This window comes from Puccinia triticina, chromosome 5A, assembly GCF_026914185.1.
Source record: "Puccinia triticina chromosome 5A, complete sequence".
In the NCBI taxonomy this organism is placed as follows: Eukaryota; Fungi; Basidiomycota; class Pucciniomycetes; order Pucciniales; family Pucciniaceae; genus Puccinia; species Puccinia triticina.
Window position 1 is genome coordinate 6,291,322 of NC_070562.1, and position 66,381 is coordinate 6,357,702.

General features: G+C 44.3%; 4 protein-coding genes across 4 annotated transcripts; 3 read left to right on the top strand and 1 right to left on the bottom strand.

Annotated features, from left to right (window-relative positions):
- Positions 1-45,631: 45,631 nt before the first annotated feature.
- Positions 45,632-46,748, bottom strand: PtA15_5A728 (uncharacterized protein; the record flags this gene model as incomplete). The annotated part of the gene is made up of 6 exons (XM_053169520.1): positions 45,632-45,759; positions 45,848-45,982; positions 46,058-46,135; positions 46,248-46,312; positions 46,404-46,525; positions 46,617-46,748. The coding sequence occupies 6 exons, from the start codon at positions 46,746-46,748 to the stop codon at positions 45,632-45,634; spliced, it is 660 nt and encodes a 219-aa protein (XP_053020709.1).
- Positions 46,749-47,033: 285 nt separating this feature from the next.
- On the top strand, positions 47,034-48,413 carry PtA15_5A729 (uncharacterized protein; the record flags this gene model as incomplete). Its single annotated transcript, XM_053169521.1, has 7 exons — positions 47,034-47,141; positions 47,254-47,335; positions 47,416-47,518; positions 47,600-47,742; positions 47,850-47,994; positions 48,068-48,179; positions 48,276-48,413. 7 exons carry the CDS (start codon positions 47,034-47,036, stop codon positions 48,411-48,413), a joined length of 831 nt encoding a protein of 276 aa, XP_053020710.1.
- Positions 48,414-54,790: 6,377 nt separating this feature from the next.
- Positions 54,791-57,226, top strand: PtA15_5A730 (uncharacterized protein; the record flags this gene model as incomplete). The annotated part of the gene is made up of 5 exons (XM_053169523.1): positions 54,791-55,246; positions 55,926-56,140; positions 56,270-56,878; positions 56,948-56,998; positions 57,148-57,226. 5 exons carry the CDS (start codon positions 54,791-54,793, stop codon positions 57,224-57,226), a joined length of 1,410 nt encoding a protein of 469 aa, XP_053020711.1.
- A 1,440-nt stretch (positions 57,227-58,666) lies between these two features.
- PtA15_5A731 (uncharacterized protein) lies at positions 58,667-59,252 on the top strand (the record flags this gene model as incomplete). The annotated part of the gene is made up of 4 exons (XM_053169524.1): positions 58,667-58,733; positions 58,800-58,901; positions 58,962-59,161; positions 59,211-59,252. The coding sequence occupies 4 exons, from the start codon at positions 58,667-58,669 to the stop codon at positions 59,250-59,252; spliced, it is 411 nt and encodes a 136-aa protein (XP_053020712.1).
- Positions 59,253-66,381: the final 7,129 nt, after the last annotated feature.

Genomic DNA, 66,381 nt, shown 5'->3' on the forward strand with positions numbered 1-66,381 from the left:
GGTCGAAGCCACCCACAAAGGCACCACCAAACTTCCAATCAAAGGTGGAGTCAAGGTGAAAACTCTGGTATTCCCCTTGCTCCATGAACCTCTCCTCTCCATTGCCGCTATGTGCAATGCCGGAGTTACTGCGGTATTCACCAAGTCAGCCTGTGATCTCTACCGCTTGGATTCCACCCGCATCACCGGCACTCTATCCGGTCGTGGCTATTGCCGAGGGAACCTCTACTACCTGGCATCTGAGCCTGTGAGCTCTTATTCATCTGACTCAATTATCTCTCCACCCGTTGACAACTCCCTCCTTGCGTATCACTATTGTCTTTCGCACGTTGGTCTTAAACATCTCAAAGCCTTTCTGAAACGTCACAACATCAATCCTTTGACAATGAATGAGATAGAAGTCCAAAAATGCCCTATCTGTATCCAGTCAAAAATGCCGCGCAAGAACTTCAAATCCCGCTCCCTTCATCGCTCCTCAACCCCAGGCGAGGTAATCCACTCTGATGTCTGCTCGTATGAAGTTGTTTCCCGTGAGGGGTATAAGTACTTCATTACTTTTATCAATGATTGTTCTAAATTCCTTCAAGTATTTCCTATGAAATTAAAAAGCGACTCGTTTGCATGTTTCAAAATGTTCTGCGCATTCTTTGAGAGAACCGGGTGCCACAAAATCCTTTCCTTACGCACGGACAATGGTGGAGAGTACATATCCAATCAATTTGCATCTTACCTGTCTTCCGCAGGAATCAAACACGAACCCGGTCCTCCTCACTCGCCGGAACTGAACGGAGTCGCTGAACGCACTAATCGGACAATCAGCAACCTGGTGAGGACCTCACTCCTTCAAGCTAAACTTCCGAAATCCTTCTGGGCCAATGCCCTACGGCACTTGGTCTTTTCATACAACTCGATCCCCTGCAACACTCCTCAAGGTTTCATGTCGCCATCCTCAATCATGCAAGAGCATGAAATTGACGTGAAACAAATGCATCCCTTTGGCTGCCTTGTTTGGTACAAGGTACCGGAGGCCAATCGCAAGAAGCTCGACCAAAAAGGGCGGGCCTCCGTTCTCCTCTCTTACCTATCCGACGGCAACGGATTTCAACTGTGAGATCTCGAAAATTGCAAGGTTGTTAAGTCACGCGATGTTGTTTTTGTTGATTCTGCATTTCCATATGGAGCAAAACTAAACTCGCCCTCCAATCCAATCACAGTCGAAATGCCGTGGTCTCAGCTCGAGAAAGACCCGCCTTCCGACACACATGAACCCCTCAAGGTCACTCCTCCAGAAAGCCAAGCAAACAACCCTTGCCCACCATCTCCCTCTGTTCCCTCGCATAACCCAAATCCCCCTCCTGCTCCACCTCCCACAGCCCAGGTTGCCACACCAGACCGTCCACCCTTGAATATTCCCCTTAAACCTCAATCCGACAGGCGGCTAACAGCCTCCACTCATGCCCTGGGTAATGCTCCTTGTTCCGCAGATACAATATCCTCCAACTCGGATTTTTCTCGGCAATCCCCTCTACCGTCCCCCTCGTTGCTGTCTCCAAATGACTTGGTTTCGCCGGACCTCACTTTCATATCCCTTCCTCCACTTTCCTCTTCTCTCTCTCCCTCTCCTCCTTGCATTCCCCCATCTCCTTCTCCCTCTCTTCCCCGCGTTTCCCCGTCTCCCTCTCCTCCCCCTCCTCATGTTTCCCCTTCTTCCTCTTCTCCCCCATCGGCAAGAGCTGCGCCACTGAAGCCTCCCTCGCCTCCTCCTCCCCAACGTTTGATGAGAGAACACAAGGCACCGGAGCGCTATGGTCAGTGGTTGAAGAATGCGTTGACAGGTCCTGATGTTGACACACCAAAGACCTGGCGTCAACTCCTGAAATCTCCGAATAAACATTGTTGGTTGAAGGCCGCCAAGGACGAATTCGCGTCCTTGTTGGGGATGCAGACCTGGAAGCTCGTACCACGTCCGGAAAAGAGGAGGATCATCAAATCTGAAAGATTTCACACAACTAAGAGATACATTTCATAGTGAGATTGAGGTCTATCTGTCATACACAGAGACATGGAAGAAATTTGGGAAACCAGTTTTACCTAAGAGCGGATCGGTGGCCGACTCTGGTGTAGAGATGAGAAATAGATGTAAAAGGAATTGTGGACTGCAATGCAGCTTGAACCGCGCAAAGGTGGTTTAAGACGGATATGTCTGTAAACTAAAGAACACTGCAAAGTACGTCAGTGCTGTGACTTCCTGAAGGTGAAGCTGTGAATGAGAACATAATCTCTTACAATGACTTGGTAGGCTATGTGTTTAACACTGGCCAATCCGAGCTATGAGGTTGCAGATGCTGCCAATATCTGCTATGTGTGCAGTCTAGCGTTCAGCTTCTGACAACCCTGGGTGGACTCTGCAGCGCAGGACTTACCTCCTTTAGAGGAGCTGGTGATCCTGTCGCTGAGGCTTGGACCGAGTCGGTCTTTGGCGTCGGAAGTTAGTAAGCTGTATCAGGAATTAAGATCCTGTCAGCATAACTATCCTAGCTGAGACGATCCCAGCATTCCTCCTTACCTTGAAGGTATTTGGGTCTGCTTGGGTTGCTTAGGCACTCCGTCAATTGGTGACGTGGCTGGAGGGGAAGGAGCAGAGGCTACAGCTAAAGCTTAGTCCTCTGCCTGGGAGTCACATGCATATGCATGGACCTGAAGGTCGCGCGGGCTCACCTTGTCCCCTTGCGGTTTTAGGGTTGTGCTCCTTGCGCTTCCTCTGGTTTGGGTTTAAACCCGAATCCTGACAAAATCTAAATGGGTCTTCAAGGTTAAACGACGACCCAACCAGACCATCCAGAAACTGAAGGCCCGCCTGGTTGCCATGGGCTATTCCCAGATCCAGGGGCTCGACTACAACGAGGTCTTTTCCCCTACGCTCCGTTTGGAAACACTCCTGCTAATATTCTCTCTCCTAGCAAGCCAAGGATGGAAAGGGCGCCAGGTTGACTTCAAGACTGCTTTTCTCAACGGCCACCTCCACAAACCCGTTTTTATGGAACAACCGCCGGGTTTCGAAGATCCTCAACATCCTGATTGGGTATGTGAGGTCAGCCAATCTCTCTACGGACTGAAGCAATCCCCTCGACAGTGGAATCTGGAGCTACACAAAGCTCTCATCGAACTCGGCCTGACCAACTCAAGATACGATCCAACCCTGTATTTCAAACTGAACGAGGGCAAGCTCGTTGGAGCCCTCACCACTCACGTAGACGACCTCGCTGTAGTCGGTGAACCCAGTTTTGTTGACTCCATCATCTCCTCTGTCGGCAAGCGATTCAAGATCGGCTCGGACGAAGAACTCAGTCACTTCCTATCTATGAAAATTACCCGGGATGTACAAAACAAGCAACTATTTCCAAACCAGGCACATTACATATCCAAGCTGTGCAAGAGATTTCCGAACCGCCATCACACACCCGTGCCTACTCCGATGGACTCAAACTTCAAGAACATTTGCCACCACTCATCCTACGATCCTGCTTCTTCAGGGCCCTATCCCCAATTGATAGGCTCCCTCCTATGGGTGTCACAATGCACCCGGCCCAACATATCCTTTGCGGTCAATCGTCTCTCCCAACATCTCCGCGATCCCTCCAACGCACACTGGCACGCCGGACTTTGTATACTCAACTATCTAGCGTCAACCAAGGACCTGAAGCTTTGCCTGGGAGGAGACTTGATTCTCTCAGGGTACTCCGACTCCAATTGGGCCAAAGATCAAGACGACCAACACTCCACATCCGCATACACCTATCAAGTGGGCGACGGAGCAATTTCCTGGAAATCCCGCAAACAAGCAACAGTCTCGCTGTCAAGCACGGAAGCCGAGTACAAGGCCCTCTCCGACTCGTGCAAAGAGGGACTCTGGCTTCGTCATCTGCTCACCAAACTCGGCCTACGTCCCGACACTTCAATTCCCCTTCACGTCAACAATGAAGGGGCAGAAGCCCTGGCAAAAAACCCGGAACATCACGCGCAGACGAAGCACATCCACGCACGCTATCACTTCATCAGGGAATGTGTGCAAGACAACCAGATCTCTCTCCTGCACATCTCCACCAAAGACATGTTAGCCAATATGCTAACCAAACCTCTTCCCTGCGTTGCTCTGGAAAAACATCGTCAAATGTTTGGTGTCGTGGCGTAACCATCAAAATTTTCTTTTCCCTTCTTATTTTCCTTCCCTTTCCTTTGTTCATTTCTCTTTGTTCTCTGTTCCATGTAGGTAGCAAGGGGTGGTGTTGAGCTAGAAAAACCGCTTTTTCCTTTCTCTTTTCTTTTTCCTTTTTCTCTCTTTGTGCTTTCTACATGTCACATCTCTTTCTCCTCCATTTCACCAGTCATGTAGACTACCTGAGGCAGCAAGTGTGGAGGGAAACCTTCCTCATCCTTCCACACACCTCTCACTCGGCCCACCTTGTGCTCGCTGCCCTCAGGCCTGGTTTACTTCATCAGCGCAGTTGTTAGCGCTGTGGATCTTTTGGGAAGACAGAAAGAAAATAGAGCTTACTCGTTGGCTTCTTTAATGGGACGTCTACCTCAAGTTTCGGCGCGGTAGAGGTCGCTAAGTTTCTTTCGGACTGAGTTTTCCTAACCACTGTATAAAAAGGATTAGGGTTAGCGCGTCTTATCAAGGGTAGCTAAGAAAAATCGGAATTTCAAGCTCACTTTTCCGTTCTAGACAAGCTTTAGCTTTGCAAGCATAATGTTCTCGCAAGAAGAGTTGAAATCAAATTCTTCCTTCAATGCTTTCTTTTTGTTCACGTTCAATTTGGTCGGTAGCAATCTTGAGCTGCTCTGCGTACAAAAGTTTTTCCCAGGCGGTAGGAATGTAGTTCCGGGAGCGTTCTTCTTTCTGTTCTTTAAGATAACGGAGGTAATACTGAATCAGTTTGGCGTTTCTCTGTAACTCCACTGAAAAAAATGCAGAAAAAGGAGGTTTTTTCAGAAAATGTTCTGCGGTTTTTTCTGTGGTGAAGGGGTTTGTTCAGAAGGATTAAGGGCTTCTGAGGGTACGCGCAAAAAAAAGACATGGTTTAGGTTGCGCTATGGAGCGCAGTTTAGTGACGCAGGATTAATTTTGCGCGAAGAAGCACAAGTGATAAGCTACAGAGAGCAGGTATAGAGCGCTTGGGTGCACTGAGTTAGTTGCGCTGAATGTTGCAACTTAGGTTGCGCAAAGTAGAGCGGCTTTGGTTTGCGCTATGTAGCGCGGGTGGTGCGCTGTAGAGAGCGGGTAGGTAGCAGTTACTAAACTTAGTAAATTAAGTTTAAAGGGCTTATTTTGCCTACAGCGCTCAGAGCGCGGGGGTTTAGACTTAACGTAAGAGTTAAGTAAGCTTAATTAAGCTTAAGAGTAGGTTTTGTCAGGTTTTAATCGTTGGATAAACGAAAAAACTGAGTTTTTATTGTTTTATGGGTTTAAAAGGGTAACTTCCCGGCCAAACCCCCAAGTTTCAGGCACGGTGATGCCAAGAGTAATACTTTTCTAGCTACACCGGTGACTGCGCAGCGGTGCGGTGGTGCGCGCGGCAAAAAGCGCGGTAAAGAGTGTGAAATAACTGGGATAAGTTATTTCTAAAGAACCAAAAATGGGTTTAAAGGAGGGGCCAGGAGTGCCTGGGGTGTTTAAGTGTCCTCCAATGATCTTACAGGGCCTGCGCACGAGATGCGCAGGGGTTTTTATAGAACCTGTGACTTCTGGGGCCCAACTAAGGGTGTGTTTTGAATGTTGGAACGTTCCCAGGATAGGAGATATGCTCCCAATAAAGAAAAGGAAACAGCAGACTTACTCTTGAAGAGGGTCCGCAAAAAAGGACAGCAAACAACTCAACGAACCAAGATCAAAACAATACAGACAAGCGACCGGGTCTGATAGACGGGGGCGGGGCTGGTATGGCAACAAGGTGGTTGGTATGAATCTGGGGAGGCTTTTACTTGCTCAAAAGCCTCCCTTTAAATATTCTTGCGGCAACCGGTAGGGTCGCCGTTCTATTTTCAAATTCCTCGCGGCTTCTCGGCCGCGGGAAAGATTAGTTAGGACAGGAGTGGTAGAGCGTTCTATTGCTTGCATTGCTCCTGTCCTTGTTACTCAAAGGCAAGTATTGCTCTTCCTCGGTCCAAGGAAGAGTTCTACTCTTGGTGTTGTTTTCTTGGTTGTTCATCTTTGGCCGGGGGAGAAGCAGTAGTTTACTTCTTTACTACTCTCCTCCGGCTGTTTCCTGTAGAATGTTCTACTGTTTTTTGTTTAGTTCAGAAATAGCAAACCCGTTCTCTTGGCCTGAGAACAGGTTTTTAAACATAGTTATTGTTCTTCTCCGGCCGCTGCCTGCGGCTGGAGTTTTGACAGTCTCTCCTTGACTCTATCCATCATTTGAGGGAAGGCTTTGTTACATATTCATTTTAGTATGCGTGGCGCTCTGCCCCGCTATCTAGTGTTCAATAATGAATATGGTATCCATTTTATACGCGGCTCTCTGCGCCGCATTAATACTTGGATATGTTAGTTAGCTGGGCTCTACCTTATTATAGTAGCCCTGCTGACAGCCATTGCAATTAGCAGCTTAGCAGAGAACTTCTGGAAATTGGTAGAATCAATCTATAAAACCAACAAGAATACTGCTTGTTTGATAAATATCTTGCGGTCTAAACACGTGCAGCAAGACCTTGTAGCCCAGCTGGATGAGCCTGTCAGCCTACGTGATGCCAAGGATATTATCCTTCTAGCTACACGTGGTGCAAAGAAAGAGATTAGAGTTATAAAACTCTAAGACAAGGTTATAAGGGTTAATTCCAACGTAATTGTTGGGAATTATGGCGTAAGAATAAGGCAATTTGGGCCAATTTGGGCCAATTTGACGTAATAAAATGAATATAATTAATTTTAAGAGGGGCCTGATAAATCAGGGGTGTTGAATCCCTCTAGAATGAAGAACTGGGGCCTGTAAACAGGGGTGTTTCAAATCCCAGAAAGAAATAGCGGAGAATCTCAAGAGAAGGGGCTTAAACTTACTAGTATAAGACCCTAGGGGCACTTGAGGTTCTTCAGGCGTGAAGTTGGGCAGTTGGAGGCGCTCAGAAGAGGTAATCTTGAGGGCAGGGTGGTTACTGGACAGCTTCAGGGCGGAAATTGGGGCTAAAAATCACGAAAGTAGGTATTTTACCTGGCAAATCACAGGCTATTGAGGCTGTTGAAGGTGGGTAAAATTCTAGTAGGTAATGTAAAGCTGGGGAATCTCCTTTTGGGCGGAGAAAGGGCCCTTTTTATAGCCTAGGCAGGCCTCCAGGGGCGCCCAGGGGACAGGGGGACACTTGTGGGCGCATTCTGAGGCAATTTGGTTGCGCTAGAAGGCGCTGTGGGTTGTGGAACCTTGGGGCTTGGATACAAGGGTTGCCAAGGACCATTTACAGAGGTTCTGCGTGTTTTTACAAATGCCTTACACGTCATGGGGGCTGGTTTGGGGGTTCTGTGACGCTCATTTCCGTGGAAATGGGCCACAGAAGGTACTAGAATTGGCTTCTGTGCATTTGTACACGTGCAAGCAGTGCTTCATACATGTTCTGGAGGCGCTGATCAAGTGCTCCAGTTCATTTGACCCCTTCTACATATTTACTACAGTTGTAATTTACACGTAGTGAGGCTTGGGAGAAGCTGGGGCGCTTTCTAGTGTCTCCTGTGCACGTTGCAAGAGCCTTTTTCCATCTAGAATGTTTTTATATTGGATGACGTGGTAATTACATCTTGTTTGGTGATTAATTACATGTGTACAAGACATATAACACATGTAATATTGCTATTGGGGCGTATTCTGGCCCATTCTTACTTACTGGCAACCTGAGCGCTTTGGTTGCGGGCTAGTTTATGCATTATGCATATATGTACACTATGAGCGCGGGCTTGAGCTCTAGGCAACAGAGCAAAACGGGCTTGGGTGCGCCACGCAACAAATAAAGCCATCTTTTAAACTATACACAACTCCTCAGTTACGTCACTGTAAATGGGTGAAAACATATGTACTTATATATATATATGCATACAAGTGCATCCACGCAGGGCGTGATGCACTTGCGTAAACTTTGAAGTTTAGTTTACACAAGGAAGGGGTAATAATTAGGGGTACGTGTAAGTGAGGTACCCTAGGTTATTTTACCCGTAGAATAAGAATCTTCTATAATATTTTACTTATTAATTACATAAAGCTGAGTAATTAATTATTTGTATGTGTTTTTAATGTTTTTGCGTAGTTTTACATATGTAGGAGTAATAATGTCTCTTTCATATGTAACACTACTTTTTATGGTTTTATTTGTATTATTTCTATGTCACGGTGGCTCTGCCATAGTAGCCAGCTGACATTCCCTACCCCTAAGATGAGTCTCTGCTCAGAAAAAAGAAAGGTAAAAAAAAAAAAAATTGGGCATCTCACGTTGATCTCTTACTTGCTCTGTAGTTTCTTAGGTGAATGGGTCCATCTGGTATATTACTTTCTGGTAGCCATTCATCTCTATCTGCGGATAAGTTTTTATATCTGACCAAGTAGAGTCTGGTGTCTTTTCCTTGTATTCTTTCTTTCTTGTCTTTTAAGATTTTATGTACTCTCAACTGTCCTGAGGGTGGAGTTTCTTCTATGGGGACAGGTTGCGGGGGGGCTAATTCTTCTTCTGGCCTGACTTTGTAAGGTTTGATCAGGCTTACAGGAAAGACAGAATGCTTCCTAGATAGTTCTTCACTAAGAATGACTTCCACTGCGTTTTTACCATGCAATTGCTTAATGGTGAACACCAGGAAAAAAAAATAGTCACTTCATGACAAGTGACATCATGCCAGCTCCAGCGGGCTACCCACCATCTACCCACCATCTACCCATCATCTACCTACCATCTACCCACCATCTAACCACTTTCAGAATTTCCACAGGAGATCCTCAGTTTTCACTGGGCACCACTGATCCCCATTTCTGGTCAGCTGATACTCAGCTTTAGCTCCAAGCTTATGCTCAGCTTTGTTGGCCAGCTCATGCTCAGCTTTGTTGCCCAGATCAGAACCAGTCCTGGCCCAGCTGCGTTTCAGCTTTATTCCACTCATGGCTCATCTTAGACTCATACTAGGACTATCATTGGCCCAGCCAATGCTCAGCTTTGGACCAGTATTGGCTCAGCTGATTTTCAGCTTGGATAAATCTTGGCCAAGCCAATGCTCAGATTCTGAGTCTGACCACTCCTGTAACAGCTTATGCTCATCTGTGGACCAGCCTTGGCTCAGCTGATGCTCAGCTGTGGACCAGCCTTGGCTCAGCTGATGTTCAGCTGTGGACCAGCCTTGGCTCAGCTGATGCTCAGCTGTGGAACAGCCTTGGCTCAGGTGATATTAATCTTTTGAATAGTCTCAAAACATCTGATACTCAGCTTTAGAACAGCCTTGGCTCAGCCAATGCTCAGCTTTGTACCAGCATTGGCTCAGCTGATGCTCAGCTTTTGAAACGTTTTGGCCCAGCTGGTGTTAATCTTTGGAACAGTATTGTCCCAGCTAATCCTAAGCTCTGCACAAGCCTTTTCCAAGATGATGCTCAGCTTTGGACCATTGTTGGCTAAGCTGATGCTAAGATTTGGAATATTCTTGGTCCAGCTGACACTTGGATTTGTATCAGGCTTGGAATATCCAATGCTCAGCTGTGGCCCAGGCTCAGCCAATGCTCAGCTTTGGCCCAGGCTCAGTCAATGCCTACTGCTCAGCTTATGATGAGCATCAGCTGTTCCTGGGAAAAAATAAGGATCAGCTGACTGTGCCACATTGAGTGCTCTGGTGCAGTCCTGCAAGCTCTACAAGTGCTGGTGGAGCAGACTTGGAGCAGCGCTGGAGTAGCTCTGGAGCAGAAACCAAAGCTGCATCATGTCACTTGCCATCAAGTGACTATTTTTTTTTCCTGGTGGAATGGTCCTATGAATGGAGGCTTAAGTTTTCTGCTACCACCTAAATTATTAAAATTCACCGTGGATAATAGAACTTTTTCTCCAATTTTAAACTCCGGTTCTTCATGGCTTTTATCCCATCTTCCTTTTTTATATTCAACCGCATCATCTACACATTTCCTGGCATGTTGGTGGGTTGAGTCCAGCATCTTTTTGAAGTCAAGAGCGGTAGGGTGCAGATGAGGTAATTTGTCATTAAGTGTCAGCCGCTGACTAGTTCACACAGCGCCAACACTGACACGGCACGCGCCGCGGACAATGCGAGACGCGTCGCGGACAATGCGAGCGTGCGCAAATGTTAGGATTCAATACAATTGAATCCCGGTGATAGATTGTTGTGCTTGGCTGGGACGTATCTCCCAGTTGTTGCGCTCGAGTGAGCACAATCCACATGAATATTCCACGCGTGGATTGTCTCCTAATATGTGAAGATACAAAAGACCGCCTGATTGCTAAGGCATAAAAGGCTCGGGACCTGAGCGCAAGCAAAGGTCCCCCTAGATTATTTATTAGATTACAACGCCCGTCTACCTTGTTTGATACAAAACGACCGGGGCTTATATCTTAGTTACATCTCACCGTTCTTCTATTCCTCAAACCTCCTTTACGTCGACTTCCCAACCTTTGCCGCCGCCACTACTCCCATCTTCGTCGCCTACTCCTCTTTCGACAACCCTTCTTCCTTTCCAACTTCCTTTCACTCGCTACCTTTCTAGGTAAGCTCGAGTTTCCTTTTACAAACCTCTTTAGGTTCAGGTACGACATAAGCTCTACCAGCCCCTCCAACGGAGGCGCGGCTTTCTCCTCCCGCTTCGCGGTCAAGTCGAGTGTGTTTTCCTTTTTCGGAACTCACTTTCTGTGTTTGTTCATTCAGAGCGTCGCCACTCTAGAGGCGCGCCCTGACATTAAGATTGTCTTTGGGCATACGTGGGATCCATCCTCTTTCTAGTACATATGGAGCTACTTTAGTAGAGGAGTGTTTACTACTATTGTATGCAATTTCAAGGGCTGGTAATAGGCTTACCCAATTGTGAGTGTATCCATTGTGATTTTTAAATTCAAAACCAAAGGAGCAGAATCTGCGCAACATATCCTCTAGAGTCTGGATCATTCTCTCTGCTAATCCATCCGTCTGGGGGTGATAAGCTGTAGAGAATGCCAATTTAGTGCCTAGCATGTTGTGAAGGTTCCTCCAAAATTCTGAAGTGAATTTAGGATCTCTGTCACTAATGATAATCTTTGGAATTCCTACGTCAGCCATGATCCTGTTCCAGAATAGCATAGCTACTTCCATAGCTGTGTCATCTTTGTGATTAGGGATGAATCTGGCCCTCTTGTAAAACCTGTCTACAACAACAAGGACTGAGTTGTAAGAATAGGGTCCTCCTGGGGGCAGTCCTGTAACAAAATCCATGTTTACTATTTCCCATTTTTCCGTGGGTTCTGCAATTTTCTGGAGTAGTCCAAATCTTTTACCAGTCTGTTTGTTCCCTTTCTGGCACGCATCACAGGATTGGATGTAATCATGTACTTGTTCTTTCCAGTCAATCCACCACGCAGTTTGTTTGATTCTTTCCACTGTTCTCTCTTCAGAGAAGTGGCCAGAATTCCCATTATCATGGCATTCTTTCAGGATGTCTTTGATTTGATCTTTGTTACTTAGTACCAAAACACTAGAGTGTTTATGTCTGAAGTAAAGAAGTCCATCTAGCAATGTGAATTTTCCCAGTTTATAGTGTTGGGCTAAATTTTCTGGTAAACTAGCAATCAGTTCTGGTGGGCTACTGTCATTTCTCAAGATTTCAACCAATTTGAGGAGTTCACTGTTCTTGTCATAGCTTTTCTGAACCAAGTCATAGAAAGCATTATCTAAGTCACAGGCATGTATCCCTAAGATTGGAAAAATGTCTTCATCTTCAGGGTCATACGCTGGATTATCTGGGTTATTTGGCAAAGCCCATCTACTTTGACCATCCACATTCTTATGTTTGGCTCCTGCTTTATGGATGATAGTCATATGTCCTCTGTACTGTTGTATTTCAATTTGCCATCTAAGCATATGTCTATTAGGAGTTTTCATATTCATTAGGGTTCTTACAGCAGTGCAATCAGTGACCACTACAAAGTTAGAGCCTTCCAAGTAGTAATGAAGTTTTTCTAAGGCCCATACCAGTGCAAGGCATTCCATTTGACTGGCTCCATATCTCTTTTCTGAGTTTTTCATTTGTCTTGATATAAACAGAACAGGTTTATCATCTATGACAAATTCTTGGTGTAATGCAGCACCCAGACCATCCAAACAAGCATCAATATACAATATAAAGGGTTTGTTGTAATCTGGTTGGGACAGTACGGGGGCGGATGTGACAAGCCTTTTAAGCTCTTTGTAATCTTGTACTCTGTCGTATGTCATTTCAAAGATGGTGTCATTATTACATAGTGCATAAAGACTTTTGCTCACATTGGCAAAGCTTGGTACATGTTGGCAGTAGTAGCTGCAGAAACCCAGAAATGACATCATTTCTAATTTATTCTGTGGCATAGAGTTAAGTAAGACAGAAGCTACTCTGTTCTGATCAATGGCTAAGGATAGTCAAGAAACTACGCGTCCTAAAGCCTTAAGTTCCCCATATCCAAAGTTACATTTTTTAATGGACATTTTCAAACCTGCCTCTATGGCCGTGGACAGCACTAGGTTAATTTTCTCCAAATGAGTTTCCCAATCATCAGAGTAAATAATAATGTCATCTATATACACCATCATCCAACTTTGTCTGATGAAGGATCCAAATACAGAGTCCATCATCCTCTGGAAATGTGAGGGCGCATTTTTGATACCAAAGGGCATTCTTAGGTATTCAAAGATTCCTAGGTGGCAGATAATTCTGAGGTATTTTCTGCTTTCTGGGTCTATAGGGATCTGGTGGAAACCTTTAAGCACATCCATAGTGGTGATGTACTTAGCTTTGGACAGGTTGTGCAAGGAGTGATCTATGCGGGGAATGGGATAGTAGTCAGGCCTAGTGTAATTATTAAGAGCACGAAAGTCTCCAACCATCCTAGATTTCTCATTATGCCACGCAATTATTACAGGTGTTGTAACTTCAACTTGCTCATTATGTCCTACTTTCCTCAAGACACCTAATTCTTGGAGCTCTTTGATGTGAGTTTCAAGAGCTTCTATAGACTTGGGACTTGAGGGATAAGGGGGTCTCCGTAGCTGAGGCGGATAAGGTTTGCTTACCGTGAGTTCTAGTTTCATGTCATGACCTTTAATATTACCAATGGGTTCTTCAGTAGTACAAAAAGCTTCTTTGTGCTTGAAACAAGATTTCAGAACATCAAGTTTTTGATCTTCCGTCAGGATTTCACTAACAGCTGCTTGGGACAAGTACTCTTCTTTAAAAGAGTGTAGTTCCTCTTGATATTTTACATTATTAGTATTAAGCTGGTCCGGGATCTTAATATTAATATTGCAAATCTGGAACTTTCTTTTCCAGTCTCCACCTATGGTGTAGAATCTGTCTTTGCTTTGAAATATGTCTATTCCATACATGCAGAATGTATCATTACCTAAGATCAAGTAATCACACACAGCATCTTGTAAAACAACAAATTCCACATTTAGCCAAAGGGAGCCCTTGGAGTGCGGGAAGATTAGTGGCATAACTACTACTCCCACTGGTTTCATAGCAGAATTACAGCTACTGAACTTGGCTTTTGGCATGGGGAGCAAGTGGTTTCCCCATTCCGGATAACAATCATCCAAAAAAGTGCTACTGACGCAGGAGCAGAAGGCACCTATGTCTAGCAGAGCTCTCAACTCCGTGTCACAAAATAAGACAGTGGTGTAGCTGGTCTTACCCATAGTATAACTCATCCCTGCTTCAGGTTTGTTGGTAAGCAATTTGGTGTCAGAAACATGGCCAACTTTCATAGAAGAATCCCATTTTTGAGGTAAATTGGAATCTCCGTGAATGGAATTAATGGATAATTCATCACCAATATCAGCTTGGATAACATATATCCTGGGGTTATCTTCCTCTGCGGTCTCAGTAGTAACAACCTCAAATTGAGATTGAGTGTCTTCCTCACTGTCAGAGTCTTCTTCTACTTCCACGTTGTTAATCCTTTTGCGTGGATTAGGGCAGTCAGGTTTTTTGTGGCCCTTTTCCCCGCAATTGTAACATTCAGGGATTGCAGTCCTTTTCACAGGCGGATCTCCTGCGGGAGGCTTGGGTGTTTCAGATTTGGGGAGATCTCTCTTTTCTGGAACACCATTTCTCACGTACTTTTTGTTAAGACCATTCAGGACTACAGTTTCATGTAATATACCTATAAATTTAGCTAGGTCTACATTCATGTTACTGAGTCTGCATCTCATTAAGCTATCAATTTGTCCTCTACACTGGTTAAGGAGTCTATCATTGATTTCTTCTTTAGATGGATTGTTGTACATACAATCTATCCTCTTTTTCTGGTGCAAGCACCATTCTGAGGCAGTTTCTTTGGTTGGGTCAAAGTAATCTGCTTCAAAAGCTTGGCGCTTTTCAGTTCTCCAGACTCTGGTTCCCCATTCCTCTTTGATAAGCTCTTTCCACGCACTCCAGCTTTGTTCACCTACTTCCTCTCCTTTGGTGATGAACCAATCTGCAGCCACACCCTCAAAGAGTCTAGGCATCCTGGAAATAACAGCTTCCTCATCTGCCCGGTAGGATCTTAACATATGATCAATGGTTCTGATAAAATTCATATGATCATACTCTCCTTTGCCGTCAAACTTAGGGCAGTCTTTGACTGGAGGCATTAGTTTATTTACCTCAACCATGTCCAGGGTTCTGTAAGGGGTATTCTGGCGTGGATTATTATTCTGGGGCGGAGCAGAGTTACGCATAAAAGGGTTATTATGCCTGGGGACCTCTGCTCGAGGTGTGTAGTGTGGTTCATACTGTTGTTTTCTCTCTGGATAAGCTTGGCTGCCATATGAGGCATTTTTGCCACGCTCCTGAGCTGCTGGGGGAGGGGTCTGATTATCATTAAGATAACTGTTGGCACTCTTCATATGTGGAGGAATGTCTCTTTGAGTACCATTACTGCTCCTCAACTCAGGTACGGGAGCGTAGTTTTCTGCAATATGGGGAATATTGCAAGGAGCTTGGACTTTGTTATCAGATGTTGATTTCAAAGTCTTAATTTCCGCAGAGAGCGTAGAAATTTGAGACGTAAAATTCTCTGTAAGAGCATGAATTTTGCCATCCATGTTGGCATTGGTAAGATTAATTCCTTAATCTCAAAGTTCTCTGCTTTTTGTTTGGCAAAGTACTCCTTGTCCAATCTGGTCACTATGTGATCAGCGGTGGAATTGAGCACAGCAGCAGAATTCCTGGAGTACTGTAAGATCTCAGACACATCATACTTAGTGTCATGAGTGGTAGTTTTGAGGCTCTCACAATCTTTTCCAATCTCAACAATAAGCTCACAATGCTTATTAGGCAACTCGAGGGGCAGTGGCCTCTCCAATTTTTGGAGGACAGATAAGGTTCTAGAGTTGACAGCTTCTTTTATTTCTTTTAAGCTGTTACCAATAGTATTTACAATGGATTTCAAATTTGTTTTGCTATTGTGGTCTAGAGTAGAAAGATTGACGTTGATAGCGTCAAGAGAATCAAAAAGGGAAGACAGGATACCTAAATCTAGTCAATGTTCTTGTAGAGATTTGCTGCGATCTGAAGGAGGTCGGTCGGGCGTTTCCATCTGGCGGGGTTGTCAAAGTTGATCGAACTCGAGCTCGAACTGTGATTCTTGCCGCCTTGGATCTTCTTGAACTTCATGACCTGTTTATTTGGCGGGGCTGGGAAGTGGAAGTTCTTGGCCTCCCAGGGATTCCAGCCTTTGACGAGAGCTTCAATCTCGTGGTTCTCCATGAGTTTCTGGAGTGCTTTCTGGGATTCTTGAGCCGTAGTGAGCAAATTCCGCAGCCCGGCTGTCGCACCGTCGTTCGCAATCGCTAGGTACTGCTTCCAAGTACTCACGTGCTCTCTGGCCCGGAGTTCGATCTGTTCTTCCTTTGACAGGGTCTTGATCTTGGGAGTGATGGGGCGTGTGCAGATAGGAGCCAATGAGGTAGGGCAGAGTTCGTCAATCTGGTCGATCTCCATAGCGGACTCTTTTGGCTTGGTCGGACGAGGGCCGTCCTTGGATGGAGGAGGGATCTCGGAGGGAGCCGGGGTAGAAGCTGGGGTAGCGGGCATTGGGTCCTTGCGGGCAATCGTGGTGACCTGCATCCTCTTGACCCGGTCTTGCAGCTCCTTTGCCGCCACGAGCTTGCGTTGGAGGTGGGAGTGGCCCTCGTAGTTTGGGACGAGTGGACCTAGTTTTTTTATTAACCATGGTCAGCAAATGTGTTCGATTTGTAGAAAGGTAAGTTTGGAGCTTACCAGTGGGAGTTTTGTCAGCGGTTGAAGCTGTTGGGGCGGGAGTCGGGTTATCGACAGTAGTCTCGGCGGCTATGCTGGCAGACACTGTAGGATGGATGAGAGTGGAGTGTGAGATCAGTTCCAAGTAGATAGGTTGATCGGGAATTTGAGAGCTCTATATAGAAAAGAGAACTTACTCTTGGTGCGGTATTCGGCGTTGTAGAAAGCTTTCTTTTGAGCTTTAGCTTCTCGGCGGTATCGTTGGATTTTGAGGAGGGTGTCGAGGTCCTCTTCTTTGCGGATATGGGCGTGGTAGGCGGCGAGGATGATTTGTTCCTCGGGGGTGAGCTGTTTCCACGGGGTGGGTTGGTAGTTGCGGAGTTCGGCTTCTTTGCGCAGGCGCATCAATTTCAGGTAATACTGAATTAATTCGGTGTTTTCCTGTAAATTCACTGGAAAAAATACGCTACAAAAGTCAGAAATTAGACTTGAAATTTTGTTTATATATTTTTGTAATTTTAGTCGAATTTTTGACGAAGAAAATGACTAACTTGGATGAATTTTTAGGGTTTTTGGTTTGATTTTGGCGTAAAAAGTAGAAAAAAAGGGTTATTTTTGTCAGTTTTAATGTTTTTAAAGGCGTAAAAAATTCAGAGAGTAGTGAGAATATTTTTATTTATTTTTAGAGTATATTTTGGAAATTTTTGACGTAAAAAAATTAAGATTTATAAGGGTTCTTTCTTTCAAATGAATTTGAAGGAAATTTCCCGGCCAGACCCCCAATTGTCAGCCTACGTGATGCCAAGGATATTATCCTTCTAGCTACACGTGGTGCAAAGCAAGAGATTAGAGTTATAAAACTCTAAGACAAGGTTATAAGGGTTAATTCCAACGTAATTGTTAGGAATTATGGCGTAAGAATAAGGCAATTTGGGCCAATTTGACGTAATAAAATGAATATAATTAATTTTAAGAGGGGCCTGATAAATCAGGGGTGTTGAATCCCTCTAGAATGAAGAACTGGGGCCTGTAAACAGGGGTGTTTCAAATCCCAGAAAGAAATAGCGGAGAATCTCAAGAGAAGGGGCTTAAACTTACTAGTATAAGACCCTAGGGGCACTTGAGGTTCTTCAGGCGTGAATTTGGGCAGTTGAAGGCGCTCAGAAGAGGTAATCTTGAGGGCAGGGTGGTTACTGGACAGCTTCAGGGCGGAAATTGGGGCTAAAAATCACGAAAGTAGGTATTTTACCTGGCAAATCACAGGCTATTGAGGCTGTTGAAGGTGGGTAAAATTCTAGTAGGTAATGTAAAGCTGGGGAATCTCCTTTTGGGCGGAGAAAGGGCCCTTTTTATAGCCTAGGCAGGCCTCCAGGGGCGCCCAGGGGACAGGGGGACACTTGTGGGCGCATTCTGAGGCAATTTGGTTGCGCTAGAAGGCGCTGTGGGTTGTGGAACCTTGGGGCTTGGATACAAGGGTTGCCAAGGACCATTTACAGAGGTTCTGCGTGTTTTTACAAATGCCTTACACGTCATGGGGGCTGGTTTGGGGGTTCTGTGACGCTCATTTCCGTGGAAATGGGCCACAGAAGGTACTAGAATTGGCTTCTGTGCATTTGTACACGTGCAAGCAGTGCTTCATACATGTTCTGGAGGCGCTGATCAAGTGCTCCAGTTCATTTGACCCCTTCTACATATTTACTACAGTTGTAATTTACACGTAGTGAGGCTTGGGAGAAGCTGGGGCGCTTTCTAGTGTCTCCTGTGCACGTTGCAAGAGCCTTTTTCCATCTAGAATGTTTTTATATTGGATGACGTGGTAATTACATCTTGTTTGGTGATTAATTACATGTGTACAAGACATATAACACATGTCACCAGGGGAGACTTTGACGCACTCTCCAGAGAGTGCCATACCATACCCTTTTTCTGTAACTGTGCTGGATGCCTTGAGTAATCATAGTATGAAATATGAGGATAAATTCTGGAACTGTTGTGGAACTTATTTGGAACTTTGGCCAAAATCCTCCAGAAATTACCCAAAATCCATGTGGAACTCAACATCAAATCCTCCAGAACTCCTCTGGAATTCATTTGGATATCAACTGGGATCCACCAAAACACAATTGGAGCTACTCTTGAATTACTTCTGAGCTGATCCACAACTTATAGCAATAGTGTTATAAGATTCTTGCCGAAGTAAACTAGAACCTAAACTGATCAAGAATCACAAATTGGCTGCAATTGAAATATAAGTAGAATTTAAGAGAAAAATAAAATTCAGATGATACATAAAGACTACAGTCATATAATTTTATTTATAATGATTCAGTATGTGCAACAGGCCATAAAAAAGAAGCTGTGTAAAATGCTCCAATCAAACTTCAATCCCAATTATTTGGGAGCGCAATTCACAAGTGGCCAATTCAACCAAAAATGATTTTGGTTGAAATAGATATATCGCTGAAACACTGTCAGAATCTGCTGCATTGCCCAGTGAGAAAAAAATACCACCAATTTTTGGCAGTTTCCTTTTTCAAATTTCCATACAAAACATAAATTCAGGAAAGCATCTTCAACAGACTGGATTAAAACTGAAAAACTATTTGATTGGTGTTAAAACTACCCAATGTACCCCCAAACTCAAAATTACAATGATTTAATTATGATTTCAACACAAAATGAGAGAAGGTTTTTGGCACAATGAGTTTCTCAGATTTGATTTGATTCTGAAATTTAAATAGCAATGGGAAATTTCCATGGCAGCACATTTCAAGCAAAAGGCTTGATGATTTTCATGTAAATTAGTCACTGTCATGTTCTGGCAACCAAGGATCCATTTCCAATGTGAAATATAATGAAGATTAAAATTGCACCCAACAGGAAAAGGAGCACTGTGGTATGAATTGGATGTACCAGTGCCTCAGAATTGTAATTCTTATAAATATCAGGCTTTTGCTACGTATAACTTTGTAATTTCCCATTTACCTACACAGAATTTTAGTTTGGGGGAAATAGACAAATTTTAGGGATAATTAGATACTTCAACACACCATGAGTGAGAATAACATATCAGGTCTTTCTCAAATGAAGTAAATTTTAGTTGAATGGAACAAACTGAACAATCTTTTTCACTGCAAGAGATAAAGAACTGAGTTTAATGGTTGGTGATTCTGGTAGATAAAGAGAAAAGAGCCACAAGAAGAAAACATGCCAACTAAATACAACTAGGTCTTTCTTTTTTTGGGAGGAGCATTTGCTTCTTCAATTTGATCATTCAGACCACCTATTTTTAATTTTTTTTCATAATGCCCTTGAATATAAGCAGTGATAGCTTTTGCCATTCTTTCGTTTATTTGACAAGAAAATCCAAGTCTGGTGTACATGCCAGACGGGGAACAGCCAGAGAGAGTTTGGTGACAATAATCTTGGGAGCGGAACACACAGAGGGTAACACCCAGTGTTTTATTCAAGTCCAAACACACTTGAAAATCACGAAAAGTAAACTGCCCACCAATCATGTCAAACCCTTCATCGGCTAAGGTTTGAGGATTGTCGCCGTTTTGAGGATTGAAGATTGGGATCCAACCCACCAAGGTACAGTCGTTGACGTCGTTGTCGTTGTGTGGGAGATTGTAGAAGTCATACATAGTGAAAGTGAGGAAAGAGGCGAAGTCGGAAGATGTGTAAGGTTCGCCAAATTCTGTGTGATTCATCGAAGGATATTGGTTGATTGTTAGGGTTTCGTGATAGTTTTCGTGCACAGTGGGTGCAAAGGCTTTCAAGTGGTCTGAGAGCCATTTGCCAGCTTCGAGTAAACGGGCCTTCTGGTCATCGGGGTCGAATCTGAGCAGGCGCATTTGTTTCCGCAGCATTTCAACAGCACAAAACCTTCCAAAGTGCTCAGTGTTCTTGGAGCACTTACGCCAACCATCACCCCACAAGGTTCCACCTTTCTGTGGGCCGTTTTTTTTGAATTCGGCTACATAGTCGATTCGGCTGAGAAGGTGCAAGACAAATCTTTCCCACCCTTTCTTCTCATCGGCGGCCATTGTCTCGAAAGGATACCAGGCGGCCATGCAGAATGGGGGGAGGTCCTCGGGCGCAACGATGCAAACACCATGTGTGAGCGAGTAGTATTCTTCCTTGATGGTCTTCTGGCTTGTGAAAAGTTTGGAAGGGCACGGATCATGTTGACGAGATTTTTCAATAACACAATGGTAGATGTGGTGATGCTGGTTAGGAAGACAAAGCGGTGCTTCTCGTTTTTCTTGCGCTTTCTCATGGTGTTTCATTTGTTTCTGTGGTCGAATTCGGCGGTGGGGCCTATGAATAGGAGGCAAATAAGAAAAATCAGTAGCAAACCACACTTAATTTCAGTGTTGAGAGTGGTGCGATGGGGGTGCAGCCAGCAGCATGAGCGCGGCCAAAATGATGGTTTGGCCAACACTCTTCTGCTTGCACCCGAATAACTTTCCCTCAATCAGATAGCATATTGTAGGAGTAGCCGTGGCAAAAATGATGGTTTCACCAACTGCACTACTCCTACGCAATACCACTGACAAGGGAAGAAGGAAATGCACGAAGGGAAGAAAGGACATACACAAATGGATTGGTTGGATATTCCTCTTTTGCAAGCAAGGAGAATATTGGCGAGAGAGGTTGACTGGCGGAGGTAGGATTCACGGGGATGTTGAGAGTGTGGTAAAGTGAAGTATTGCTGAGCTTTCCCAGATTCGTTGCCTGACCACCCCAAACATAGATGGATTCGTTCCAAGAAGCTAAGAGCTGGCCACAATTGATGATTTGCTCAAGGCCACCGACCGGCAAAGCATACCAAACATGAGCTGAAAAATTTGTTGGAAGTGAGTCATACAAAAAGATCAATTGGAGAGAGAAGCAAGGAAATAAACACGAACATTTTAGGTTTAGAGCATACATGTCGTGGAGTATGGCACCATCATTGCCAGTACCACCAAGAACGTACATGTAGTCTTCAATTTGGCAATTCGGGTTGCCGAATGCAGTTTGCGAGGAGCTGGGATTAAACCGGAGCAAGAGATAGGCTTCCACTCTTGATTTTCAAAAGAGTACTCCCAGAGATCGTTGAGTAGATCCATACCGCTTGTGCCGCCAAAGATGATCCAGGATTTCCTGTACTGTACTGCTGAGTGCCTGGTACGAGCAGGAGGTAGTTTCAGGTCCTGTGCAAACGAGTAACGATGCCAGTAAAGAGGTGATGGAGCTGGGTTGTTGTACATATAAATCAAATTGCAAAAATCAACTCTACTGGGTACCAGGCGCATGATTATAGACAGATGATGGCTTACATGTATCCCAATCCACACCTATTCGCCAAAGGTCGCCATTGATGGAGCCATCAAGGTTTTCACCAGCGAAGAGGTAAAGAAAATCCTCGAATAGTTTAGCAGTTGAGCCAGCCACAGCATGGGGAGAGGGGCCCGACGTTTCTGAGCGAGTCCAGGAATGTGTAGACAGCTTAAGTACATAGAGATTTGTGTCTTGCTCGGCGAGGCCCTCTGAGGAGAGCTGGCCACCCCAAAGAAAAAGCTGGCCATTGTTTGCAGCCAAAACGGCATCAGAGCAAGGTGCCGGGTTGGAGCCGCGTGTGTTGAGAACAGAGACTGTGAGGTGCAATTCGGGACATTGAGGATCAGGAGAAAAGGAGAAGAGATCTTGCTGCAAACAACCATTGAAAGAACCACCAAAGGAAAACATTGTAGGTGGAGCCATGAGAGAAAAGTGAGTGGTGGTGGCCGAGCCAACACGGGGGAATGGTGGCTTCACGGAAACCTTCTCGTTCCAAATTGTCTGTCTGGTTGCCCAGGTGTATCGCAGGGGATGATGGATCAATTGGCGATGATCCTTACAGGCGATGTATTTTTCAATCCAACTTTGTTCCGTTGATGCTGTTGAGCCAGCATATACATAACCAAAAAAAATTGGTCAGAAAACGACAGGTATGTTGTTTGTTTACTACTTGGCAGGACTCACTACCCTCAGGCCAATCTTGAACAGCATTTTGAGCATCCTGACCCATTGATATCTATTCATAAAATTGAAAGGAGTGGCGATGAGTAATTGCTGATTCAGGTAGCAAAGAGTTGGAATTAATGAACTGACCGAGGTAGATTGGTCTGTCTGATCCAAGCGGACAATATCCACCGAGCTGGATTGATTGGTTGATTCTGGGGGAGCTATCGCTAACACAGGCAGGAACGGGGTTTAATCAGATCAGTCTGCATTTTCTGCTGAAGTTGGTCGCGCCAGAGCTCACGGTTGTTGATCCGAGACTCAACACATGATCGATTGTCCTATAAAAAGATTCAATGATCCAAATGGAGTGGACAAACGATTACCAATCAGTTATTTATCAACAACAGATCGCTTCAACAACATAGATAGAGGTACTTGCCATTGAATCGCGCAATCGAGCGGAGAAATCAGCATTGAGAGAGATGAAGACAGCTGCGGGGCTTGTGCTGGCATTTGCTCCTATTGAGTTATCGCTGCTGCTGGCAAGTTGCGATTTGGGCATGCTGGTTTTTTTCAGGGGAGATTGGCGAGGTGATGGCGAGTGTATGTTCAGGGGCAATTGGCGAGGTGATGGCGAGTGTTTGTCCAGGGGCGATTGGCAAGGTGATGGCAAGTGGATAGAAACTGAGTGGCAAGGTGTGTGCAAGTCTTGATGAATGGAGTCTTGGAGTTGGTCTCAAGGGCAACGGGTGAGGGTTTCACAGTGAAACAGCAAGCTCGGATTTTCAAACACAAAGCAAGACAGCTGGGTCCAACCGGACATGGTGGGCAGGAACACACATCAATTCCCACACGTGCCAGTCTGAAACAAGCACACAAAAACTTTGAAAGAATTTCAGCACACAAACCATATTTTGTTCAAATGTGGACAGCTGCCTGTACTCCCTACGTGTGTGAATTTTTTTGCTTATTTTGACGCAAAATGTATCAACACATTGAAATACATACATGACAAGATTTGGCACATCCCATGATGAGCACAGCGCTCTCATCAATAACAGGCCAAATTAAACTGAAATAGCAACTAGAATTGAATACATGCAAGGCAGTGCAGCCAGGTCAGCATTCAATGAGGCGAGGGAATTCTCAATAAGCCTGAGTGATGCATATAGGTCTGAGTGATATGTACGGGAGAAAAAAACTAAACAACCACTTGAACAGTAAATCCAGCTTCATTTAATAATCATCATTGACATCAGAGTGTTCTGATTGATGAAATGAGGTCTAGAAGCGGTATGTTATGAGTGGTGGAAAGTTCAATTTACTCTGGCATGAGAGAAGACGTGAATACCCAAGTGGTGAGAGATTGATTAAAGGTGAAGTTATAACAAAAATTAAGTTGGTTTAAAAGTTGAAATCAAAGCTTCGAGCTATATATACTATGGATAATTCAAAAGAGAAATCCACCGGAGTAAACTTAATTAATACATATACGTAGCAAAACGTCATGTGATGGGTGTATTCATTCAGAAGCTCAGCAGAAGGGCAACGAGTTATCTCTGCATCAACTGCTTTCAATCTGATAACCTTTCTAAAAATAAACTTTGTGAGTGTGGGGGCAAGTGGATTTGGGGAGCAGAACAGCGGTACAAATATTCAATGACATCAATGGAGATGTGGGAAAAAGGATGAGTATTGTCACCACTATGTACGCGCGTACAACACAGTGACATCAAAATAGACATCTCAAGACAAAACTAGGTTGCCTTCACATGAATCTGAGATCAGCCTTGGAGGTAAAATGCCATATGAATGCCATGGGAGGACAAGTGGTTGATGATTTGAATGATAGAAATGGATCATGCTTCTGAGGAGCCATGGATGAGCGGTGTATGAGGGGGAGAGCTGTTCACGCAGTATTTGAGAAGCCATCTGTGTATGTATAACAAGTGGTACCAAGGGACAACTTGTGATTTGAGTATGATATGAGACAATGCAAAGAATTAACAAAAATAAAGACATGAACTCAAGATTTGGGTAGATGGCTCCTGAGCCAGGTTTTCACACTAGCCATGAGTTATTTTTCACCCAAATGACCCATTCAAAAACAAAACGGAAAAACAAATCATGCTTTCCCTTTTGAAAAACTGCTTTTCAAACTTAACCAACCTGATAGTAACTTTGATGTGATTGGCTTCTGGAGTCAGATTTTGTCTTGTTGTGCTCAGTTTCTCTTTTATCCTCTGGAAATGTGACATATTTTTGAAATAAGCCTTTTTAACATACCCAGGGGGTTTGTCTTTACGCCTGCTACAACACAAACGTGCTTGCAAGGAACCCTTCTCCTCACCCGCAAAAATGACTTCACAATGTTATTTTCTGGATGCAGACAGTGGATTCCACAGTCTGGAGAGCTTTTTCCGGGTCTTCAAAAAAGAAAGAGATGAAAGTGTATTCATAGCCGGGACAGTACCAATCACAAGCCATCTTTTTTGGATTGGGACAACTCATCTGACAGATTTCTTGTGGCTGTTGATCTGGGGCGAAAACATCTGTGCTATCTTTCTGGGTATTAAAATCAACAGCCAAAGTTAAAAGAGTAATGACTAATGCCAAGCAATTGCCTATTTCTCATCACCCCCCCCCCCCCCCCCCCCCCCCCCCAATGCGCATAATTAGTGAACCTGGGCTGGATGATTTCAACTGTGGAGGGTTCGGACCAGGAGATGAGGTGGAATTGGGTGGATACATTGAGCCTTGAGACATAACCATGGTGATAAAATTCAACGTAATTTGAAGGCCAGTTTAGTTGTTCTAATGTGGGGGAGATGATAATATTAACAATTTCTGCTGGCTGCGGATTATTTTTGGTCAGGTGCACCACATGTAAAAAGTCTCACAGAATCGGAATGCAGGACACAACTAGGATCTGCAGGAAAGACCTACATCGCACTTTACATTGAAGAAATGCAACCACTAATAAAATGGGTTGATAAATATCTTGAAATATTGTAAGTGTTGTGGATGCATCAAAGATAGGTGATTTCCATCCAAATTTCTATTTGTATGACTTCAGAGAAGCATTCAGAAAACAAATAATCTAATTTTACTTCCAAGATTTAGTTTGAACACTTGTGAAATTTTCTTTGAGATGCAACTTAATTACAAGGTTGGAATTTTGTCAACACAATTTTCAGAAGATAATGAATTATGGAGAAGTTTTTTTACTATAGATTGAATGTTTGGATCAGAGCTTGGCAGAAGCCAGGGACTGGGGTCTCCAACGGGATTGGGACCAATGCCATTGACAACAAAAACATTTGGTACTGTTGCCTTTTTTGTTGGGCCAGATACAATGCATAAATTTATACAATTTGGTTAGTCTTTATTATAGGGCATTGGTCCCATGTCTGTGGTCAGAGGAGGGGACAAGAAGCAGAAGACTACTCATGTCACTACCATGTACGCGCGTACATCGCAGTGACACTGGCATGTTGTCAGGCCTGAAAGGGACCAAGTGTGTCCAAATAGAAGAGTGAAAGGGAATAAATTCACAAGGGGATTGCTGAAAACAAATTCAAACAAACAAACAAACACCCTCAGGACCAAACCCACGGTGATTGTAAGGGGTGGTCCAACTACCAACGGTGAAGGACAAAGGCACCTGTGAATACCACTAAAGTAACTACCGTATGTAATGGTGTCCCAGCAATTAATCTTTAATGTTAAAAAATTCATGAAGGCCTGAGAAGAAGTGTTGCCTTTGTTGGCTCAAACCACCAAAAAGGATCACTGCCAGACCCATCACACATGTGGGCCATAAGATGAATCAACCCTTGAGGTGGTTGGGTCTGTTTTTTCTCATACCTCCCTTGCTCTTGGTGTCCCCAAGCACTTCACTAGCTCTCATATTAATCAGCTCAATTTATCAACAGAATGATTGAAATTGCAGCAAATGTACTTCTTTCAAACAAGCGTAGTATACACAGTGATGGGCTAGAGATTCATATGCAAACCCCTATAGCCTTATTTCATCTTCCCTACCGCAACAATAGCTATCAAGAATATCACATTGTTCTCAAGTCGTTGGATGCAGCTAATCATCCCATCCTCAATGATAGTTCTAGCCAGGTATTCTTTTGCGGAAAATTAACCATATGTCCTGATTCAGACCAACCAACAATTAAAGTAGAGATGTTAGACTGGTATGTACACCAGGGGCAACTTCCCGGATTATACGAATATGAAAATGCACAAGTATTTGGGACGGCTTGAGTGGCAAAGGTGGAGTGGCATCCAATTCGGGAGTGTGTGACTTACATTAAGGTAGTTGATGGGACCATGAAGCAGGTATGAATTTCCCTCTAGAATTAATAAATAGTTTCAGAGGAGAAATTATACGCTTAAAAAATGTCTATTCAATGTCCTTTTTCAGTCCCAATCTGGCTGTATCAAACTGGCTTCACTCAGTCGTCAGGCACTTCAAACTTTTCAGACAATTAGCGCTGGCGATTCCATTCGGTTTGGGGGCATGGCATCGCGAGTCCCAAGTCTTGGTGGTTTACTTGCTGTAGGTGTACGTGTGGTTCAATATCATGATTTTTCAGGTGACACATATGACATTTCCTGATAGATTTTTGGAGCTTTTGTTAGGTCGAGTGTGCGGTGAAACTTGGTCGATCTGAAATATCAAAATATGGCTTAAGGGGTGATCCAAAGAAGAGGTTCCAGCTGAAAGTGAAGGATTGGAGGCTCCCTGTTGCCTTAAGAAGAAAGAAAAACAAAAAAAATTGACACAAGCGGACCTAACTCAATTTTACACCACTTCTTTTTTGTCTCACACAATAAATGTATCAAAAATTCCAACGGGCATGTCAATGGATAGTATGACTCATGAAATCTTCTCCTGATTTTCATCTCTTCATTCCTCAATTCATGTGTTCTATGCGTGCCAAAGCTGGCTCTGCAGTGTGTTTGCATATGATCCACATTTCACCGTGTTAGAAAGTATATCTGAATTTTGGTGTGAATGGGTGAGAAGCTCAATACTCCCCCCATGTACAAATCACAAGAAGATAAACACGTAAAATTTGGGAAAAAGGCAGTCAAGAGTATTGATTTGTCTAGCAAAAAGAGATAATCTCTTGTCTATGTACACGCTTTGAGAATCAACTTTCTTGAATTTGATGTGATGAATGAGGAATAAGAAACGGGGAAGTGGGCTGGATTTCACACCAGTGATTAAGAAAATCCATAGTGATCGCTTCAGCAATCTCATATTGAGTTGGTGTCTTTTCAAGGTGGGATATTTTGTTTGGCAAGCGAAAGACAGGTGCAAAGATTTTGACGATATAAGCTGAGAGGTTCTTCCATATGGGTTCCTCAGGCGTGTGTGACGCAGTTGAGTGTTGTTTAATTACCGTAATTGCCTGATTGAATGACATGCAATCAATTGTGGAAGCATGGCGATGGTTTCTGGACGCTAGAAAAAGGCCCCGAACTCCAGCAAGGACAAAGAAAATCAATGGCTGGTAGTTCTGGCGGTGCTGGTATGATTGGAGTTGACGGTTTGATTCAGCTCGAATGTTCGCCAAGTCCAACGATTTGTTTTCAGAGGTAATAACAGTGCCAGATGGGTTCCAAGTGGTCGTGCAAAGGTTGCGTGAATTGGTCTTCTTCTGCGCATCCGTCAATGGTGGTTCGCTCAGTGCATGGGTTTGGAAGATAACATATGCTGATAAGACATCAAGAATTGAATTTTGAAATTCGTGAAGAACATCAACGGAATGAGAACGTTGAGTAGGTTGAGAGTCTTCGCCAGGGTTGTCTTCCACAGTGTCAAAGCTCGAGGAAGAATTTTTGATGGCCTCAATATGTTGAAGTACTTGCACACCTTGAATGAGTTGGTCTTCATCGTGTACGGCGGTGGGTGCAGGTGGGACATAAAGACTATTGGCCATGAGTTCAACAGAGGCTGCAACCAGCTTGGCCCAATCAGAGATTGAAGTTTGAGCAGGGTGTAGAAGGCAATAGAGAAAGCGGACTAGGGTTGACTCCGGATGAGGGGTTTTGGCAGCTGTTGATATATAGGATTGGGGAGGGATATCTTTGTTTCCGAAGGTAGAAAGCAGGGGAAAGTCAATAACATCAGGGCAGTACCATTGTTTGTTGGAAGATGGTGACAAGAACTCTGTTGCTACATAAAATAAATGGTTATAAAGTTAGTCGTAGAATGATTTCTAAGAGGAATTATGATATAATGATGGAGTACTTGCACAAAGAGCTTATGGTTTTGATCCACAAAGCATATGAGCAGGAGGTGCGTTGGAAGCGGAATTCAGGGTTGGATGGAACTGATGTCTGCATTGACTGTGCTTGGAATTGGACCAGGAGAGTAAGGGACGCCCAGGTTGTTTGGTACTTTTGCCAGGAAGGCTTGGCTCCATCAAACTCGCGGTGGATGCGAACCACTTCAATTCGCACATTGTCAGACTTGAGAATGGTAAGTAGCCGAGCAGGCGATTTTGAGGGGGGGTTGGTGGAAAATTGGTTCTGTGGGCCGATGCCAGTTTGATTTGGTTGACCTGAAGAGGTCGTTGGGCCAGGGTTTTGGTTAGAAGGGATTGATTTGGTTGAATTTTGAGTTTCCGAGGTGGAGCTATTTTGGTGAGGGTGGGAAGCAGCAGGTTGATCGTTTTTGGAAAGGGCTGGTTGTTGATCATTGTTCTCCGTGGCATTTGATGGGGAAATACTGGGGGGATCTTTGGCAGTTGATTTTGGTGCAGGGTTTTGGTCAATAGGAGCAAGTTCTAGGGGATTGGAAGTTATTACAGGAGCCGGAGAAGCTCCTGGATCAATTGAGTTGACCGCGTTGCCTGAATCGGTGGTGGTGCTCTGGATGGGAAGATCTGGGGAATGAGGATCTTCGGGAGGACAATGTTCAACTCGAGAATCTTTGCAGACCGGAATTTGGGATGGGTTTGGCGAGTTTGAAGGTGGTATCGGTTGCAATGGGGTGGTGAGTGTTGACGTGTTATTTTTTTTGACCAACAAATCGACTGGCTTGGAGGAGTTCGCTTTCCTGGCGCGTTTCTTGGGGGGCTTGCTGGATCCTTTCGATGTTTTTGGTGAGTTGGAACTGGATTTACCGGTTTGTATCTTAATGGCTTCGTCATCTGGAATTTCACCAGTTTCCTCCCATGCTATAAAATGATGTCAGTAAGAAATTCACCACGAAGTTGTTTCGGGAGGGGGAAATCTGGAACTAGATGACTTACTGCGCTTGGTGCTGTTGATGGAATGAGAAAGTTTGTCCACCTGTTTCTTCCAACTTCGGGGGAGCTTGAGTTTGGCAAGATGTTTAGCAGCCTCCTCGGCGGCTTGGATCGTGTAGCCAAATTCTTCTGCTGTAATTTGCTGGATTTCATTGTCAAGGATGGGTTCATCGGGATTCAGTGGGAGAGGTGCACCAGGGTCGTCTTTTCTGATTGCAAACTCTTCGAACGTGGGGGCCGGTAGAGTCTTGGATGGAAAGTTTGCTTCAATGACATTTTGACCTATGGAAAGAAGCAAGTGAATTAGATGTACATAGAGAGCGGGTGATTATCTGAAAGCTAGCAATAACATACTTGGGGGGGGGAGTCAAAGCACCCGGTGGAAAAGATGGGTCCAAAGAGGATGAGGTGTTGGAAGGCGCATTTGAAATAACAGGCTGATTGTTTTCCATGTTGATGTGAAATTTTAGATTTGAACAATGAAGGATAGGATGTTGAGATTTTTGGTTGATGTGGGGTGAATGGGCTGGGAAGGAGACCTCTTATGTAGCCTTTGTGCACGGTTCTAGAATACTCCCATTGTGTGAAAAACCTTTAACCTAACCTTTGTTCACCCACAATCCACCTTTGTTATAAACTACAAAGACGTATTTGTTTGGCATGGCCAAACCCTTCCCAATCTTATGTATTCATTAGCCTGAAATATGCATGCTTATTTGAAGAGGAGGTCAGCACTGGAATATCACGTGACTTTCTGTTTACAGAGTAGTGGATTATCTCGTCATTAGCCAACCATGAAACTGTTGTACTCTCAAAAGATACAGCAAATCATGGAATTCCAAACGTAAGCACATACTTATTCAGAGCTGCAAAGAGATTTCTCAGGAAGGCATGTGGTACTGACAACAATATATGTGGGTTTAGAAGAGGAAATGGGTGATATGTGTGCTGGAAGTCCATCTGAAGTGTGTATGAACTTGAGTCACCCTTTTGTACGCGCGTACATCAGGGTTACATCATGCAAATGTAACATGAAATTTCACCCGCTACATGAAGATCTACATGCAGACTGCCTCGCATGTCATTTTTTTGCTATGATTGCATTAGAGGGCTATGTCACTGCTATGTACGCGCGTACATGAGAGTGACAAATAAGGACAATCCTCTTTTTGGCCCTACTCCAGCAGAGTGGAACTCAAACATACAATCCGGTTAGCACACAGGAGAGTACGATTTCATATTGGCACAAAGTACCCCAACTATCTCCAATTTTGACTAAGGGAAAATGGATAGTCAAAAGCATATGGAAAATAAGCATAAAGAGAATTCAATCTAATCCACATTCATCCCTCTCCCTCCATTTTCACCCAAACCTTCCCCAGACGTCGTACTTGGACCAGCATTCCCAGAATCGTCTTCCAATCGTCGCTTGTTCTTGGTCTGAGTGGGACTTCGAGATGCCGCATTTGAATCGCCCGTTATAGTTGTACCATGACAGTGTGTTTCAAGGTTCTTCGTAATATCCTTGATGCCAAATGATTTGACTGTTGAGATGGTTTCCCGCTTGAATGGACTCAACTTTTCCCACCAGGCGTCATCATAGCAATCTCAAGGCAAATCTCTGGGCACCCCCCTCGTGCCTTTGAAAGTCTTGAAAATTGTCTTAGAGCAGCCGTAGATCTTCTCGTTGGTTTCAATGGTTTTGTGGTGCTGCGCCTGTGCCTTCACCATTTTGTCAAGGCAGTGGAGTACCAAAGTGAGATCGCCACTACGCCAATTCGGACACATTCTTACTGGTAACATGTTCAGCTCGCCATCTTCAATGTCGGAGCCACAGTCCTTGTTTTCAACAATGTGCGCCAGCTGGACATTCTTTTGGAAGACTTTGTCGACCATTTTGCACCTGTTTTCCCTTATCTTGAACATCCATTGGCCAATGCAAAATTTGTAATTCATCAGACAGGGACACAAAACAAAATTTAGCAATAAAAAATTGTAACTTACCTTCTTTTTCCATCTTTGGTACTGCGCCTTTTTCGCCTTTTCGTCCTTCATCTTACTATAAGTGTTGCTGCTCATGTTCTTGAATTATTGAATCTCGAGGGACTTGGTACGGACCCATTGTTGGATTATTGCTGGCGCCTGGGCTGCCTGTTCATCGGTGACTGGCATAGATCGTCGAAGCCATTCAACAGACTTGCCTCCCAACACCTCTAAGATGGTTGAGTTCCAGGTTGATACAACGCCGTGGCTAATTTCCCATTCAAAAGTGAGCCTTGAGATGCCGGCCAAAGCAAGAGCTCTCTCCACATCACCCTTAGTTTGCGAGCTGACAGGTTGACCTTTATGATTACCCTTCTGAGCGGCGGGAATGAAAGAAGGCAACTGGATGTTCTTTCGGATTTCCTTCTCTGCCAGAGATACGAAGTAGTCCAACTCTGCAGGAGTCTTCCCTTGGAGCCTCTGGCGTAATCGATTGAGTTCCCTTTTGATTGAAGCCGTCCGTTGGACCACCCAGTACTGGGCCTTGATTTCTTCACGCGTCGGGGCAGGCGGATAATCTTGAGGTTTGTCAGGATTTCCAAGAAAGAACTTTACAAAGCTTTGGATACCACGAGATAGTTTGTCGCAATGTTCTGCCAGAGCCTGTTTTCCCGCAATACCCCTCAACCTCTTTTCAGCTTGATGGTGGTCTTCATTTGCTTCTGCCTCCTCCCTTGCACGCCGGGCATTCTCCACCACAAACTTTGGATCCAATCGAGAAGTCTCTGGCAGTTTTGATGGCTGGTTTGGCTCCTGGGCATCACTTCCTGCTAGTAAGTGCACCCATCTATCAGCAAGCAGAAAACCAATCAAATTTAACTATACACTGACCACCAACACCGGTTTCCATTGTAGAAGCGCTTCCATTGACTCCAAACTTGGGAATTAATCCATCTACAACCGCCGAAATCCAACTATCATCCGGACCCACACCAGAAGAGGCATCATTCCTGTTGTCTTCATTCCCAGCCCCGTTTTGTTCGTTGAATTCTGAAGGCATGACACACAGAAGTTTGTCTTGAACACTTGATGAAAGCAGATCTCAGAAGAATGACAGTATATGATTGAAAGAGTATTTTATGCAGTAGTTCAAGAGAAAAAGCGCTTTGAGCAGAGTTTGACGGTTGAAAAGGAGAAAGTAGAGTAATAAAGGATAAACTGGCTAAAGTGCATCAAATTCGGTGAAATATTCAGCAATTGAGGCTGATGGGGATTTGTATCACTATTGCAAATCAAGGGAAACAACACCGAATATGTGGAAAATGCGTTTCTGAATTTTACAACAAAGAAAAGGGAATCAGTTATCCCTTTTTCTTCCTTCAATTTTCAATCAATTCACAAGGCCCTCCCACCCCTTCATACGTAAAAAAAAACAAAACCAAACAAACCCAAAATTCAGATAAGTATGTACACAAATGTTGTATCAAAATTGAATGAGACTCACAGCTGTACCCAATCCAACAGCACTGATGGTGTTTGTCGAAATTCCAAAGGTTGAGATCGGATTTGCCAGGATTGCAACATGACCAATAACCCTTCCACTGTTAATCACCTCACTAACCTCCTGATCGGATTGAACTAGACGGCAGTTGAGATCCGGGTAATCCCTGTATGGATCTTCTTGTTGTGCTACTTCCTTGAATGGTTTGACTATCAACCAAGTTTTTGCAGGTGTTTCTTCTGATCGGAATATTTGTTCCACCTCTCCAAATCGTTGATCCCTCCCTAAGTAGAACTCCACTAAGCAATTTCCTGGGTGATGGCTTTTTGTGGTGAACTTCTTCTCATTGATATTGATGTATTCAACAACCTCAACAGTCGAGGAAAGTTGAAGTTCTTCTACACTTTGACCCAGCCTTCCCCTTGAACCCTCCTTACCAGCCACAGCTTGCTTCCATTTCTTCATCAAAGTTCCATTCAACTGAGTTTGAGTTGTTTCCTTCTTGTCGTTTTTCCCTATGATACCAATGTTTTTTTTATTGTGGTCTTTGAGAATCAGCTGGAACGTTGAGTTGATGTGCCACTCCTTCATCAGTGTTTTAGGTATCTCATCTGCAATAGACCCGATTTATTGTCAGCTTAAAAATTCTACAAATTGAGTACAAACACACTAATATAAAACTCACCCATGTGATGGTTTGTAGGGAGTTTCTGCAACATTCCATTGACTCTTTCCTGTGCCCAAGCGGCAGTTGATTGAGGGGGTCCAAAACGGCAAATAACATCAGAGTAATGTTGTGTTAGATGTAGATTTGGCTTGCTTGGTTTTGTTGGCCAACCTTCCTGAAGGCACCTTCGGTATTCCAAAACCAAGCCATCAAGCTCACTAAGATCCTGTAGTTTGATCTTTGGAAGAGTGAGAAAGTGTGAGATTTTCTATAGTGGGGTGGTTGATTCCAGGAGTGAAGATATTCTTTGTTTGCTTTCAGCTGTTGCACAATCTTTGTACAATTTGGTCCATAGTGGAATTAACGCAATGGGATAGTAAACTTTGTACAGTATCAACCATTCTGCTGCTTTCAAAGATCCATGGCTTGCCAATCCCAAGTTGCATGGAACACGATCAATCCAAGAGGGGACAATTGTATGTAAGATTGTTCTCCGCACTATTTCCAGCTCCTCCGGCAAGAGTTTAGGTTCATTAACGTCCAGTATTGGTGATGGAGCAGCTCTGCGGGATCTATGTCGAGCTCGAGTGGCAGTGTGATCACTGGCACTATCATCTTCTGAGTTGGTGGTTACCTCCTCATCCGCATCACATAAAGCCTTCTTCCAAATCCGAAGCCGATATGAATGTGATGATGACCCATCTGAAGTTGTCTCAGAGCCACTGCAGAGCACACTGTCAACGATATCTTGCTTTGCTGTGGTAATTTTTTGCTTTGTTACAGCTGCACAAGCTCGCTTGTTTGGTTTGTCGGATTTCGCATTTGGATTTTCAAGATCATCTAGTTTACGTTTCCCCTTGTTTATGGAGCTAGGGCCAGAATACGTTGCAAACGGATGCTCGGTGTGTGACTTGTCGTTCTGCCATTCTGCATCTTTCTCTTGAATAATCTTGAGCTTGGACGCAACCGATGGCAAGGACATGAAGCGCATTGTGTGATCCTTTAAGTCGCCCAAAATCAATGCATGCATTAACTCAATAGAGCAGAACTCTATTGGCCTCCAGTATGGAAGGTTGTTGAGTACACTCCACCTTGCGCCGTGTTCCTTGACAAAATGTTTACGTTCAGTTGCATTTTGGAGTTGGAGCCATGCATTTGCTTGTTTCCGTTGTTCATCATTTGTGCGCGAGGGGAATTTTGTTTTGTCCGTTTCTTCAATTTCATTCTTGCTCAACATACAAAAAGAGCAAAATCAAATTGAGGCATGACTTCCAAATCCAGCAACCTTGCAGAGAGCAGGAAGATCTGCAATGAGAGGAAAAATTGCCGCACGGATAGTTCTTCCTTGTGCATGAGAAGCTGTTGATTCAAAGAATATTCCTTTCCAAAATTCCTTCAATTCATTCACTAGCGGCCGTAAAAGATGGTTGACTTCGTCTAGACTAGGCTCGTTTGGCCCTGGAATAATTCCGAAAAGGAAGATGTTTTCCTGCTTGTAACGCTGAGCTGGAGGAAGATTCAAGCAGATCAAGATGATTGCTCCAATAGAGTTATGCTTTCCAAGATTTGAAGTTCCTTCAGCATTGAACCAGTCAAGATACAGGCTAAACACAAGGTTTCCGGAATTCTGTGTGTAAACGCCCGTCCCATCGTCTAAGTTTGGAAATTCTCGCCAGACACTTCCATGCCACACGTCTTCCATTTCATTGTGTGGTTCCCAACTAGTTGCTGAAAGACTTGCATCTAGAAGCCCCTCAAAGGAAGGTTGGGAAAGCCGATCTTTCAACCAGGACTTGAGAGTCAGATAAGAGTATGTTCAAATCGGTTTGCGTGATTGATGCTTGTCGAGCTTCATGAGTTCTTGATCACACACAGGCACAAGTTCTTGTGACTTTGCCCACTTACAATATCCCTGATATTGGGAAAAAAAAGACTGAGTACATTTAGTCGAAGGTTCTCGATTATCCTTTTTCAGGGGGTAAAGCGCAAAGCATTTTTTACAACATATCTGTGTTGTAAGATTTGGAAGAAGTCCAAGCCGATGGAAAACCGCCTCCTGAGTCTTAGGGATCTGTTGAATCATAGATTTTGTATTGATGATCCGATCTTCAGTGCTCCACAAGTCTCCTAGAAATGAGACGTTCTGCCTTGCTGCCTCAAGGAAAGCAGCAGAACACTCCTTGCTTAGCCGGTTTTTTAAAACAAATTCAGCCATCTGCATCATGACCTGTTTACAAAAATCCTCCTCCAAGTGTGGCACCTTCCCTGTGGTGGAGGCACTTTGATTTGAGTTGGAGGTGGTCGGAACAGTCTGAACCACACATCCATCAGCCCCAAGAAATAAATTTTATGATTGTAAACCAAACTTCGCTCACTTCAATTTGGTTGTAGTTGATGGGGCCAGTTTGCAAAAGGGTGGTCGCATTCTTCTCCAGTTGCATTTTTTCTTTCCTCTGGTGCATATGGTACGTTTTGCCTATCAAGACCCTCCCCGAAGCAACCCTACCACCCGCGTCTTCATGCTGGGCCTTATTGCACCCATAGAATTTGCAATGGCAAATCAAATTGGGTGGTCGGGACATGATGTGTTGGCTTTAACTCAAATTATGTAGGCAGAGCAGATGACTTTGGACTTTTTCAGGAAGGAAGAATAAAATAGCGGTAATCAAGCTTCACACTTCACGTGAGAAAACTTGATCCAACCCAAGCCTTAAATCATCACCACCAATAGATGAAATCACACTGCTCTTCTGTTGTTGAGTAAAGATATGTGTACACAGCAAAATAACCAGCTGTGCACGTGATTGGCTGCAAGAATTCCAGACAAAGAATCTTTTGGAGAGTATATTCAAGTCATGTGCTACCCTCATGCAGGAGATAGAGTCATCATAACACATGCACTCAGGTATCATGTGATTCGGAATCGGAGGAGATAAAAAAGTCTACATTGGTGTTTGAGAAAAGCTGCACTGCATCCTCATATAATTCCTTGTACATTCTGAACTTCTCAAAAATACCACCACCTTATGCCCGCAAATTTCATATTCAGCAGCACTCCTGTCCGACCGGGGTAGATGATTCTTGAATCCGTAAAGAATTTTGTGACACTGTTCCACATAATTAGTGGTGGGTCCCACTGTCTTTCCCACCAGAATTGAGCAAGAAAATCATCACATCCCAAACCAATTTCTCGTTGTTCTGAGTTATATGTCATGCCGTATTATGGTGATGAACCACCTTCCTACCATCAATCATCTCCCGTTTGTGGTACCCTTTCTCCCATCCAAGTAAGATGGCTCCAAGACATGCAGATCTTGATTGATAATGCACTCAAGATCTGGGAGCCAGAAAATGAGGATCACGAGTCCACCACATCCAACACAAACCAACAAGAGCGTGAATTGGAGGCCTGGAAATGGCATATTGTCTGTCAGGGTAAAATGACTTTGGGGCACATGATATGGGTATTCCCAAATGGGCAGTTCCAAATGTCAAGGCGATTTGGGACGCCAAGAGGAACCGTCTTGGAAAAGGTACGTTTGTTTTGAGTGTAATTGTTTAGCGTATTATCCAGCTGATTCCTGTGTTCCTTGACCCATGTGTTGAAAAAGGGCCACTGATGTTTATTAGTCCAGGCACAGTCCCACCAAATGTTGTTCAGTGAGATGGAATTTGTTAGGATCACTGTTGTGGCAAGATCGAGTGCTGATAGATAGTGAGTAAAGTTGCGAAGTCAAGAATTTCTCATTCAATGATTGCTGAGTTCTCTCTCCATAATGCCTCAAATTCCAGATTGGCTTCCTATTCCAAAAAAAACCTTCTCCTTATTGCCTCTGCATTCATGATATGGCCTTCTGTCACACCATTATTTTTAGTTGTTTTTCTCAGCCAAAATTTAAACAGAAAAATGATAGTATAGGGAACATGTCACACACACCACATTTCCTGTGGCGTTTTGCATGTTCCCATAAAGTCAAAAATGAAATGTCCAGTTACTACCTCAAAGAATATTGTGGTTCTCATTTTGTCAACTTTTTGACTATTGTTAATCAGGTGGTGAGGAAAATTTGATATGTATTGAGCGTGAAGCCCAGGGAAATTAGATTTGTACTTTGGTATTGAGTTCAGAAAAGGTGTTGGTTTGTCTTTTTGAATGCCTTGCAAGACTGCATTGTATGAGTTTGGGGATGGGAGGGTGTCCCGGCAAGATAATATTGCAACATGACACTGTCATAAAGTTGTAGTTGAGTGAAGGTCACTCTTATGTTCGCGCGTACATTGCGGTGACATGTACCTGTAGACAAGCCTTTTTCTTCTGTGTGTCGTTGAAAAAATACAACTCCACACAATTTCAGTTTTGCTGACCAATTTCCCTCCCAGCCAATTTATTTGACAAAAGTCACCCGCATGTACGCGCGTACATAAAGGTGACACTCAATTTATGAAAATTCAACCCTTTCACTGTAACCAAATAACGATCAACATTTCAAAGCACCCTTTGTAGTTTACATAACATATGAACCCCTTTTACCTGAAAGCTACATAATTCTGACCATACTCATCCCCTTGTTTATTCTGAAATACCATTGCTCAATGTTACGATATATAATCTGACCCTTCTCCCTCCTGCCCCATGCTCAATTGCACATTTCTCTTCTTGACTTTCCTCACTTTGCAATGCCTCCATCCCAGACTCACTTCTGTGATGGCAAACCTCCAGCTGGTGCTGCACAAGTTAATCTTGCTCATTCCACAATCTTGCCCAACTCCAATTCACCATTTTCTCGTTGTATGTCTGCATTCATTCGAGCTCTCCTAGATATAGAATATAACCACAAGAAAAAACCTTCAGATTCTTGGATGCTCTCTCCCTCTGCCCACAATTTTCACGTTGGCTCGAACCTTCCAGACTCCATTCTAATGCGTCCCATAGATCCCATTCCAATCAATCCAGCATTGCCAACATCTCAAAAGATATCACCAGCATTCCGAATACTATTCTTACAAGACCTCTCAGAATCCAATTTCACTGGTGTAACGTTTGCCTGGTCTCATCCCTGGGATTCTCACTGGAATCAGCTCTTTGCAAAATTTGTCTTGAAGCATTGGAGGAATGCCTACACTTCTGGAGCTTTCACCCACTTTTTCATGGATCCGGTTCAGGCTTCAAACACCTCCTTGCAGCTTGGTATTCTTCATAGATGGTTCATGGGAAGGCAGAAAGGAATACAATTAGGTCATTTTTCCCATGCGTTTAAATCGAAGAAGAGCAAATCAGAGAGTAGATCCAAAGTGCGAATGCAGGTATGCAAATTTCATCATTTCTTCCCTGATCCCTCTTTTGTTGAATTCCTGGATTTTAGATTTCCCAGCATCGTCAAGAAACACTCTCCACACTCCCATTCAACTCCAACATCAAAGCGCTATTTGACAACATCAAGGCTACCTCTGACACTGAAATCAATCCTCCCCAAAATCTTGTCAAAATACCCTTACGTTGGAGATCAACAGAATTTGGAACCTTCTCTCAAGAACTGGACAACATATTCATTCAGAAAAAGACATGTACCAAAGGACGTCAATTTGTACACGATTACATTTTGGAAGCTCGTAGGAAGACTTTGGCCGTATCGTCTCGAGATTCTTTCAAAGATGTCCCTCGCAATCTCCCGTTAAACTGTTATGCACCCAAATACCTGTCCACACTTTCCAAGTCGCAGAAAATTCTACTTAATTCTCAGGATCCAATCAATATGTCTGAATTGCTAACAGTTGGATAGGTTTTAATACAGTAAGTAATGAGTGCTTACTTTTCAACCCATCATATTTCTCATCAGTAACTGAGCACATTCGTAATTCTCATTTCCCCCCAATGGTACACTGAGCCTATTCCACCACCAATTCTACTTTCAGTGAATGCAAACACAAAATATAAATTCATAGTCACTTACAGTGCAAGCTCCCCTTTCCTCTTCTGTACCTGGTAGATATTCATTTCCAGACTTCCTCTCAGATAGTATCGATAGACATGAACTGGATGTGCCTGTCCCAAGCGGTAAAGTCAATCAATGGCTTGGGTTTCTGCTGCGGGGTTCCAACCTGGCTCCTAAATAATGTATTATTATCAGATTTGTCCTTTATACATGTAACACAATGCCTATGACTTGCCATCATGTACACATTCTGTGCACAACGTAAATCAATTCCTACCCCAGCAGCTTGGATTGAGGCCAAAAGAACATTGCATTCTTTGTTGATTCGAAATTTTTTCAGATTTTCATCGCGCCTTTTAATAGTCTGTTCCCCAGTAAGCCAGGTTGATTGAATATCATTCTCCTCAAGTGCACGTTCAATACTTCAAGGTGAGATCAGCATCTGCAGCTTTCTACTGTAATTTTGTGAAATTAAAATTCACACTACAAACATTTATTATTTTGCCCAAAAAAAAAATAAAAGTCAACATGAAAAAAATAAAACCAAAATTTCACTCAGGGGAACAAACTGAGCATGCTGAGCCAAAAAAATAAGATGTCAAAAACTGAGCAAAAATCATTGGACAATGTTTTGGGATGGTTTTTTTTCACGGGCCTGGCGGGCCTGGAGCGGGCTTGAGCGGGCCTGAGACGGGCCTGCCCCAAAAGCACATTGGGTCAGTATTAAAGGTGTTTTGCCTTGCCCTGGGAGCTGCTGGGTCTTTTGATGGGCCCAAAATCTCAACATGGGCTTTTGGTGGTCTAGAAGTATCAACTCGGGCCACTGAATAGCCCATGGGCCTTTGAATTCCCAGAAAGCCCACCATGAGCCCCCACATAGCTAATGGGCTCTTGGTAGCCCATGAAGATCTCCATGGGCCAACAGATACCCTCATGGGCTTTTGGTGGCCCATGAAGATCTCCATGGGCCAACAGATACCCTCATGGGCTTTTGGTGGCCCATGAAGATCTCCATGGGCCAACAGATATCCTCATGGGCTTTTGATGGTCCAAAACGCTCCCCATGGGCTTTTTGTGGCCCAGCAAGGAGGCAAAAAGCCCATGGGATCCCATGATGGAAGTATCTGTTGGCCCATACTACATAGGAATCTTCATGGGCAACCAAGAGCCCATTAGCTATGTGGGGGCTCATGGTGGGCTTTCTGGGAATTCAAAGGCCCATGGGCTATTCAGTGGCCCGAGTTGATACTTCTAGACCACCAAAAGCCCATGTTGAGATTTTGGGCCCATCAAAAGACCCAGCAGCTCCCAGGGCAAGGCAAAACTCCTTTAATGCTGACCCAATGTGCTTTTGGGGTTGGCCCGTGTCAGGCCCGCTCAAGGCCCGCTCAAGCCCGCTCCAGGCCCGCCAGGCCCGTGAAAAAAACCATCCCAAAACATTGTCCAATGATTTTTGCTCAGTTTGGGACATTTTATTTTTTTGGCTCAGCATGCTCAGTTTGTTCCCCTGAGTGAAATTCTGGTTTCATTTTTTTCATGTTGACTTTTATTTCTTTTTTGGGCAAAATAATAAATTTTTGTAGTGTCACTTACATTCCTAGAAAACCAGTAAAGCTGGAAAAAACCACCGCCTTTGTCCTTTTAACTCCTTGAACTCCTTGCAAAAACAACTTGAGATTCTCAACTAGGTGGATGATCTTTCCCGAATCTTGCCATCGCCATTCAGGTTGGAAGTGTATCTCTGATCGTGCAAATAACGGATGATTGCAAAATTGGCGAAGCATTGTTAACTGTTTGAAAAACTCCGAAGAATCCCATCTCTCCCCCGCCGCTCGTAACCTTCCAAAAAGTTGGATAAAAGACTGGTGCAAATTTTTTAACATATCCTCCCATTCTGAGCTGATGTTCACTACAACACATTTCTCAACTTTTTCTGGTAGATTCAACAAAACGTCCTTGGTTCTTCTCAAAAAAATTGCTTCCATCAGTCTATTCAAGCTTTTGATTGCCTCTCGAGATCCAACATTCATTTGAGGAACCAGACAGCTCTTCCAGACCCATTCTTCGCTCCAAGGATATATTTTCAATAGTGTGATCAAGCTTTGCAAGTCAGTCAATCTGTTTTGGACAGGTGTCCCCGTTAAGCAAAGAACAAACTGGTACTGAAGGTTATGGATGCTTTGGGTTCGGTTGGTTTCTGGATTCCTTATCAAACTATCATCATGCAGAAATATGAATCAGAACCAAGTCCAATGCTCATTCACATGAATTATTTCACTTACTGTGCTTCGTCCAAGACAATCCTGAACCAAAATATGCCCAGAGATTCAATGTTAATCTGGTTGGTATGTTTCTTGTTACCGCTTGTCCCAATCATTTCGTAAGTTGTCAAGACAAGCATTGCAGACTGCAGGTCTTCTTTCGATAATTTTTTCCGATCATCTCCGTGGAATACCTTGTAATTTATTGCGTGATCTCTGAAATGAAGACTGATTTCGTTTTGCCAATTTGACAGGGTTGCTAGAGGGCAGATGACTAGAGTAGCAGCTGATTGTGTGTTGGTATTACCGTCTCAAAAGCTCTTTCCTTTGTTAATTGTCGCCAGAATGAATGCAAGTGTTGTCAACGTCTTTCCTAATCCCATATCGTCAGCTAGTATTGATCCTTGGGACCTTTGGTGATTGTGGGAATTTGTCTTGCTAGAATTAGACTCGACATCGAAGCGATCACGAAGCCAGGCATTATCATTGTGGTACCACAAGGCTTCTGGCTCGTGATTTTCTGGGTCCTCATTCTTCAGGAGGAATTCTAGGGCGGATAGCTGATGTGTTTTCATATCTGTTTGGCACTGTTGAAGTGATGCCAAAAGCCAAGGGGGTAGTCTGGAGTTCGAGCCATCTGGAGTGGTTTGAGATGTTAATTGTGGAATTTCAAAGAAAACAGCTGGGTTGTAGTTCCAGATTGGGATGAGATCCACGTTTGCAGTTTTGAAGGCTAATTCTACTTGAGCTATGTTTTCCAAACGGCTGAAGACGCAGCCCCTGAGCTGAGGCTCTATGCAATTCTTTTTCACAAGAAAGGCACGCAAATTAACAAGGGAAACATTGTTGGGGGGGATATCTCGATTTGTTACTGGAGTTGAACAGCTTGAAACTGGTCCTAACAGGGGACCTAGATGGCGACTTTGGTTTTCACTGAGATCACCAAACCTATTCTGCGGTGCACAATATACATGAACTCGATGGTGCCCACGTTGAAAGAAGGCTACCTGAGGGACATCAGAGGTCAGGCCAAAAGGACTAGAAGAAGATAAAGATATGATAAATTGGCCGAGGCAGAAAGTTGAAGACATGCTTGGAGAGCAATGGATAATTCAATTGTTTTTTGTGGTAAAGACGGGAACTGAGAAAAACATGCAAGGAGGTTGTCTCCTTTCCATATATTGGGGCAATCCAACCCCAAGAATATTATTGACCATGATGATATCCTAAAATCTATTGTTAGCTTTGTTTGGTCCTTGTATTTGGGCTCCTCACCATCACATACTGGAACGATGTGTGGTGAAATGCTATTAGAAGACATCGATTGGATCTGCAAAAAACATGCTTCAAGGTAAAGATATCAAAACACTGAAATCATTAGCCCTGTCCCTTAGACGAATATCAAATCTCTCAGAGACCTATGCGCAATCATGTCTTTCTGAATTATTTGTAAATTGGTAAGATTATGTTGTAAAAATATGTACGTTACACACATTTTTTTGCTTGATGTGATATGCTGAGTACCAATTCATAAGATTGGGGCCAAAAGCACAATTATTTCATATGGTAGAAACTATAATTTTAGTTAAACTTGTCTAGCCATCAAGTAATTGTAGTTAGCTTTGTAATTTTGAAAATGTGTATCCAAATGTCAAAACAAAACGCTTTGCCAGAAGGGATTTTAACTCTGCCTGTTGTTTTGCAAAGTAAACATGTTGAAAGGTACTTTAAGGCATTTTTTGGAGGTTTATTGGATAAGATTATTTATGATTGAGTTGAACTAGAATCTAACATTATTTCAACATAAGCTCTTGCTGAATTAGCTTTCAATATAATTTGAACCTTTTTCCATTTGGCCTAAACTTCCACTTAGGAACTGAATGAGTTATGTTTATTAACTCCCACTCAACTTCTGGCACAATTCACACTCACTTACAACTCAATTCTGGTAAAAGTTCCAACCCACTTCTGAATCACTTCCCGTCCACTTCTGAATCACTTCCCGTCCACTTCTGAATCACTTCCACATAACTCCCAACACAATTCTCATTCACTTCTGAATCATTTACTAATCACTTCCTAATGCACATGTGACTAACATCAGACCTGAATCAACATAAAATTACACTCTGGCACTCTCCGGAGAGTGCGTCAAAGTCTCCCCTGGTGTGTAATATTGCTATTGGGGCGTATTCTGGCCCATTCTTACTTACTGGTAACCTGAGCGCTTTGGTTGCGGGCTATTTTATGCATTATGCATATATGTACACTATGAGCGCGGGCTTGAGCTCTAGGCAACAGAGCACGCCGGCTTGGGTGCGCCACGCAACAAATAAAGCCATCTTTTAAGCTATACACAACTCCTCAGTTACGTCACTGTAAATGGGTGAAAACATATGTACTTATATATATATATGCATACAAGTGCATCCACGCAGGGCGTGATGCACTTGCGTAAACTTTGAAGTTTAGTTTACACAAGGAAGGGGTAATAATTAGGGGTACGTGTAAGTGAGGTACCCTAGGTTATTTTACCCGTAGAATCAGAATCTTCTATAATATTTTACTTATTAATTACATAAAGCTGAGTAATTAATTATTTATATATGTTTTTAATGTTTTTGCGTAGTTTTACATATGTAGGAGTAATAATGTCTCTTTCATATGTAACACTACTTTTTATGGTTTTATTTGTATTATTTCTATGTCACGGTGGCTCTGCCATAGTAGCCAGCTGACAAGTCGGCACAAGGCCCAAGATGGAAAATTTTTGAGTTATTTAGTGGGCACAAGGCCAAACATTGAATAATTCAAGAGCTATGTACCAAGTTCAAGAATGGATGCAAAAATGGCCTTCCCCTGAGGGAAAAATATTGGTAAGGGTACAAGTCCTGCTCCAGCTGGACTTGATTGAATTTGAGTTGGTATGTACTGGAGGACTTCCTGTGCAATCTGGGACCCCCAAAGATGTTGGTTTAGACCCAAAAAGTCTAGATTTTCTCAGGGAAATCTGGCTTTTTGGGCTCTAGATCACTTCTGGAAGACCTGCAGATCTCAATGGGAATTCAACTACTGGAGGACTTCCCATTGGTATTTAGAGAGCTCTAGATGCCCCTCTAACTCCTAAATTAAGACCTCTACCAAATCAACAATCAGTGCACATGAAAGTCATGAGCTGTAGGGTTAGGAAATTTCCCTTCTACCAAAAATCAAGAGTCTGGGTTTGTAAACTGAGATCTGGGAGGCTCCCAGACTCAACAGGAAGTCCTCCACTATGTAGATCTTCTGGTGGGGTATGTCAACTTTTTCAGCTGCAATACCCATCTACAATTTACAAGCCTCTTGAGTTTTTACAAGTCTTTCTTACTTTGAAAGGAATAGTAGAGTTGGCTTCCAAACTTTTATTGACAGAAGAAAAAAATACAATTCAAAGCCACTTTGGTGTCACAGGGGATGTAGGAATGCTTCAAGTCGACCAGATGAACTCTGCAATCGTTGTACATCACACTGGCAGGTGTTTCTGGCATTTATCTGATCTTCTTAGCAACCCTCCTTGGGGGATTACAATGTGGGTTTTCTTTTATTCTTTCAAGCTTCCCAGAATACAGGTAATTGATTACCAGGAATAAAAACCCTCTCGACTTTGTCTTCGGTAATGATCGCCATTCGAATCGTCCCCCCCGAACTTCCATCTCGAGACATCGCCAAGGCCAATGCTACAAAACAAGCATGATTTTCCCCGAAAGAAATGAAAAGCGAGATAAGTCAAGTTGGATCGAATTGAGAGGATTGTAAGCAACGGACCGTTCTTGACAAATGCAATGGTTTCCTCTTTCGTCCAACCGGCACGGTAGTTTGAATCACAGTATCCGTAAATGTAAGTGGATCCACTTCCGCCAATTGCCCATGGCTGCTGGAAGAGGCCTCCTCCTAGCGGGACTACGTTCGATCAAGGCAACAGAAAGAGGTTTAGTGATCCATGTCCGAGTGATGTGACATGTCAGAGCGATTTACTGTTATAAACCGATCCTTTCTTCGTCTGAGCATCCCATCCAGCCACTATGATCCCTGCCGACAAATTATCCTTGTTTGCTAGGCGCGTTGATGTGTGGAATTTCGTTCAGTTCGTCAAACCTCTATCTCGAACACTATTCGCCTTGATTTCATTCTGTTTTTTTTTTTTTTGAAAAAAAGACTGACTAACAGTAGCAGATCTGCTCAAATATTGTACCAACTGTATGGACCGAGGGAGCGTGTCCATGCTGAGCACTGATGACTTGGAAACAGGACTTAAGTCAGTGGCTTGTTTGAGATCCGTATGATCATAGGGACAGTATTGAGACTCCTAAATTTTACTGACGTGTACATCTGACAGTAAAGATGGACGTAGTCGGCGACCGCTTGAGTATCAGCGGCAGAACCAGACCGACAACAGTATACGCGATCGTGGATGTGGGTGAGCTTGTCGGTGACTCGATTGGCCTGTGAGTTTCCCAGCGCAAGTTTTCGGTTTTTTTTTGTTCTCAGCATTCATGAACATCTGACAGTTCAAGAGATAAAATGGTAGACTGACAATGTAGCTACCGGAGGTTGTTCGACTATCTGCCCCGATCACCACTCCGCCCTCAAAAGCGACTGCCATGATGGATGTGCCGAGGTTAAGCTCACCAGACTTGAGCCGGTTGATGTCGAGGTCGTGTTCCATCTTTGAGAGCTTATGAGGTTCGAAGACTGGGATGTCTGGGAGCACAAGGAGCAGAGGTGTTCTTGAGATGCTCAACTTCGGCGAAGTGATGTCAATTGGATCACTGCTCCCTCGTTACAACCATCTCTTACGCAGCCCGGGGTCATGCCTATGCTTCAACCGGGGGACTGACGACGGCGAGCCCCGATGACGACAACTGATCCGATCCGGCCCTGCACCCAAGTAAACCTCCAACTTGTTCCTTGGCCACATCCATTAACACAGTCAAATCGAAATTTTATCACCATGAAGCTCACTCCAGACGCCGAAAGAATGTACACACAACTCCAGCAACAGTTTCGGGCACCGGGCGGAAAGGATCCGGCGATTGCTCAGCTGCTTCTTAAGCTCAAGGTCCGAATCTGCTTACCTTCCTCATCGTATATATTTTGTTTGGTTGGAAAACTTACCTGAGCCGTTGGATTTATTCATCTTTCTTTTCAAAAAATAAATGAATAAATAATAGCTCGCGCTTGCCCAAAGCTCATTGTTGATGCCGTCCCTCGCCGATAAGAACGCGATCGATCCAGAATCACTTGCCAAAGCGCGTAAGTTCGATGTTTTAATGTCAAAACTGTTTATCGGCTATTGGTAACCATGATTGATTCGATGTATTCCTGTTTTTCAGGTGATATTCTCGAGATCGGAGCCTTCTACTCAGTAAGAACTCAGGACATCCCAGCGTTTGAGCGTTACATCTCCCAACTAGGGTCGTACTATAACGATTACAGGTATTCCGACCTGATCTATGAGGATCTCTAATCTCAATCATCGTCATCATCATCTGACGTTTTTCTTTTGATTGAGATCAGCTCACTGTTACCTGCCTCGCAACGGCGCTATCCTCTCGTGGGTCTCGACTTACTAAGATTACTATCTCAAAACAAAATCGCCCAGTTTCACACCGTTTTAGAAGGATTAGTAAAAGAACACGGCCAAAAAAACATCGATATTCGTTTTGAGTGACACTTCCCCTTTGTCCAAGAAATTCAGAAAACTCTAATCAGTCGAACTAACTCGGAACTTGTTGCCGTTACTTTTACTGTTTTGGACATTTTATAGTTCACACAAATCAGTATATTTCTCATCCAGTCAACTTGGAGCGATGGTTGATGGAGGGAAGTTACTCAAAGGTCTGGGGAGCCAGATCACAAATGCCGATGGAGGAATATCGTTACTTCGTTGACCTGCTTGTCGATACGATTCGGTCGGTTTCTTTTCGAAAACTTTTTGCTTATGATCTCTGGGCTGATTTTTCCGTTGCCCATCTGATGTTGTAGGAACGAGATTGCTTCTTGTCAAGAGAAGGCTTATAATTCTCTCCCCCTGAACGATGCGGGAACTCTGCTATTTTTCAAGACCCCTGGAGAAGTAATTGAGTTTGCACAGCAAGTTGAGTTGATTCCCCACTTTGCTGTGACAGATTGCTTTCCTTTTTTTGTTGGATATGATGATATGAACCTGACAAAATCGCCACGATTTGTTTAGCGAAAATGGTTTGTTGATCCGCAATCGCAAACCATCCACTTCCCAGCCGAAAACAATGCTACCAAACATGAGCTGGCCAAAGAAAAGATCATTGAAACCACTCTTGGTTACGCCAAAGAACTAGAAACTATTGTATGATTATCAAGAAACCGCAATACAGTCCATTTTCCGGTTGTAAATGGGCCGGTCGGTTGACCCGCAGTTGACCCAAAACCCGTCAGGTGGAGCACAATCCCCATGTTTCAGAGTCTGAGGAACTGGCCCGCCTGGGGTGCCTTGCAAAGTGAGCCTCTAAAGAGGGGCTTGTAACTAAATGTGAACTTAGTAGCACTGTTCACGTAAGAAATCTATGACCATGTGAGAGATATACATCAGCATACTTTCCCAGCCAAATTGGCTGGCACAATGGGATAAACTTTATTTCAATCTTGCTGATGTTTAGCTTACATGAACAGTGCTAGTAAGTCCCTCAATTGGCGGCGCAGGAGGGCAGGGAAAGCTGAATCCAGTATTTTCACATTTCATATTGCTCGGAGTAAAATTGCATGCTACACAGGTTTTCTTAGCTTTGACACAGTTTGATACTTGAAGAATAGAAATTTTATTTCAATTCAATTTTATGTTGCGGTCATAAGCACTTAATAGGTTGGAGCAGCCCAATACTGGTTGGGTTTTTCCATGACCCAAACCCAACCCAACCCAACCCAACCAACCTAGAATGGCATCACTGGGTTTGGGCAGCAAATTTTGCAATCTTCTGCGACCCAACCCAACCCAAAATAAAGGTTGGGTTGGGTTTAGCGTTGAATCTAGCCCAGTTTGCGCATCATGATCATCAGTTCTGTGCACTGCACTTGACACACGCTGAGCATCACATGACTCACTCCAACCCTAAATGCTCCATTATGTACTGCAACCGGAACATTGCTTCTCTTCTCAATGTTCTCAATCCTTTTGTCCCTCAAATCTGATACTCCACAATTCCTCAACGTTCATCAAGATAACTCACTATAGAACACTCTGCCCTCACATCAAGACTCAACAAAGCTTTAACTTGGACCATCTTTGCAGCTTCTCAACTTGGTGAGAACTGCACTTCCATTTCCAATTGCTCTCACTTTGGCAAACCTCAACACTAACCTGTCTCACCAGGAAAGAACAATGATCACTTGCCTTCAACTGACATGAAATGGTAAAAAGGCCCCTTTGTACTTTGCTGTGTCACCTGCACACAAGTGATCATTGTTTTTTCCTGGTTTCTTCTGTTTTAGCTCTCCTGCCCCTGGTCTTAGATCATTGTTGCTCTTATCCTTATACTCTTTTATTTGATTACCTATTTCTCAGGGTTTGTTTCTCATCTTTCCTTTTGTTCATATCTTCAACACTCAACTAACCCCACCAATCCTCATCCAGAACTTTATCTACAGCTCATAGTGTCCTTGCCTATAGTTGTCCATCTTTCACACTTCCATTATTTCTATAGAGTTGTTTTTCATGTCTTGTTCATTGACCTTCTCAAAATTCCTCTTCAAATAATTTTACTTACATTATCTTCTATAGTTCTGGTCTTATCTCTTACAGAAATTTAGCCTAGGTTTCATGTTTAGGCACTGTTTTTTGGCCCAAACCTGACCCATTTATACCCTGAACTCCAGCCACCAGCTACGCTGGTAGAGGGTGCAGTAATGAGAAACGTTCAGTGCTGGGTCTATGTGAGCCTGTGTCTCTAAATTGAAAACAGGACACAAGGAAAAAAGGGTGGGCACTGCCTGTATTTCTTGGGATAAAGAACTATAAACAGAAAGAAGGGAAGAGAGAAAGAGAAAGATATGATCAGAAGGTGGTCTATCTGCTCTTTGTAAGAGGATCCTCAAATTCAACTAGAACAACCTGGGAAGGTTTCAAGGACAGCTGTGCCAGAACAAAAAGGGCTAAAGCCCCCGCGCGCAGCAGGAGACGGTGGGGGGACACAGAATAGTAAACTAATCTGCTCTGATTTTTAGACTAAGTCTAGGATTAACATAGTAACCTTGATCTTGAGAGGTTTTGAGTTGAAAAGAGATGAAGAAGAAGCAATAAAGAGACACAGAGTTCACTCTGTGATAACCAATTTTCAGTTAAAGACTATACTTACTGTCAATATCCTAGGTCCCTGTGAAGGTATGTGTACTGGGAGTGTGGTATCCTCTTTGGTAGTGATCCTGGGTTATCTGGGGTCTGGTTCTGTTTGTCTGAAGTCTGTGTATCCTCCTGATCCAAGGGGGATCCTGACTTCAAAAATTTTAACAGTTTGCTTATGTAGTTACATATTTACATGTGGTTGGCACGCCTTGTAGCGCTTACTTGTCACAGCTGCGCATGCACTCCACAACTCAAGAACTCAGGGAAGAAGTAGAGGTAAAAAGAAGTTGTAGGCTGTAATTAGGGTTAAAATTGCATGGGGAAACAGAATCTGAACTCTGAACAAGGATATTTCTTATGATGGAAAAGATATGAAGTAATTCACATATGAAAAGGTAAAAATGCAGACTTTAGGTCAGCTGCACTGACTCTAAGGCTGACAGCCTACCTGCATGGGTGGTGGATGGCGGTGTGCAGGGATTGTTCTGAACGGTGAAAGGCACCCCCCAACAGATTGGAAATGATGATCTCTAGGCCACAGGCTGCATCCTCTGATTACTTTTTTTAAAATATTTTTTTGTTGGATCACTGGGAGCTGTCTGCCTAGAAGGACATTCAGAGGACTACAGCCCCAGCATCATGTGACCCCTGTATAACATTGTTACACAACATGTAACCCCCGTACAACATATTTCTGCAACAGATAAATGACATGTAAATATTTCAGCAACAAGTAACCCCATGTAAAATTTACAACAAGTAATCCATGTATCAACCTTGTGCAACATGCAACATTTTCCCACAGCATGCTATCCCCTTGTAACATGTTTCTGCAACATGCTGTTGAACCAGAACTGGGAAACTCCCCCAAGGGGGAACTGATGTTGTCATGGTGTAAGGTATTTGTAGGGCCTATGTACATGTAATTGGGTTGGTGAGAGAATATACATAAGAAAATGCTAGAACTATGCAAATAACTATATTTATAGAGTATGTGTTTGTAGTATGTAATGGTGAGAAATATGTGACAGCTTGTAAACCCATAGTCCCGCCACAACACATGCAACCCCCATGTAAGTTGTTCCCGCAACTTGCAACCCCCAAGTACCCCACATGAATGTCCTGCACCATGTAGCCCCCATGCAAGAAGTTTAAAAACAGTGTAACCGGTGTATAGCATGTAACATGTATGCACCACCTGTGACATGCACAAGCACCATGTAAACCGTAAGCAACATGTACACACAGGCACCATTCAACATGTAACCCAACATGTAACATGTCCACACCATGTAACATGTCACCCCAGCAGTAACACCCCCCATGTACCAATTTGTTAGGTTAAGTTAACAAAGTGAGTGCACTGCCATTAGAGAAAAAGGCTGGGAGGAAATTGCTGTACAAAATGCAAACTTCAAAAAAAGCCTGTAAAAACTGGATCATTGGAAAACAGAGATTCAGGTGTAGAGTAAAGCAGCAAACCACTGTTGGCTGGGGAAGGCGTATGGAGCTGGCCAAGAAACGGTCACAGCCATGTAAAACAGCTTCAGGGAGTTGTTTTCCCAATTTTTGGGAGTCATTTTTCCATGCCTCTTTTTTGAGGATTTGAATATTGCCATAAACTTCTACACATTTTTTCAAGTATCAAGCCATCTTTGGAAGTCCCCATAACCACTGGGAGCAGCCCACACTGATTTAACCAGAAAACCAGGTGAGCTCAAAATTCAGATTCAAAGAGGGGAGTTTTTACAAAAAACAGATTTTACCACTAAATTCTAAGCCCTTCAAAGTTTTGGGAATATTTTTAGAATTTTTGAAAAAAAAAAACTTCAAAACAAGCTGAGAAAAATAATTTGACAAACTACATCTAATTGCGGTCCAAAACCGTGTGTGATGCACAGTCCCTGGTGTTGAGGTTTCACTTGAGGACTGAGGGATTGAGAGGCGAGGAGGAGGGGTTGAAAGATGAGCTTTGCTGAAGGTTGTTGGCTCAGGTGGGGCTAGAGTGGTTTTGGCTCAGACTTGATGATTTTATTTCTCCTCCAAGGAGCGGACACGAACACACAACTAAATAGCCCCCTGCTCCAGATCCAGAGGGAGCCTGGACGCATGTAACACACATGACAACAGGAACAGGACATGTCTGGAACTGGGACAGGAGCAGGGACAGGAACAGGAACAGGAACAAGGACAGGAACTGGAACAGGGACAGGAACAGGAACAGGAACAGGGACAGTAAAATGAAAAATTAGAAAGAGAGCGGACTAAAAAGCTCAGATTCTGACACCTGGGCCCCCGCAAACCACCAAACTTAGCTAAGTCCCTTGATCAGAGGTGTGGGAGCGCCATTGCAAAGCAACCCTCCAAAGGAAGGACTTATGCCCTACCTTACAAAAGAGTAGGCAGCAGACATCTGTTTTCAGCCTTTTTTGCTTGTCCCAATTGAGGCTATGCAAGGACAGCTAGGGCCAAGTCAGCTGCTTCAAGAGATATCCAAGAAGCATGGCTTTCTGCTGGTATCTTTCTTTTATCTGTAACACCTGAACTTGATTTTTTTTTTTAAAAAAATAAGATCTGCAAAGTTTTGACAGGTGTAATGTCAGCCTTAGAGTCAACTCATCTGACCTAAAGTCTGCCTTTTCTACCTTTTTACATATAAATTACTTCATATCTTTGTCATCTTAAGAGATAACCTTGTTTTGACTTCATATTCTGTTTCCTTATGCAATTTTAACCCTAGTTACAACTTACCATTTCTTTGTAACTCTACTCCTTCCCTGAGTTCTTGAGTTGTGGCACGCATGTGCAGTTGTGATGTGTAAGTGCTACCAGGCGCACCAAACTACATGTACATATGTAATTACATAAGAAAACTGTGAAAATTTTTGAGGTCAGGATCCCCCTTGCCTGAGGAGGATCTACAGACTTCAGCAAACCAGAACCACACCCCCAGATAACCCAAGATCACCACCAAAGAGTTTACAACACTCCCAGTATACCTACCGTCACAGGCGCCTAGGATATTGACAGCAAGTAACCTCTTTCACTGGACCTTGTTTATATCAGAGGTAAAACTCTGTGTCTCTTTGATTGCTCTCTCTTTTGCTTGCTTCTGCCCAATCTTTGATCACAGGTCTTCTTAAATCTTGACCTCATAACCTAAGGATTCAACTGCTTCACATCCTTCTTTTTCTGTGGTTTTTGTAAGAAACAAACCACATAGGTTTCCCTTTAAAGAACCTTGGCTATCCAGAGAGAAGTCAAAAAATTTTTGGCTGGATTAAACCTGTCTAATCCAGGAACCCTCCATTTTTCTTTGGTGAGAGGAGGCTGTAGTACTCTCCAGCACAGCTTGGCAGCACTCCCTTAAGGAGGCAGCATTGCCAGTGGAAGTTAGTACCCACCAGAATAATCTTGAATATCTGCTCAGTTCCTCTCTCTCTTTCTCTCTCTATCCAATCGTTGTATTTTCTTTATCCAAATAAATCCAAATATTGCCCCCCCATTTTCTTGTGTCCTGCTGTCACTATAGAGACTCAGGCTCACATGTCACAAGTATGGCTTTGACCAAGGCCTGTTTGAACAATGCCCTCCCAATACCCATGACTCCTTTTTGTTTCATTAGCAATTCAAGAGAGTTTTTGGAGGGATCCAACCTCAGGCAGGTGGCAGGTGCAAGTGCTGATGTAGTTGGATAAAACTGTCTATGCAGGATTTTGATAGCCTATAGCTGAGCCAAGATATAAAGAGTTGAAAATTTTGAAAGTTTTCCCCAGCCAAATGGGATTTCTGCTGCCTACTGTTTTGCGAGGTACGGTGTAAGTCCCTCCTTCAGATGATCGAGGGACTTATGTAGCTAAGTTTGGCAAACCACGTTTTTTCGCGGGAAGCCACAATTTTTTAGTAAGGCCCTCTTTTTGATTGGCCCAACTGCTAGGCTCTGCGCACAATAGTTCAACGATCAGATGTCTCATTTTTTTCTTGCCCCCTTTCCTTATTCTTGTTTTTCCTCCCGTCAGACTGAAGCGCGGGACTGTCTGCAGGTTGCACTGCATCCACAGTTCGGAACTCGTCGAGTGGGCAGCCCTAACCCGGGCGCAGTCTCCGCAGCGGGGCTGCACCCACTTCCCCCGACCCGCCCCCTCCTCCGCTGGGCCATCCCAACCACCAACGACCTCGGCTCGGACGGGCACCGGTGTGAGCATCTCCCCCCTCGACCACAATCGCTGGTCTCCTGCCCCATGCTGAGGATGATCCGGTGCTGAACGAGATCTCTCTTGCTCTTTTTCTAGACCTCGCTGACCAGATCTCGCTGCTGGAAAACCCTTGTTGACCAAGTTCTCTAACGCCCCACTTACCTCAGCCACCTGCCCAAGCTCAGAGAACCAGACCCAATGTTAGCTCACAACGAAATGACCAGACCTCCGCCTGATCAGCATCACCAGCATCGGGAAGACTACCGGGCCACTCGCGCACGCGTCGAGGATGATGTCCGGGACCCCGACCGAAGAGGCTTCCATCCGTCCTCTGTGCCTCGAGAACGCCACTCTGAATCTCGTCCAGCTCCGCGAGACAGTCCTCCGAGACACCCTCCATCGCGCGACCGGAATGCTGCCGAGCGCATCTATCGAGATCCGCCAGCACTCGAGAACATCCACCACCATCACCATCAAAGTCTGCCTGCAGGAGCTGAGCCAGTCGAGCCGATCCCAAACGGGACAGTACCGAACCCTAGTAAGATCTATATCGGCGGGCTGCCTGAGCTCACCAGACCCGAAGACCTTCAGGACTGCTTCTCTCAGCTAGGCCGGATCAAGAACGTCGAACTCAAGACCGGCTACGGATTCGTGGTGAGCTTAAGAGACCTCAGACTTTGTACTTGATATCATATCATACCATACCATATCATCATCACTCCTCAGCCTTAGCCGCTCTCGCAACAACACACACTCTTCCATCCATCCTGCGCATCATCACCCTTCACTTCACACACACATCCACCTCCATTGGCCTCAATGCTTCTGACCTCTGGTCACTCTGAGCTCCACACTATCGGAGTTTCTCTCAGCTGATATCTCAATTGAAACCACAAGCTCAACCAACTCCCTTATCTGAAGCCGTTCTTCACCCGGCAATGAGGATGAGTACTGTCACTAGTAGCCGGTGCTTGAGAAATGGCCCGCCATCATCCTTCGCTTGGTCTTGACATCTAGAATTGGTTTGAACTCCCACTGTTGTTTTGTGGCCATCGATCAAATCTGCTCAGTGATCAACTTTGGCATCGATCCCGCCTGGACAACCGATGCGCTCTATGCAAGTCATCAATGGCGTCTACTAATTATTCACCAGCTGAACAACACTCATTTCTGTTAATGATGACTGAAGACCAAACTGGCCCTAGTGATCAGTCTTGACATACGCAGCAGCTCTGCCCAACCACCTAGAATTCCCCGCTGATCTGGCTGAAACAAAAATACTCAAACACTCCGCTTGTCTGCCGTTTTCTTGAAATCTCTCTCTCTCTGACAGGAATACGATAGTCCACAAGCGGCATGCGATGCGGTCTCAAAATATCATGAAGGCACCTTCCTGGGATCTCACATCAAAGTTGAACTCTCTCACGGCGGAAGTCGACCTCGCCATGTTGCCGTTTCCAACAACCCAGAAGCTTGCTATACATGTGGGATCATCGGACATTGGGCCCGAGACTGTCCTGATGCAGAGAGCTCGTTATATTCCAAGCGGTGTGCATCTTTACTCGCCTTCGATTTCAATTCAACTGGGCACCATGACTAGCTGCTCCTCTGTCTTATCTTCTTTCTCGCAACTGTCTCGTCTGATGATCTGCTCTGTCCTACTCTCCACCCTCTCAGTCGATTACGCGCCCGCTCACTCACCCCGCCTCGCCATCGAGAGAATGCGTACATGAGCCGGGACCCTAGACCGGAGTTGGAGCTTGCATCCCAGGAACATCGCCACCATCGTCGCCGAAGCCCTCTGGGAGAGATCGACTACACGCGTGTGGACCGAGAAAGGTTGCCGCCCTCGTCCCGAGAAAGCTACTTCCAACCCGCCCACTTTGAAGACAAGCGTCATCGCCCGGAGATTTCCATACGAGATCGCGAACGCGATGAGCAGAGGGCGCTCCATCTCAAAGTCTTGCCCCGGGGCGAAGATCACAGGGCGCCCTACATGATCACTCCTTCTCGCTCACGCTCTCCCCCGCCCGGCTCGCGTGACTACTACATGACCGATCGCACCCGTGCGGCGGATCCGTATTCGCTCCGACCTTTACCCCGAGACGACTACCAAGGTCGGGTGCATATGCTGAAACCGCATGCCGCTGAGCCGGCGTACTATCGCAATCATGTCCGCGCTCCCGAAGTCACTCGTGTCGGCAGATACGAGGATAGGTCGCCGGTGAGACCCAGCTGGGCCCACCCCGTCGAAAGACTCGTCGAGCCTCCCCGCGTCGACCGAAGGTTTGTCCCGTCCCAGTTCCCAGCTTCTTCGCATGGCTTCACCCGTTGACTTCCCCCCCTCTGTTACAGATACGAAGCGGTTGATCCAAGAGTGGCAGCCAGAGGCCATTCCCCCCGTCGGTGAGTATCTGGCGCCCATCCATATTCGCATGTCTCCCCAGAAGAAAGCACCTTTCTAACGCCGACTGTGGCCTCCGTTGTGGTCCATCTAGCGCCCGCAGCCCGCGCCGCTCGCCCTCGCCCGCCCGTCGCCCGCCCGTCCAACGCAGATCCCTCGGCCGGATCCACTCCCCGCCGGCGTACGAACACACAGGATACGCCCGACCCCCCTACCCCATCCGCAGATAGCCCGTCTCGCGCCCCAGGAACCCCCTCGACCCTGATCTCCACTATCGGCCCCCCGTTTCTTCCCGTGTTGCAGCCATAAAAATAGCCTATATTTGTCGTCCTCAGTTTATCTATACAGAAAATGCTTACCCCTACCTCCTCCTACTTCCATGATGTGAAATGAAGAGTCGGTCGTGTGGTTGTGATCTCTGAGCGGCCTAGGGTCCTGGTATACTGCACTGGAAGCACTGTCCGTGTGAGGGAGGGGACGTGGGTGGACGAGAAAGACTAGTAGAACCTGTCCTAACCAGGGATGATAATCGGGCGGGTCCGCCGCCGGGCCGCCTGAACTCGCCCGGGTTCGGCTCGGGCTCGGGCTGCCCCTTGCGGGGGAAAAGCAATGTCAGCCCGACCCGCTACTGGGTCCGGGGCAGGGGCCGGCTGACTTTCCAATCTTCCGTGATTCGGGCTGGATGGGATGGCCGGCCTTGACTCCTCGGCCACTCGCGAGCAGATCAGATGGCGTCGGTCCCTCGGCGGTCGGCCTTCCTCCATCTTGGGACTCGGCGGTCCGCCCCAATCCACCCAGGTTCAACAACCCAGGAAACAAGAACAGGCTTACATATAAGTCACTTTGAGTTATTTTTCTTGTTGATCAAACAGATCTAATCAACTGTTTCTAGAAGATGAAAACACGTCTTGTACTCGATTGGAGGTTCTAACATTCCTGAAACAGAAAATGGACTATTGGCAGATATTGGCAATGTATAAAGGATTTGACATATTCCCCGCCGTGCGTGAGGCGCTGCATCATTTCTTGATTCGGCCTCGATGACCAGGGCTGCGAAATCATGCGTCCCTCACGCTGAGAAAAGACGGCACTGCAAGACGGCACAACTGTTCCTTCTGTTTTTCACTGGCAACTGCCAGTAAATAGCTCAAAAAGTACAGAAAACTTGTGGGTTATATCTACGATTCCTGCCTATTCTCTGCATCCTTCATAATTCAAATCTGATGGCTCGAGACAAACATTGTACTCAGTTGAAACTCGCCCCTAAAGCTCCAAATCGGAGTTTCAAAATCCCTCCTTCCGAGGCAGGTGCTTCGCGCCCGCGAGGGAATTTTTGAGGTTCGAGTGTTTGTATGTACCAGGTATAACGCGAACATGATTTCTCGAAAGGCGAAAATTGGGTAACATGTACGATTGTGTCCCCACTGGCGTTCCATAGAGCAATCTAAATAGAACTCAGATAATCACCATACATAACTTGCTAAAGAAATCCGTACAATACCAACATGATTTGTATCCAGCAAACCTTATTGGGAGTTGCCCTTTTCCATTTTAAATTGATCACCACAGCTAATGATGGGATGATTCCAACTGACAATCCCGAAATTGATTCAGAGATATTCCAAAACCTCGGGAAAATAACCAACTGCAATCCATCATGGCATTCAAAAATGCAATTCCCAGACGATCACACTTTTCATGATATGGACCTAGATTTATACAACCCTGCGCCGCATGGTGGGCCCTTCATCATCTATTGTTATGGAAGTTATGCGAGCTAATTGATGTGTGCCCGTTTTGTAGAATCCTTTAACAGCTATTTCCCCGACGTTTACGATAATCGATATAGCCCCGCGTCAGAGCCAACTTTCAGCTTGAGCACCAGCAGTGCAGATGGAGAAAAAGGTCAGCTCGAAGGCTGCCCGCAACCTTTAGTAGATACTCACTGTTAATGATGAGCGGTAGATCTAGGTATTCAAAATGCAAACAACGCCTTTCAAACCTCAAACCGCTTACTCGAAGGACGTGAATTGTATGAAGGGTCGGGAGTGGATCAACAAGACCTGGATCAATCCCTGCCTATAGTCAAATTCACAACCAAGCCACGTTCCTTGAGTATGACAGTTTATCCTCAAAACGACTTCATCATCCTGGAGTTAATTTCTGTCAAGAATGAGCTACTCATAAACTGATCATTTCCTCGCAATTATCTAGGACCACACCTCGGAGATCGAAAATCAAGAGCCAAATCTATGAAATTTCATCACAAAATGAGCGAAATCCGGCTGATCACAAACAATGATGAACCTGAGAGAGTCATCCGTCCAAAAAAGCAAACTGCAAATCAAAAAATCAAAAACTCTTTCAGCGTCAAAACGCGTGGGCCATTTTTCCAGGAACTTCAGGAAGCCAAAGAAGATGTAAACCTTGTTCATATGGCCCAACAATTCCCTCATCCCCTGAAGGCCAAGGATCAAAAAGCAGTTAATGATCTCCAAAATAATATTGAAAATAAAAGAATTGCGTTAGAGGAAGCATATCAGATCAAATCCACCAAAGAATACAGATTTGCATTAGTAAATTTTTTACAGAAAACTGATCCAGAACTTGAAGATAAATCTATTGCTGTTTATCCTTCAAGTCCCAAACTCAAATTACCAACTGATGGGAAGAAGCCCACTCACAATGTCTACATCAAGTTTCCATTGCTATCGCCACAAAGGGTAGCCAAAGACAAAGTACACCGCCTGCTGAGCAGAAGCAAAACAATTGGAAAATATTTAAGTCATGCCAACCAATTTTGGGGAGAGATTAGAGATTTGGATCACCAAAAGCTTCTTGAATGGTTTTACAATTTGGTATTTGAGGACACTGAAGATCATCCACCTCTCCTGGGTTGGGCTCAACTCACCTTTCCAGTAAAGGGAGGAAATCACAAGAAATTCAATTCAGCTCAGATTCTTATTTACAAAGCTTTAACACAGTATGGTACACTATCACCTCCTCAATTTGCTTATGTTGCAAGTGAGTTGCACACAAAATGGTTAATGTCACAGCTCCCAAAACACATACATTGAACAACACTCCTGAATGGAAGAACTAGAGAAAATTTTTAATTCACACAGCTTTCAACAATTGATAAGAAATGAAAAGATGTATGTTTTTCAATTAAATATTACTTCATCAGAAATACAATATTTAAAATATGTTAGTCAGGGAAATTTAGCTGGAAAGACATTCAATTCTTCTTTTAAGACTGATGGAGGAGTTTTCGAATGGCAAGGCAGGCACACTGGGACTGCCCCCCTGGACACCAGGTGCTGCAAGAAATACACCGTTGAGTAAAATTGTAAATATTTTACATCCATTCTACTGCTGTGCTTATTCCGGGTCAGGCAGAGGGGCTGCGGGCGCACCGCTCATGTTGTGCTGTCATGGTTTGCGCGCTCCGCACCACCTCTGTGTGGTTCCTGAGTCAGACACAGCTAAAAGATCAAAGTGTTCTACCCCCTTCAGGGGGAGCCCTTTTGTCTCACATTTGCCTTGCTGTGTGTGGGTCAACGGGGAGAACGTGTCTTATTGCCAAAAACTGTTGCCAGTTTTTGCCCACACTCATGTGGTGAGGCCAAGAAGCTGAAACCTGATAGCTCAGGGAGTGGGGGATGAGGCGCAAAGCCCAAACCCCCTTCCTGGGCTAGGAACTGAAGGGTGGGTGGGTGGAGCAGAAAAATGAAAGGGGATTTTCCCTGTGAGATGAAGCAGTGAGCAGGAAATGCTTGGGCACACAGAGAGACTCCTGGGTACCAAGCCTTGCTCAAATTCTCAAAAAATCAAGTTCCTTCTGTGCCAAAGATCACCACTTGCGGGCAAGTCCCTCCTGTGGAGGTCATGCTTTGTGCAACCTCCTCAGAGGGACTTTGTTACAGCAATTCCAAAAAAGGATGGTGAAGGGGTCGCGGATCTTCCATGGATGGATTTTCCTCACCCAGCCAAACCTTGCTGCTAAATTTCAGGTCTGATGACGTCTAAGTTGGATTTTCACAAACCTAATGCCAAAAATCCCAGCAGTCCAATATCTGAACTGCCTACCCATAACCAAATAATGCTAGTTCCTAGGGATCCAGGTTTGGTGGAAAACGGAACCCAGAAATCATATCACACCAATGATTTCAGGCCAGGTGGCCTTCATGATCCATGCGGATTCACGTTGATAGGAGGACTGAGGCAAAAATGGGAGGGGCAGAAGAGCATTCTTAATCAATCATGGGTTGCTGCTGCACAGTCGAAGTTTGACAGTAGCATCAACCTGTGTCAAATTTAACAGCAAAGTTTGGCTGGGCAAGGAAAATCCCTAGATGGAAGATCCGTGACCCCTTTGCCATCCTTTTTTGGAATTGCTTTAAAAAAGTCCCTCCAAGGAGGTTGCGCAAAGCGTGACCTCCACAGGAGAGACTTTCCCGCAAGCGGTGATCTTGAGCACAGGAGGAACTTGATTTTTTGAGATAATCACCCTTTTTTCAGTAATCCCTCATCTGACCAAATTTTTTCTCACTTCTTTCACTACATGAAAGCTCTTCATGTTGCCAAGGGAACCCCATCTTCAAAAGTGTCCTTATTTTGTTTCTTTGTTGTGTAATAAAAGCAACAATCCATCCAACCTCCTCCTGAAGAGGAGGGGTGATAAATCCATACAGCGCCCTTGGCCCTTTTTTTTACTTTCAAGGTTAGATAAACAATTCACACACAGTGTCAAAATTGTTAGCAATTTCTCATTGACTTGGAAGTTGGGATTTGGATGTTTTCTCATCCAAGTTCAGCCACCTCTGAAGAGTAATCATCCTGATCCAGCAGACAACTTGGCCAAGCGGTAAATTGCAGCCCAACAACCCTTACAAAGGCAAACCCCAGAATGAGCACTTGGATTCTCCTTCCTTAGTTATCTACCTGTAACACTCTCATCATTTCTCATGGCCTATTGTAAGGTTAGACAACCAATTCACACACAGTGTCAGAATTATTAGCAAGTTCTCATTGACATGGAAGTTGGGATTGGGATGTTTTCTCATCCAAGTTCGGCCACCTCTGAAGACTAATCATCCTGATCCAGTGGAAAACTTGGACAAGTGGTAAATTGCAGCCCAACAACCCTTACCAAGGCAAACCCCAGAATGAGCACTTGGATTCTCCTTCCTTAGTTATCTATCCATAAAACTCTCATCATTTCTCACGGCCTATTGTCAGTAATCTTGAGAGAGATTGACCTGCATAAAACTGTCAGTGAGGTCGTGAGATTGTGGAGATTCAAGTTCTTAAGTTTGTTTGTGGTGCTTTTTTGCCTTTGAAGCACCTGTACAACCAGGGTTGAGGAGCCAAAGGGGTAAAAAAAAGACAAAGATTTAGCCATGCATCTTGGCTATTATTTGGTGTAACACACTATGAAGAAAAATGATGGAGAGAGGTACAAAAACTGATGTAAATTTTTTCTACTTGCATTAGGCTCAAAATATTTTCCTGCCACACCAACATTCACCGCTCAGGTGTAAGTCCCTCCTGCGGAGCCCCCCTCAGAGGGATTTTGATAAGTTCTGCTCAAATGCCTACACAGCGGGACTACCCCACGTGAATTGGAACCGCCGCCAGTACGTGACAGTAGCCATGGATAGCTGTGGCGTTGTACAACCTAATTGGGCCAAGCTTAACTAAGCCTCTCGTGGTGAGCGGGTCTGGGCGGCAGCCCATTATCACCAGAGAGGCTTATACACTAAAACACAAAGCTTGCGTGAGCTGAGCGTGATATTGAGGTCACTTTTGATACTTCCTTTCCTCCCTTCCATGTTACTCATCATAATTTTTTGTTATCTTGTTTTTCTCAATGTTTACCATGCTTGTGATTTTTCAGTATTTTTTTTATTGTTGTTTTACCCCTCCTTGATTTTTGAAAACGGAAAACAAGAAATTCACAATAAATCCTTCCATTTAATTAAGCGGAAGGATTACAATTAACAACATCACATGATAATGATGACTAAGAATAATTAACAAAACAGCAATTACGTAGAGGGGAGCTAAATGATCATCAAAAGAAATTCCAAGTCCGCACACAGCACCTTGATTGAAGCAAGTTGAAGTCGGTAAAAATCAACTGCTGGAGAAACTCACAACTATTCTTTGAGATCACCATGGCGGGCAGCCAGATCAATGAGGCCCCCTTGCCACCTTCTGGAGAGGATGATCACTTGGATTTGCTTGGATTGTTGCCGCTCAATATTACAAAAGAAGATCCCTTGCCCTTTGAAAAACCTCTTTGGGGTCAGGTTTAGAGAGTTCAGCACATCACAAATGTATGTCACCTTTGAAGCCTCAGTTGTCAGATTGGCAGGTTGGTTGTGGGGCAGGAGCATTGTGGATAATTGGGAGGGTGCAGAGGAGTGTGATTGAGTAGTATGTAGTGAGGGTTGTGATTGAGTGATCAACTGAGAGTTACTGTGTGATATGAGCTCCTTGGTAGATTCATTACCAAAGTCCCTGTTAAGCATAAATATCTTTGTAGTGTGATTGCACTTGGTCCTTGTCATATGGGCCTTGAGTACCAAAGTTGAAAATCTTGAAAATCAATATTTTTTCCATGGATGCAAACAAGATTTTGCAGTAAAAAAATATATAGAAAAATCAAGCTTATGTAGATCTATTATGTGCTAGAAACTAGAAAGAAACTCGGAAGTATTGAAGGTGTGGCGATGGAAACAAGGCCACTCCCAGCCAAACCTTGGAATTGTCTCACGCAAGAAAGGGGTTTTAATATATATAAGTCCCTCCCTCCGGTCGGGCAACAAAGTAGGGACTTAGTTAAGTTTGCAATTGGGCGCACCTGTGACTGCAGGTCACCATGTTGCACCTATACCAGTACTGGGACGTTCCCAGTCACCAGCCCAGCTCCCCCACGCACCTGTGACCCAGGAAGGACTCGATTGTCCTGCCCACGTCACCGGGTGCATCACAAGAACAGTAGGGCTCTGTCATTAGACAGCCACCGCCAAAACCCAGCAGTAGTGTAGCCCCTTCCATGGGTGCCTAGCCTTGGCTCGCACCCACAGGTCTGACCTCAAAAGTGTTTTTCAAGCAGTGGAGCCCTTTCCGGGGGGCTCCAGGTTTGTTTGAGGTTTTAAGAGAAGTGTGGATTGTGCAATCCACTATGTTCCCTCCACTCCACGGTCCACCTGCCCAATCCGCCCAGAACCTCTCCCCACCTTTGAGGGACAGACCCTTGGCTCCTGCCCCAGACTCCAGACTCATGTCCACCCTCTCCAGCAGAAACAAGTACATCATATCTTTTCTAACCTCATAAGAACAATCATGCCTCCGCGCTCACCCAATCCCCATCCTCCCCCATTCCCTGACTGCCCCATAGCAAGTTGTTATTTTTCCCGTCCCACAGCATTTTGTCTGTGTGATCTCCCGTGTACCCCCAGTTCCAATTATGACCTCAAGAGCCCATCTGTGTACTTCCCCCCCCCCCAGAAAATCACATCAGAAATAAAATACTATTGGCAGTGTCTTTTTCTGTAACCATGCCTGACCCCCAAAAAAAACAGATTGCTTGGTCAGTCCATCCAAGTACCCCTGCCCCCAAAAAATATCTTGCAACTTGATTGCAAGTCAATGTCTGCACAGCTTTTAAAACCCTGCCACCAGATAACATGATCTACGTGATCCAAAGTGGATAGTCTTCCAGCCACTAATCCAGTTGGATGAGTCCCAGATCATAACACAAGGACGCCTTTTGAGCCCTGTGACCCAGGTGATCTGACTGGATCCAATTGGTGAAAATCTCAGAAGTGTGTTCCGGGGACCTGCTTTCCCCGTTGTGCCACCCATCCAGGACCCTCACGGGTTGCGTCCCCCCTGCATGAGACCTGACTACCTTGACCACGACGCACCCCAATGTCCCCTTGTTGCGGGGTCGCGGCGACCATCTGGGTGTATCCCCAATTCACTGAACTTATAATCTCCTAAATATTTGAATTCCCCAAATTTCTCATCTGTGAATTATTCTTTCAGATAACCCTTGCCTGTTTGATTCATACCTCTCAAAAAAACCAAAAATGCAAGTCCAAAACCTCTGGCACCATAACCCAGCAAATAATTAAAGCTGGATCTTGAGTGAATTGTTTCTTGAATTTCAACTAAGGCTAATCCTCATCTTACAGCATAGGACTACATCTGTGCTAAGAAGATGCAGTTGGGAGAGGGGAATAAAGGCTGCCCTGTTTGTTGGTCCAGATGATGAGACAAAAGAATCAAATCTGATAGCTTGGTTGGGGGCTAGCCCGCGACCAAAGCGCTTGGGTTACCAGTAAATAAGAATGGGCCACAATACGCCCCAATAGGAATATTAAATGTGTCATATGTACTATACACATGTAATTAACATTTAGATAAGATATAAAAGCCACACCATTTAATATAAACACTTTAACCGTGGTCCTGGTCTAGAATAACACGTGTAATGTGTGCAGCAGAGCTTAGAAGATGCCCTAGTTTCCTCCTACGCCTCACTACACGTGACCTACGCATATAGTAAATATGTAGAAGGGGTCAAATGAACTGGAGCATTCAATGAGCGCCTCCAGAACATGTATAAAGCACTGCTTACACGCGATGGTGGGCTGTTACAGTTAACCGTAACTGTAAAGTACCGTAAAGTATTGAAAAATAAGTTACAATACAGAAAATTAAGATTATCAAGTGTATAAAATAAGTTAACTATAACACCCACAGGTGCAAAAATACGCAAAAATACCCTAAATAACAGCAAATATTGGCCATTTTTCATAGACACAGCCAAAAACGTATTGTAATTTATTGTAAAGTATCAAAAATTTGATATTTTTTGATGAAATTAACACCTTTTTCTTAAAAATAACGGTCAATGTGTTACCCATTTAGCAACAGTGGGCCACTACGCTAAACTACGCTATTTTAGCCCTAAAGTTTAGCGTAGCGGCAAAAAGCTCCAACCTTTTTTGAATAGCGTTAGCGCGCTGTTAGCGCCGCTACGCTTCACTAATTTTCAGCGGCGCTAACAGCATACCAATTTTTGTTTAGCGTTAGCGCTGCGCTACAGCCGCTACACTACGCTACGTTGCGCTAAGGCGCTTTTAGCGGAAAAAAGGCGCTTTTTTGCCGCAAAAAACACTTTAGCGCAGCATAGCGCGCGTTCTTTTGCGCCTTGCATGCTTAGCGTTAGCGCAATTGCGCGCATCTGCGCTAACGCTACGCTCAAAGCTAAAATAGCTTTGTATCCTTTGCGCGTAGCGTTAGCGCAGATGCGCGCAATTGCGCTAACGCTACGCTAAAAAATAGCGCATTTGCGCTGCGCTAGGCT